At 32.4% G+C, this 72,089-nt stretch overlaps 5 protein-coding genes, 2 non-coding genes and 1 pseudogene across 7 annotated transcripts; 7 read left to right on the top strand and 1 right to left on the bottom strand.

Moving 5' to 3' along the window:
* The first annotated feature begins 1,376 nt into the window (after positions 1–1,376).
* Positions 1,377–2,883, top strand: LOC131180273 (short chain aldehyde dehydrogenase 1-like). The gene is made up of 2 exons (XM_058147875.1): positions 1,377–1,441; positions 1,918–2,883. Exons 1-2 carry the CDS (start codon positions 1,404–1,406, stop codon positions 2,717–2,719), a joined length of 840 nt encoding a protein of 279 aa, XP_058003858.1. The 5' UTR covers positions 1,377–1,403; the 3' UTR covers positions 2,720–2,883.
* Positions 2,884–16,892: 14,009 nt separating this feature from the next.
* Positions 16,893–16,999, bottom strand: LOC131180386 (small nucleolar RNA R71). The gene has a single exon (XR_009149162.1). It is a non-coding gene; the product is annotated as a small nucleolar RNA R71 (small nucleolar RNA).
* A 16,580-nt stretch (positions 17,000–33,579) lies between these two features.
* On the top strand, positions 33,580–34,562 carry LOC131180272 (short chain aldehyde dehydrogenase 1-like; annotated as a pseudogene).
* Positions 34,563–36,073: 1,511 nt separating this feature from the next.
* Positions 36,074–37,393, top strand: LOC110648498 (short chain aldehyde dehydrogenase 1-like). Its single transcript, XM_021802749.2, has 2 exons — positions 36,074–36,190; positions 36,347–37,393. The coding sequence occupies exons 1-2, from the start codon at positions 36,150–36,152 to the stop codon at positions 37,143–37,145; spliced, it is 840 nt and encodes a 279-aa protein (XP_021658441.2). The 5' UTR covers positions 36,074–36,149; the 3' UTR covers positions 37,146–37,393.
* Positions 37,394–41,203: 3,810 nt separating this feature from the next.
* LOC131180270 (short chain aldehyde dehydrogenase 1-like) lies at positions 41,204–42,664 on the top strand. Its single transcript, XM_058147874.1, has 2 exons — positions 41,204–41,329; positions 41,465–42,664. Exons 1-2 carry the CDS (start codon positions 41,292–41,294, stop codon positions 42,261–42,263), a joined length of 837 nt encoding a protein of 278 aa, XP_058003857.1. The 5' UTR covers positions 41,204–41,291; the 3' UTR covers positions 42,264–42,664.
* Positions 42,665–45,310: 2,646 nt separating this feature from the next.
* Positions 45,311–46,654, top strand: LOC131180269 (short chain aldehyde dehydrogenase 1-like). The gene is made up of 2 exons (XM_058147873.1): positions 45,311–45,467; positions 45,746–46,654. The coding sequence occupies exons 1-2, from the start codon at positions 45,430–45,432 to the stop codon at positions 46,542–46,544; spliced, it is 837 nt and encodes a 278-aa protein (XP_058003856.1). The 5' UTR covers positions 45,311–45,429; the 3' UTR covers positions 46,545–46,654.
* A 3,054-nt stretch (positions 46,655–49,708) lies between these two features.
* LOC110648501 (short chain aldehyde dehydrogenase 1-like) lies at positions 49,709–51,228 on the top strand. The gene is made up of 2 exons (XM_021802751.2): positions 49,709–49,762; positions 50,239–51,228. Exons 1-2 carry the CDS (start codon positions 49,725–49,727, stop codon positions 51,038–51,040), a joined length of 840 nt encoding a protein of 279 aa, XP_021658443.2. The 5' UTR covers positions 49,709–49,724; the 3' UTR covers positions 51,041–51,228.
* Positions 51,229–64,827: 13,599 nt separating this feature from the next.
* On the top strand, positions 64,828–64,934 carry LOC131180460 (small nucleolar RNA R71). The gene has a single exon (XR_009149231.1). It is a non-coding gene; the product is annotated as a small nucleolar RNA R71 (small nucleolar RNA).
* The last annotated feature ends 7,155 nt before the right edge of the window (positions 64,935–72,089 follow it).

Here is a 72,089-nt window from a genome sequence, read left to right as displayed (position 1 = left end):
CAAAAAAAAAAATGGTTATATATATTGACGTTGCCTGGTATTTTTGGTCACCCAATAAATGTTATTAGATTCTGAATTATCTGAAATCATAAAGAAAATGAGTTTGGCAGTCTACTGGTAATAACTCCAACACTCAAATTAAATAGCGACTTACAAAACGTATTCTAAGAGTAATGAAATAGAGCAATGCCTAGCGAATGAGTCACTCTCTCTCTAATATAACCTGATACACTATCCTCTAATATTAGTTTTAATTGGAATTTTTATGGACAATTTATAATAAAAAAATACTAAGAAATATATATATGAAAAGTTGAAAAAAAGGGCGATTCAAAATATGTTATTAATAAAAAAAATGTAGAATTGTATTAATTAAAGATTGAATTGGAAATATTCGAAATTATTTTAAAATATAAATCACTTAAATTTCATTGATTTTTAGAAAGATCTGGATTGAATCATTTTAAATTGTTGTTCAAATTGAATTATCTATTAAGTTGTTACGTAGGAAAAATTTTTAGTTAATTTTGCGAGTATTTTGAATTAAAATATTAATTCTTTTTGAAAAACCTGTTAATATAATTAATTTTCAAATTAAATTTTAGCTTCATCAGATCGATACAAATAAATTATTGCATTAATCATTATTAAACTCTCAATTTTATAGATAATTTAATTCAATGCGAGTTAAATAGAGTAAACATATATTTAAAAAGTTAATATAATATCCAATTACAATATATTATTCAATATAGATAATCAAATGCCACTTGATGAATTTTAAATAAGCAATTTAATATTTATATAGAATAATTTATTGATGAGGAATCATTTTATTGGAAAAATGGTGAAATTGGGGGCTTTGCAGAATCGGGAATCTTGGCTGGTAGCAATGAAAAATTTTAAGAGAGTAATAGGCGTCAATGTGCTTGGTGTTTTTCTTGGCTGCCAAGCGTGCTACCAGAGTGATGATCCCAGCCGCAAGAAAGGCTGCATACTCAGGCTGGAACTTCAATTCGAAGTCTCATAATCATGTAGATGACACCAGTATCACTGAATTAAAGTTCGATACTTTTTCTTTATAATTTTTTATGATAGATGTTATATGCTTAATGTTAAGTAGTATAATGGAGATTGTATGTTTAAGCATCTTTGAAGGGGTCTAATAACACTGGTGTATTGCATAGAGAAAAGAGAAGTCAATAACGTAAGCCAAGATGCCCTGGTAATTAGTGCTAGCCAAGCCAAAATGTTCAAATCATCAATTTCCAAGCAACACACGCAATACGAGCAAGGATAGAGATTGGAGAATCAATTAATTAAAAATTGTTCTTCACTTGTAAGGGTGTAATTTATAATGAAGGTATCAGTGCATGTTCAGTGTTCATCAACTCCTGGAAAAAATGAGTTCCAGCATTTCAGCAAAATCCATCACAAGAAGGTAATTAAATCACTTCTCAACTTTTTTCATGAATGAATTCTCTTACGAATGCCTTTTTCATAGCTTAGAAATAAGTTAATGTTAATTTCCCCAAAACAAATGCACTCATAAACATATTCGAAAGTAACGAATCAGAAACCTTGATATTTATCAATTGTTCGTTAATGTTGTGGGTAGATGTGCATTGATGTTCAAGGATTATGCAGATTTTCAGACACTCTGTTCTTATAGTGGAACTACTTATGCTGATATTTATGTATAAAAGGAGGTTTCTATCTGAATGAAGTATCATGTTCTGACTTGTAATTCCCTTTCCTATACTCTCTTTGATAAATTGTCTATTCTAAACTTCATATATAGTTGCTGAGATAATAACCTTGCTGTTATCTTTATCATGGGTCACCCCCCGGAAATTAGTTAGTTTATAAGTGAAGGTCAGTTTCTCCACAATTCTTTGCAACCTGCCATTTTTGCAGGCTAGAAGGCAAGGTAGCATTGATAACCGGTGGTGCAAGTGGAATAGGAGAGTACACCGCTAGGCTGTTTGTCCAACATGGAGCAAAGGTACTCATTGCAGATGTTCAAGATGATCTTGGGAAGTCGCTCTGTCAAGAATTTGGTTTCCGAGAAGATATCATCTCTTATGTCCACTGTGATGTGACTTCTGACTCTGATGTCCAAAATGCTGTGGATACTGCCGTCTCCAGGTATGGAAAGCTCGATATAATGTTCAACAATGCTGGGATTGGGGGTGAAGCAGAATCAGGAATATTGGCTTGTAGTAATGAAAATTTTAAGAGAGTAATAGATGTCAATGTGTTTGGTGCCTTCTTGGGTGCCAAGCATGCGGCCAGAGCAATGATCCCAGCCAAGAAAGGCTGCATACTATTTACTTCAAGTCTAGCCTCAGTATGTTGCGTGGATACTACATTACATGCCTATACAACATCAAAACATGCAGTTGTAGGGCTAGCCAAGAACCTGTGCGTGGAGTTAGGACAGTATGGGATAAGGGTTAATAGTATTTCTCCATACGCTGTTGCAACCCCAATGTTAACAAATGGTTTCAAGATGGGGAAGAGGGAGGCTGAAGAGTTTATTTCTTCAACTGCAAATTTGAAAGAAGTAATATTGGAACCAGAAGATATTGCACAGGCAGCCTTGTACCTAGCGAGTGACGAGTCTAAGTATGTCAGTGGGATGAACTTGGTAGTTGATGGAGGCTATGGTCTCACAAACCCTTCCTTCGGAATGGCAATGAAAAGCCTATTTGCTTAAGATAAGTGGTCTCTTATCCATGAAATTTCAAATAAGTCGGGGCTCTTTCTGCTCTTTATAATGATTCAGGCTGTTTATGACAGATCCTGTATTCTTAATGACATGATACTTGTAATGGAGATTATAAGTTGGTGCCAGTACATAAGGGCTTGTTTTCATGGCCATTTACAATTTTTTAAGCATCTTTGAAGGGGATTAATTGGTAAGAACATGAGTCTGAGTCACAACAGTCTGGTACATGTGATTATCAAACCAAACTATTCAATGCTTTGAAGCTGGACTTGATGGTAGTATGTTGCATTTTACACATGCTAGTTGTTTGATTGTGCAATCTGGATTTGTGGAAAAGCACTTGATTCTAGATAATTTCTTTTCAAGTGCTTGGCTCCACCAATCTTTCAAGAAAACATTTTCAAACATCAAATATGACAATTGCATTGAGACAAATAAGATTTGAAATAAAATTAAGAACATGCAAATGAAATTTACAATATTTGGAATTGGAAACTCCACTCCTGCTCATATACAAAATTTAATTGGATTTTTTATTTTTAATTGAACCCTGTAATTGGACCATACATTCATTCAGTTTATGGAGGTTTTAGCATTGAGCTTTTGAGAAAACAGAGTACCTGTTACACGAGGTCGACAAATAGAAAGAACAGAGTTCCTATATAATGAATGCAATCTATCTTTGTGTCAATGGTTCATTCACATATCAATTACAGTTTGTATTATGAGTGACATGTTTGACATACTTTGTGGATCACCTAAATATATTATGGATTTAAGGGTGTTGGGATTAAAATTTGGGTTCATAATATGCTTTTTCTCAATTATACTCCATTTGTTTTTTGAAAATAATTTATATATGAAAAATATTTTTTTATGAAAAAATGTTTTTAAGAAAATATTTATTATAAAAATATTTTTTATTTTTTAGTTATAATATTGAACTAATGGTACGTGCTTATTTCATTTTGGTATAAGTATTTTACTTTCTAATAAGTACATTTCTCAAAATCTATATTTACAAGGAATTTATTGATATATAAATTAACTTTTCCGAAAATAATTTATATGTAAATTATAAAAGATAATAATACTCATAAAATAATTTAAAATATAATAAATTTGAAAATAAATTAGTAAATTCATTGTGATTAGGGTAGTGCAACTTTCTAAGCTCTACCTAGGTAAGTTAGTTCCCTTGTACAGGGAAAATAAAATGCCCTCCTTTTCAGGAAATTGATTTGATAATGCAAACCAACAAGACTTAGTTGCGCTTTGGTTTAAGTCCGTGTAGAATTGGGTTCTAAGGCTTAAAAAAGAAATTTTCTAGAAAAGAATTATTTTAAATATTATTAAAAAAATAGTTTATATATATATATATATATATATATATATATGTGAATGTACATATTTATAAAAATATATATAATTATCTCATTAAAAAAATATAAAAAATTAAAACATTGTCTATAATTTAAGTAAAAAAATTTTATTAAAATTGATAAGCTGTAATTAATATAAGTTAATAAAAAATTATTATAATATTAAAATAATTTTAATAAATTATAACCTATTGTTAATAATAGTAAATAAATTAATATAATTTTTAATTATATTTACTAATAAATTAAAAAATTATTCTTAAATAATAAAAATTAAAAAAATAATACATTTTAAGGCGAAAAATTGTGAGAGCTATTGGGGCTTAATTGGGAGGTTCAAGGACCCTTTAAGCCCCAACATAGCTCTGCTACTATATTTAACAAACTTTTTTTTTAATAGCAGTTTTAATATGATAACAAACAAAACCTTAGTTGAGCTTTTGATTTAAATATCATTTTTCAGAATTATAAAATTAGAAATTTTAAAATTTAAATTGAAATTAATTATTTTTCTTTTAGAAAATAAAAGAGGTTTTATTAAATAGAAATATAATATAAATCTGAAATACAAATCTACATACTACAATAATTTTACATAGAATATTTAGGATAAACCACTAATAATAATAATAATAATTATTATTATTTTTATTATTATTGTTATTATTAATTTGAATGATCTAACTGTATTAACAAAATATTTGAGTTGACAATTTAGTGGGAAGTATACTTCATTAGGTGACAATCTACTATTGTTCGACTCCAAAATTTTTCTATGAGCTTAATTTAGTAACCATCAAATTTTAAACTTCTATTGGATAACAAACTACCCCACCCAAATAATAAAGTAGCATGCCCAACAAATCCATGATATGAAAAGATAATATATCCTCACAATAAAGGAAATAACAGATCCTCAATATGCTCACAAATGAGAAAATAAAAACTCAAAATCTATTGATAAAAATAGATTTGAGTTCAACTACAAATTTGTTCTAAAATAATATAATTTTGAGATTTATTAAAAATATATATGATATAAAATATAAAAAAAATCAACAAAGAAAATATGAGAGGGATACCTAATCACAAGTGGCTACGCTAATGAGCTAGGGGTGTTACTGGCGCTAGGGATTGGGTCAGTTTAAGGCTGCCGGAACCCGTAGCAAGCAAAAAAACCTGTTATACATGAACATATTCTTATATCTCACAATACAAGCATACTCCAAACTATTACATTTTATTTTTCTCATTCATAACTTAACATAAAATGCTCAAATTTGAATCTTTATATACGTGAAATTACTAAAGTGTAATTATATCATACATACATACTTACATAAAGAGTTAGCTTAGATTTTAGACATACATAATTACATTACTCGTTTATATAATAAACTATTTATCAAAACTTGAATACCAATACAGTAACTATTTCTTTACATATTACATGTCCACTAATCATACAACATACACAAAAACATTCTACAACTATTCTTGCTGGTCAAACTCTCAAACGACTCTTCTATTTTGCACTCTTTTACCTGGGGTTAGGAGAAAGGGGTGAGCTTACACAAGCTCAGAAAGGGATGAGCTTACACAAGCTCCATGAGTAAACTAACCAGAATATTTCATTTTATACTTACGCAATGCATCATTCATATGAGTTTCACATCATAAATATTTTACATAAGATGGACTTATCACTAGTGACTCCCCAATCCAATGTGTCCAGCTCATACATAGGCTCATTAAGACTTTCACTTAACATATATATATTCAATTTGCTCGGTTCATACAAAGGCTTCTCAGGACTTCCGCTTATAACATAACATGCGTAATGCACCAAGAGGCCCTTAGAAACCATGAAATTAGGTTTTGGAACATTGAAATTGAAGGAAAAATAAAGTGAACAGAACCAAGTTTGGCTGTTAGAGTCTTAGGCTTTATTTGCCAAACCTTGGAACATTGGGTGCCCATTTTGGGCATTAGCCACTGCGACTACCGAAATCTGGGACTTTGGCTACCGAACTTGGAAAATTTTCAGATTTTCCTAGAAACTACATGCTTCGACTACCAAAACCTATGGGTTTCAGTTGCTAAACCTATAGTTTTTAGCAGCCAAACTTGAGAATTTCCAGGATTTTCAAATCGAAAACCTGCAGAATCCTTCTTCCAAAAACCTTAAAACTCATCCCAAAATTCCAAAACACAAACTAATCACATATAAAACAACTTGAAAACATGCTTAATCTCACAGACGTTAATCAAATACTCAAATCCTAGATCTTCCCTAAACTCAACATTACATATTCAAGGATTTCTTCAAATCCATCAAAGGAAATTGTCCATTTAAGGCCCAAAACACTTAAATATTACTAAACTAACAATAAAAACATGTAATTTCAACATGCATCACAAAACCCTAACCCTAACATGCATAACTTCCCAAAACTGATCTTAAGAAAAACTTTACAAGAAATTGAACTTATAGAAATTTAATCCCTCATTAACTTTCTTAGATCTACCTATTAGATCAAGAAGAAAAGGAAGTTACCTCTTTTCTTGAAGCTTGGAGGTGAGAGAATCAAAACTCCAATGCCTGAATCTACTCTCCTAAACTTCTAAATAGAAGAATCCACTTCTAGATCTTGAAAAACCCAAGAAAATCTCTTCAAAAAACTTCTTGTATGCCCTAGTAATTGAGAGAGAGGGAAGAAGAGAAAAACCCAAGTGTTTTTTATAGTAAAATGAGCTTTGAACCCTTTTATACTCTCACTATCAAGAGACTTTTGATTACTAAAAGTCCAGCTTTCAGCTACTGAAATCCATTATGTCCAAAATAATATTAGAACAGGAAAAGGGACTTCGACTGCCAAAGTTCCTCCTTCGACTGCCGAAGTTCCTCCTTTGATTACCGAAGTTCCTTCTGCAAAAAACACTTACTTAAAAACTTCTAGGAATTAAAACTTTTAAAATATTTTTTATTCTTAAATATATTTTGAATATATCACACAAATATACATAAACATATTTTCATATCTTACAGTTACTCTCTTGTCAGTGAAGTTTTAATTTTCACCTGAATATTTCGTCAATGGTAGATATTTCAACATCGAAAAATAGCAAGTATTACAAAAATTAAAAGAGTTTAGCAAAAGAAAAAATGAGATCAAGGTGAGTTATTAAAATTTTTATTTGGTGAAATCAATGTATATATAATGGTTCCATTATAAATGTTGATTATGGTGGAATCACCACAATCAATGGTTACGATTTTATTATATAATTTTTTGAGTTTTTGTCATAATTTTTAAATGAAAAGAAATTGAAATGACTAAATATTAAAATATTTTAAATTAAACTTTAGTTTTATTGTTCAAATTTATTTACTTAAACATTATAAGCGTAATTAGTTGAGTTCAATGGTCTAGTCAAGCTTATATATATACAAATTTTAGATTTTTTTTAATATTTTATTCATATTAATTTAGTTTTAAAATAAATTTAAAAGCTAATATTTTAAATTTCAAGACTGTAATTTTTGACAGAAAATAAATAGAGACAGGATACTCTTTGCTAAAAACATGGTTATTTTAATAAAGCATGTTAATATTTATTTTAAATTTTACAACTCCAATATAAAGTGGGTTTACTTTTATGTAGAGGATAGCAACATTTTTCACAGAAACAATATAATTTTATTTGAAAAAAAAAAAGAAAAAAAAGTTTGTTTTAATTTGGTTTCTCTCACTTTCTCTCTCAATTCCCCTTTAATTGTGTCTTTATGTTGTTGTCTTTACTTTTATGAATATAGAGGTAGTGTAAATTTCACTATTAAAAATTCTAGTTGGAAATATATATTAAAAAATGTTTTTTTCTTTAATTTTTTTTATCTTCACCTAATACATAATAATAGAAGAAAATTACATTATAAACTAAGTTAATTATACAATATATCAGAAGCACTAAATCTCTCAAACATAAATTTTCACTTTTTTCATATTAATAAAGAGTGAAATTCATGATTTTTTTTATAGAAAGAGCATATATTTCAGGAACACATAATAATTTCTCAACAATTGAAACATGTCAGAAAGGTGATGATTAGAAGAAAAATGTTGAAACCTGAACTTTTATTTATTATTTGCAATCGGAATTAATTAAAATTAGTTTAAAATCGTTTTTTTCATTTGTCACTTTTACGTAATATACCACTTGATATTTTCATTTTTAATTATATTTCATTTGAGATTTAAAATTTATAAGAATGTAATTATGTAATCCTTATGATTGATAAATATGCAAACGTCAATGCCACACATTTTGACTTTTTATTATATTTCTATAAAATTTAGGAATATAATATTTATATTTTTTTATAAAATTTAAATATTAAATTTCATTTATTTCATAAAAAATAATTTTTATATTGTAAATACTATATTTTGTCTGGATTTAAAATAAATTTTCGAAAAATAAAATAAAAATAGGAACAAAAAATAATCAGTCTATTTTGAATTTTCAGTTTCAATTTTAATTGGCATTTTCAATTTCAATATTTCCTTTTTTTATTTTTCTTTTTAATTTTAGTTCTCAAATAGTAATTTGGTGTGACTTATCCACAAGTATACGGCTCGTCTCAAGTAATAAAGTGATGAATCAAGTATCGTTCCCACGAGGATTTGCTGTTTGATTACTAAACTATGAATGAAGCGATTATTTGGGCTAATGATTAATGAATAAATGTTAAATGTAAATGAGCAAGGTAAATTGATTAATCTAATTGAAATGGGTAAAGAGCAAACAAATAAATTCTAATTCTAGTTCGCAATTAAACTAAAATTAATAATGGGTAATTTAAACGAAAGTCTAATTATGGTAAAAATTGATTCCAGAGTTGGGGGTTTATGCATAAATTAATTGGGATTTGTCTTGGGCATTCCAATTTTTAGGGAAAAAAAGAGTTTGAAGGAAATTGATTCTAAATCCCTTTGATATCTTTTTCAAGCAAATCAAAGTGTATTCTAAAATAACCAAACCTACTTTCGTATGTATTTGATTACTTTAAAACCCATTAAGTTTTGTAACCAATAATTAATTCCTCTTAAAGTCCTAGTTTATTTCTAAATCTAGGTGATTTTAAGTTCCAATCCATGATTACCCATCAATGACTTTCACCTTTCGGTCCTTCAATCAAAGATTAACACAATACCCAATGGGTACCAACATTAGGCAAGTAAATCAAGCACACAAGGAAGGAATCAAAACTCATATTCATATAAAATAAGGAAATACCCAATCCAAATCCACAAATTAATCTAAGACATATTTCCCAACTCTGAAATATAAAGAAATTACTCACTCATGATGGTATTTACAAGAAATATTGATGGAAAAGTAAAGGAAAACATAATAAGAGGACTGAAATAGAAAACCTGTGGAAGAACCAAAGTCTCTGGTTCTCGAGCTCCAAAGCTGTGTGATAGCTCCTCCCCAAAAGAAAATGGCGTCTTCTCTCTCTCTTTCTATTAAATTTTCTTTCCTTTTTGTTTTTCCTCCCTTCCTCTTGTGGCAAAAATAAGGAAATGATGAATTTATATGGTCCTAAAAAAACTGCCCTAAAAGTAAATAACAGCTAAGGAGTGAATAGGAAATGAGGCGTAAAATTATCCAAGTCGTGACATTTTTCACGTTAGGCGATCTGCTTAGGGTTGGCTTAACCTAAGCGACTTCTTAGCAAATTTCACGGTCACACTGTATGCGCTAAGGTTAGCGGACCTTCAAATCTCGGCAGACTTAGAGTAGAATGAACTCTTCTACTGGTGCTTGACTTGTGCTGCTTCTTAAGTACTGCCGCTTTACCCTAAGCATGACCTTAAGCAAAGTCTCAAGCAAATTTCGGCTAGTTTGCTCTTTCAAGGCTTGATTTCTTCAACTTTCCTCCATGCTTAAAGAACTTCAAATCTCTTCAAATTATTTCATATTGCACTCATTGATCTTCGATTTTGCCACAAAATCCTATCAAAACAACAAAAATTACGAAAATCAAATATAAAGTATCTAAAGTTAACAAATAAACTAAAATAAAGCTAAAAACATAAAATATACTAAAATATAAGGGCAAAATGGATGCAAAACTACCCTAAAATACCTATATGAAGTGAGTGTAACATAATTTTATTTTTATTAAAAGTTAAAACAAATGAAATAAAATAATAGTAAAATAGCGAACAAAAAGAAAATCAATTTGTTTTGAATTTTGATTTCAATTTGGTTGGCATTTTGATTTCAATCTTTTATCTTCATTTAAAAAATTACTGTCGTTTTATTTGTGTCATTTAATTAAAGAAAGAAATTTAAAAGAAACAAAATGAATTATTTGGATTCTATTCTGATTTTTGATCTTACAATTTCAATTTATTCTAAATTTCATTTTCTTTATTATTTTATAAAAAGAAGAAAAATACTTTGTTGGGTCTTAATTTTAGCCTTTAAGTTTGGGATATTCTCCCATCTTAATTTTTTAGGGTGAAGTAGAAGAGGATAGGAATTAATTAAGGATCAATTAATTTTGTTAATTTCCTAAGCTACCTAGGTCTCTGTAGAGAAAACTCCTCCTCTCCCTTTGACTGACTCTTTAAAAACCCAAACCTCTATTTAAGAAGAAAACAACGATCCTCTTTGGACACTAGCTCTCCATACAAAACTCACGCTATCTGCTCTCTCTGGAGGAAGAGATCGGCACTTGTTCTCACAAAAAAAAAAAAAAACTCCATATTTTAGTGTCAGACCCATTTCAGCTTCAGGTTGAAACCAACGGCTCACCTTTTCTTCTTCACCAATACCAGTGTCTATTTTGCTCCAGATCAGCGCCTTCAAAAGCCACCCATTCTATTTGTTTCTGCCTCAACCCCAGCAGATCTATAGTTATTCATTAAGGAGATACTTACTAGATTTGATCGTTGGCTTCATAAGTGGATTCACTTTTTTTGGGTGCCATTGCGTCTGTTACTTCTCCGGTACATTCTTTTTACGATTTGTTAATTGATGACTATGGATTCATTTTTGTTTTTTATAGTAATCATTGATTATTGATCAAGCATATTGGTAATGGGTAGGGAGGATTGATACTATGTGGCTGTTTATGATTGCTTAGTTTTATTGTTTTGCGTATATACTGAATGATAATGAGGGAAGGTTTGGAGTGAATTGAAACAGAGGTTGGGTTGTTTGCTGAACTTGAATTTTTAGAATTGGATTATATGGTTTGATTGTTAATTCTCGATGGATGGGGTTTTGAAAATAAATAGATATAGCTGTTAGCTACATGAATTTTTTTTTTTTTTTGGTTTTAGTGTGGTCAGTATTTGTTGATGCTAAAACCCACAGATTATGTTTTGATGCTTCCCACTTATATTACTAAAATAATAAAGGTTCTTGTTTTCAGGGATGCTCGGTTGAAACTTTTATTTTATGCTAATTTCCGTAAATGGTGTTGTATTAGATCCTACTTATGACGAGGTGGTGATTTAAGCCAGAAAATTATGAGAATAAAATTTGTATATAGTAGAATTATCAACATCAGTGTGGGCATTCTAAATGCATTCTTGGGTATTTGGGAATACTTTCTTAAGTATGGTTTCCTCATGTAATAAGTGTCATGTTTATTATTGAAAAAGTTTAAGATTGTGAGTTGGAATTCTTGCTAATTGAATTAGTGGCATGATCCTACATAATTGCGGTCGAAGTTCATTGAGCATTATTAGCATTTGGCTCATCACAAGTGGAATCTTAGTGATACAACCCAAGTTCATGCATCCTGTTAATATTTTAGTATTAGTAAATAAAGCTTATAATATAAATTTTAATTCCTAAGCCCTTTTTATATAATGGTGTTACGTGTTTTGATGATGCTTGAATAGACGAGTAGATATTAAAATTTATTGGAAGGCCCAAATCATTTTGATTGTAAAATAAATAAAATATTATAAATAAATGAATTAATTAAAATATTTAGGATTTGATGATAATCTCATCACAACCCCTATTAATCAAAATATATAATAATCTTGAAGTCTAATGATAATTCCATTTTATACCTCATAAGGAAAGGCAATCAGATAATTAATTAAAATTATTTCAGGACTAATGATAATTGCATCTTAGACTTTAGGCTTTAAAACTTAAAGTTTTGTTAGAATTTAATGATAATTTCATCTTAAATCCTACAAACTTGAAATAAAGTATATAAAATCTTTCAATGTTTAATGATAATTAAATCTTATAAATCAGATAAAAATCAAGATTTTGGAGTTTAATGATAATTCCATCTTAAGCTCTATAAATCAAATAAAACTAAAATAATTGAAGATTTAGTGATAATTTCATCTTAAATCCTTAAATTAAAAAATAATAAATCCTTGGAGTTTAATGATGATTTCATCTTAAACTCTATAATTGAGTATAATTAAATTAATTAAGTTTTTTTAGGGGTTTAATGATAATTTAATCTTAAGCCCTACAAATTAAAAGTTCTTTAGAGAATGATAATTTCATCTTAAATCCTATAAACTAAAATTAATATTATTTTTGAGTTTAATGATAATTCCATCTTAATCTCTATAAATCAAATAAAATAATAAAACTTTTGAGAAATTTAATGATAATTTCATCTTAAATCTTGCAAAGCAAAATAAAATAAAATAAAGATCATGGGTTCGATGATAATTGCATCTCGAACCTAAAGAAATAATAATTAATGGTTTGTTGGGCGTAATGATTATTTCGTCTTATATCCAATAAAATAAAATAATTAGATTAATTTTTCTTAAACTATTCTAAAGACAATAATAAATTCAAACGAAATATTATTCTTGTATGGAAATTATTGAACCAGTCTGGAGCTACAAATTTTTGAAAAATCCAACTTTTGGGAGCATCTTGCTAAATCCCTCGATCAATTTGTGAGTAATATACGTGTTCAACTCATAATTTGCATTTGTATATAATTAGATGCACACACATAATACCCTTAGTTATTTGGACACCGATGATGGGATCAACAATGGAGAGTTGAAAGTTTTCACAATCTATTGAAATCCCTAGGAATTAAATGACACATTTCCCGATATTAAAGTTTTAATCAAGGAAAGAGAGGAAATTAATAAAATGTTAAGAAGGCATCACTTGTATCACATCTATGTTTGACTCATTTTAACAATATTTGTATTTATTAAAACAACTGAAACTTTTTAAAATAAAACTAAAATTTAATTTCTTAAAAATAATTGGCTTCTATTTTTTTAATAATGAGATTTTAAAAAAATAAAAATTAAAAATATTAAAACCAAAAATCTATTTTAAAATCTATTTTTAATTTCAAACATATTTTAATTTTCAAGTTAATCTAATTTCCAAAAATTTTAATTTATAAGTCAATTTTTTCAACAAATTTAATTTTTAAAGCCCAATTTAATTTTTCAAACGGAATTTAATTCTCAAACCCAATTTAATTTTCAAATAAAATTTTATTAGATTATTCGTCAAATTTAGAAGCCCCTTTAAAATAAAAAGTTTTCAAAAAATAAAAAATAAAACAAAGATCAAATGGAGTCAAAATTCACTTTTAGGGTCGCTTCACTTACTTGTGTATTTGACTTACCCTAATAGTGAGATATTTAAGCATTTCTACATTTATATTTTTGATCAAAGGCAAGGAACCAATATTACAAATTAAGCTCCATTTCAAATTATTGATATTAATTCATTTGAGCACATCCTTAAATCCATTTACTCTTTTGAGACGATGTGGGATGCCTAACAACTTCCCTACACGTATAAGGACCCCGAACCTTGAATCTCTAAAATAGAAGTGGATCATTTTCTTTAAAACAAAAGTTTTGAAAATATAATAAAAGGTTTTCTCTATTTTTCCTGCAAAAATTAGAGTAGCGACTCCTCACCTTTCCACTTCAGTGTGATAAATTAGCCTTGTGTTTTGGTGTGTATTGACTTAAAATTTTATGAAACTTTAATTGTGTGAGCTTAATTGATTTCAAGCCTTTTGTTTTGTGTTGGAAAATTGTTGATATATTGGTATGGTGTTGATGGAATTTATTATGATGGTAATTACCTTACTTACCTCTTCTTTCAAATTTTTAATCTTTTGTTAGAGAATGTTATGATAGGGTGAAGTTAAGGAACTTCTAAATGGAGTTGATTGAGAGTTTAAATCATGCATGAGGACAAACATGGAATAAGTGTGGGGGAATTTGATAAGTGCATAATTTATTAATTTTACTCCCATCACGTTTAGTGTTTTTAGTGTGTTTTTATATTTAATTCAGTTGGTTAAAATATATTTATCATTTAGGCATATTTTTAGATAGTTGTGGAATAATTATGTTAAATGGAGAAATTTTCAGTATTTGACCCTTGCTGTATTTTTCAGGTATTTCTAAAGTTATGGGTCTCCAAATTGAGTGCTGTTTAATCCATTGAAAAGCTAAGATAGAGAACTTCAAATGATAAAAAGGGATCAAAGCCCAAATCAGTCACCAAGGTTGACAAAATGAGCTATGAATCTATTGCAAAAGCCCAGACTTGATGTGTCACAACTAGTTTCAGTATTTATTTTGTATCTGGAGTTTTAGACGTCCAAATGAAGCAAGAGCAAGCCCAAGCCCAATTAAACCTTAAGAGCCACCTCTACAACTTCTATGAAGGGCTTGATGCGAGATGAGACCATTTTAATTATCAAAAACGGCAATAAAGTTGTCACTATAGGCTGAACTGTCTGTCTGAATCAGTCCCGATTTTTTGGCCATAACTTGGGCTGTAGACCTCGGATTTGGGCGAATTAGTACCCGTTGAAAAGCTAAGAAATAGGGTTACAACTTTCCTGAAGAGGGCAGAGGCAGATTCGGAAAGAAAGTCACTGAAAATCAGCCTTGATTCTAGAGACCTGAATGCAGACAGGCTGAAAATCTACATTTTGAATTTCAAAACTTTTCCTAGTTTGGTTCCTATCTTTGGGGTTAGGTTTTTACTATAAATACGTCCTTGGGCAGCAGCTAAGAGCATCCCAATTCAGACTTTCGTTCTCTATTTTCTTTTTAGATTTCTTCTTTATTTTTCTTTATTTTTCTGTAAGCCATGAACATGAGTGGCTAAGTTTTTAATTCAATTCAAGGGATTCAAGTTCTTTTGCTTGATTTGTGAGATCAGGTTCTTAATTTAATTTATGTCTTTTTGAATATCTATTATTTTCTGATTTAGTGTATTTGATCTGTTGAATGATTTTCTAAAAATGCCTATTAGTTAATTGTTTGAATTGATTAATTGCTAGCTCACCTTCATAATCCGTAATTATTGTGTAAGATTGAACATGAGTAGTAATTAGGTTTTATTGATTATGATCCAAGTTTTCGATAATAACCTAAGGAAACAATAGGGTGGATTAAATGATTTATGCTTCATAAATTATTGTTCAGCTTAACTACTTCCTTTTCTTAAAGCAATTATTAATTTGATGAGGATTGCTTAATACCAACTCAGTTAATAATTAGAGTCAATAAGAGTGCTGGGCTCGAATTGATGAGTATAGGGAAGTCAAGGGTTTACCTTGCTGTTTGGTAAATTTACGTTAAGTATTCAATAAGATATAATTGTATTTCTTTTGTCTATGATCAAAATCAATGCATTGGAATGCGAATTACCTTGGACTGAAGTTTGTTTAAATTGAGATTTTCATATTTAGTTCTTAAATTTCTGATTTCTTTTGATTTTGTGTTACAAACCCCCCCCCCCCCCCTCACACAATCTTTGTTTCTTTCATTTTCTGTTATACACAAGTGTACAAAATTTAATAATTCAGTCTCTAGGGTTCGACCTGGATTTGCCACTTGCTACAGAAAATATTTCACAATTGATAATTTCAGTTAATTTAATTTCTGTTAGTTTCGACACCCATCAAGAATTTTGGCACCGTTGCCGGGGACTGAAATTTATTGGATTTTGTGTTTTTGGTGTTAGGATATTTTGTTATTAACTCTGTTTGTGAAGTGTTGCTATTTTTAGGTTTTCAAAAAAAAATTACGGTGCTACTGTTCATTAAGAATTTTGGTTGAATTTGAAGGGCGGCCCCACCTTCTTGAGGCCAAATTAGATTTTTTTTCTAGGGTTTTGAGGCATTTTTCTGTTTTTACTTTGATTTCTTTTTGTTTATAACAAGAATTTCTCAATTTGGTGAGTTGATCTTTGATCCAGAAGTAGAAAAAATAGCTAAATGGTTGAGAAAATTGGCTAAGCAAGCCAGGCAGATTTCGAGTACATCTGAAGGAGTCCAATCTCCAAATGAGCTAAGTTCGGATTCGGATTCGGATTCGGAGTCAAATTCCGAAAACGAGACCATGGCTGCTGCTAGGACTTTGAAAGAGTTGGCTGCTCCTGATCTAAACCAACAGCCTTTGTGTATTCAATACCCTGCTTTAAATGTTGCTTTTGAGTTGAAATCTGGACTAATCCATTTGTTGCCTAAGTTTCATGGTCTTGCAGGTGAGGATCCACATAAGTATTTAAAAGAATTTCATATTGTGTGTTCCAGCATAAAATCTCAAGGAGTTTCAGAGGATCAGATCAAGCTTTGAGCTTTCCCTTTCTCACTGGAGGGCACAGCTAAGGATTGGCTGTATTATCTTCCTTCTGAATCTGTTAACTCATGGAATGGGATGAAGCAGATATTTTTGGAGAATTATTTTCCTGCTTCTCGTGCTGCCAACATAAGAAAAGAAATTTGTGGCATTCGGCAGTACAATGGAGAGAGATTGTATGAGTACTGGGAGCGATTTAAGAAGCTGTGTGTAAGCTGTCCCCATCATCAAATAAATGAGTAGCTGTTGATTCAGTATTTCTATGAGGGATTTCTATCAATAGACCGCAGTATGATAGATGCTGCCAGTGAAGGAGCTTTGGTTGACAAAACACCAGATGAAGCAAGGAGGCTGATTGCTAACATGGCAGCAAACTCTCAGCAGTTTGGAATGCAAATGGATCACACACCCATGAAGGTTAATGAGGTAAGTACATCTACCCTTGAGAAACAAATTTCTGATTAGTAGTTGGCTGTAGGGAATATGCAAATTGTTAAGGTATGTGGAATTTGTTCGGGTTCGAGTCATGCTACTGACATGTGTCCAGCATTACAAGAGGATGAATCAATGCAACATGTTAATACAGTAGGAAATTATGGACAGCCATAACACAGGTATGATCCCTTTTCCAATACTTATAATCCAGGATGGCATGATCATCCCAATTTGAGTTATGGGAATCAACCGGTGCAAAACCAATACCAGTAGCAAAGACCACAAGTGAATCAACCACTTCCACCTCCGCCTCCCTCAAATCAAGGTATGTCACTTGATGAAATTGTTAAGGCTTTGGCTAACAATACCCAACAGTTTCAACAGGAGACCAGAAATAGTATTCAAAATACAGAGAGGCAGATTGGTTAGTTAGCCTCATCTGTGAGTAGGCTGGAAGCTCAAGGTTCTAGAAAGCTTCCATCACAAACAGTCATGAACCCCAGAGAAAGTACGAGTGCTATACTGTTGCGGAGTGAGAAAGAAGTTGATAACCAGACTCCACATGAGTCAACGAAAAAGAAGAAGCAAGGAGAAAAAGAGTCTGAAGTTGAGGTAAATACTGAACCTAAACTGAATAAGGTTAATAATTCTGTTCTTCCTCCATTCCCCTACAGGTTGGCCAAGACGAAGAAAGAAGAACAAGAGAAGGAAATTTTGGAGACTTTTAAGAAGGTAGAGGTTAATATTCCTTTACTTGATGCGATCAAATAAGTTCCCAAGTATGCTAAATTCCTTAAGAAGTTATACACTACAAAGCGCAAGTTGAGGAATAATGAGAAGATCAGTGTGGGGGAAAATATGTCAGCATTAATTCAGCGAAAATTAGCCCCTAAGTGTAAGGATCCAGGTTCATTTTTTATTCCCTGCAGAATAGGTGATTCTAAATTTGAAAGTGCAATGGCAGATTTAGGAGCATCTATTAATGTTATGTCAAATTTAGTTTTTCAAACTTTAAATTTGGGTCGTTTGAAAGAAACTAGTATCATTATTCAATTAGCTGATCGTTCTAATGCTTACCCATTGGGAGTAGTTGAGGATGTGTTGGTGCAGGTTGGAGGATTGATTTTTCCTGTAGATTTTTACATTCTGGATATGGAGGATGATAGTGCTCTCTCATAAAATTCAGCTTTGATTTTGTTTGGAAGACCTTTACTAAAAACTGCCAAGATAAAAATTGATGTGGATGAGGGTACCTTAAACTGCCAAGATAAAAATTGATGTGGATGAGGGTACCTTAACCATAGAGTTTGATGGGGAGACTGTCAAATTTAATATCTTTGATGCCATGAAGTATCCTGCTGATAATCATTCTGTCTTTTCTATTGATGTTGTTGATACATTTGTGCAGAATGTTTTTGAGTTAACCATGGAGGATCAGTTAGAAAGAAAATCACATTTGCATGAATTAGAGAAAATTTGCCTTAAGGCTTATGAGAATTCTAGGATCTATAAAGAAAAGACAAAGGTATTCCATGACAAACTAAGGAAGCAGTTTGTGATTGGGTAAAAAGTTTTATTGTACAATTCTATATTGAAGCTGATGCCTGGTAAGTTGCGTTCTTGTTGGATTGGACCCTTTGTTATTACTAATGTGTTTCCTTATGGTGCAGTTAAAATTCAAAGTTTAGGAACTAACAAAGTGTTCAAGGTCAACGATCATGAACTCAAGCCATTTTATGAGGGGTTTCAGGAGCATTAAGTGGATTAAAGAGCTTTACCATGTCGAGTTAACGACGATAAACAAAAGAGTTTCTTGGGAGGCAACCCATGGGTGGCTTGTTAGCCACAATCAGATTTGTTTTCTTTCCCCTATTTTATTTTATTTTCTAGCATTTTTTTCTTTTGCATTTGGGCTTTACATTGGGGACAATATAAGTTTTAAGTGTGGGGGAGAAGAAATTTGTTGCTGCAATCTTTTTAATTGTTAAGAAAAAAATAAAAATAAAAATAAAAATAAAAATAAAAAAAATAAAATAAAATAAAATTTGTTCTTATAAGATTGATTTATGATTCTTTATTAACTCTCGGAGAGAAGTGCTTTGTCCTTTAAATGACTTTTCTATTTTAGATTGAATTTTTGAGATTTTAGCCAAGGTAATAGTAACTTTAATGGTGGATTTTCCCTCTTCTCCATACCATAGAGCAATTTTTTTTCCTGCATAAATCATTTAGGCTTGATTTAATGGTGAAATGATTAGTTATGTGTGCTTTAAACTAGTGTCATGTATATTTCAGAATTTTATTTAATCTATCAAGGCACTGTATACTATGTAGATGCATAAATTGGGGAAAATAAAAGGTTGAACTTGAAAATTGCTCCACTATTTTAGTTAAGCAAACTAACCAAGGCTCTTCATGAACCCCATGTCGATTCTCCGGCCAAAAGCTAGCTAGGATATGAGCAAGGTACTTTTCTGAAAATGACGGTTGAAATTAAAAAAAAAAAGTAACTGTGACAAGAGAGAAGTACCAATTTCAATTATAAAAAAAAAAAGGGTTGTGCCTTGATAAATTAGCCTTGTGTTTTGGTGTGTATTGACTTAAAATTTTATGAAACTTTAATTGTGTGAGCTTAATTGATTTCAAGCCTTTTGTTTTGTGTTGGAAAATTATTGATATATTGGTATGGTATTGATGGAATTTATTATGATGGTTATTACTTTACTTGCCTCTTCTTTCAAATTTTTAATCTTTTGTTAGAGAATGTTGTGATAGGGTGAAGTTAAGGAACTTCTAAATGGAGTTGATTGAGAGTTTAAGTCATGCATGAAGACAAACATGGAATAAGTGTGGGGGAATTTAATAAGTGCATAATTTATTAATTTTACTCCCATCACATTTAGTGTTTTTAGTGTGTTTTTATGTTTAATTCAGCTGGTTAAAATATATTTATCATTTAGGCATATTTTTATATAGTTGTGGAATAATTGTATTAAAAGGAGAAATTTTTAGCATTTGACCCTTGCTGTATTTTTCAGGTGTTTCTAAAGTTGTGGGTCTCCAAATTGAGTAATGTTTAATCCATTGAAAAGCTAAGATAGAGCACTTCAAATGATAAAGAGGGATCAAAGCCCAAATCAGTCTCCAAGGTTGACAAAATGAGCTATGGATCTATTGCAAAAGCCCAGACTTAATGTGTCACGACTAGTTTCAGTATTTATTTTGTATCTAGAGTTTCAGACATCCAAATGAAGCAAGTCTAAGCCCAATTAAACCTTAAGAGCCACCTCTACAACTTCTATGAAGGGCTAGACGCGAGATGACGCCATTTTAATTGTCAAAAATGGCAATGAAGTCGTCACTATGGGCTGGACCGTCTGTCTGAACTGGTCCCAGTTTTAGGGCCATAACTTGGGCTGTAGACCTCGAATTTGGGCGAATTAGTATCCGAGAAAGTTAAGAAATAGGGCTACAACTTTCCTGAAGAGGGCAGAGGCAAATTCGGAAAGAAAGTCACTGAAAATCAGCCTTGATTCTAGAGACGTGAAAGCAGGCTGAAAATCTACATTTTGAATTTCAAAACTTTTTCTTGTTTGGTTCCTATCTTTGGGGTTAGGTTTTTGACTATAAATACGTTCTTGGGCAGCAACTAAGAGCATCCCAATTCAGACTTTCGTTCTCTATTTTCTTTTTAGATTTCTTCTTTATTTTTCTTTATTTTTCTATAAGCCATGAACATGAGTGGCTAAGTTTTTAATTCAATTCAAGGGATTCAAGTTCTTTTGCTTGATTTATGAGATCAGGTTCTTAATTTAATTTATGTCTTTTTGAATATCTATTGTTTTCTCATTTAAGTGTTTTTGATCTGTTGAATGATTTTCTAAAAATGCCTATTAGTTAATTGTTTGATTTGATCAATTACTAGTTCATCTTCATAATCCGTAATTGCTGTGTAAGATTGAACATGAGTAGCAATTAAGTTTTATTGATTATGATCCAAGTTTTCGATAATAACCTAAGGAAACAATAGGGTGGATTAAATGATTTATGCTTCATAAATTATCGTTCAGCTTAACTACTTCCTTTTCTTAAATCAGTTATTAATTTGATGAAGATTGCTTAATATCAACTCAGTTAATAATTAGAGTCAATAAGAGTGCTGGGCTCGAATTGATGAGTATAAGGAAGTCAGAGGTTTACCTTGCTGTTTGGTAAATTTATGTTAAGTATTCAATAAGATATAATTATATTTCTTTTGTCTATGATCAAATCAATGCATTGGAATGCGAATTACCTTGGACTGAAGTTTGTTTAAATTTAGATTTTCATATTTAGTTCTTAAATTTCTGATTTCTTCTGATTTTGTGTTACAAACCCCCCTCTCCCCCCCCCCCCTACCCAATCTTTGTTTCTTTCGTTTTCCATTACACACAAGTGTACGAAATTTAATAATTCAGTATCTAGGATTCGACTTGGATTTACCACTTGCTATAGAAAATATTTCACAATTTATAATTTCAGTTAATTTAATTTCTGGTGGATTCGACACCCATCACACATTCACTTTACACAATGTCCTCACGCACTTGAGCTCTACACCCGAGCTATTTTAACCCATTAGGAATTAGGAGAAGTCGTGTAGCGGTACCCGTGGGTTTCCCCATCAGTATCCGCGAGGACTTTTGCTCAGGTTGGAACTTGTTTCATGTACTGTGATACCCGTGGATTTCCCATCAGTATCATGGAAGTGAAATGGGGCTCTGCTGTTTATAGTAGGGACAATCTGGGGACCTTTTAAACCTTAGCAAGTTAAATCTTGAGTTGAAACTCTGCACGTTAAAAGCTATAGTTAACCACCTTTAAGGATAATACCATCCCATTAGATAGCCTCTTCCAATCTTTAGGATGGTTCCCTGCTAGGACAAAAGGGACATGCTTACTTCTCTCTTATTCTTTTGCATATCATCTCACAGTCATGGTAGGAGGTGTGATGCCTCTCCATCAGTAGTCGAATCAGCAAGAACTTGAATCATGTGCCATTAATAATAAAGAATGTTTTTGAATTATATTATTAAAGTGAATCAATAAGATCTTCCTTCTTTGACAGATGTTTAAATAATTTTTCTCACCTTGATAATACAATTCGAAATTGGTCAATAAATACATGCATAAATACGCATATCAGTGGGAATAATTTCTCACAAATTTTGGATGCTGGGCTTGTCCATTCTTTATGTTTTAACTTATACTTTCATAAGTGCAGGCATCACTAGTTGTTGTTTGCAAAGGGTAATTAAATCATCTTCATGGCATCTTTAAGCCAATCACCCGATCAGATCTTGCAACAAGAACAAAATATTCAAGAGTGGACAGAGGTAATACAAGAATCAGAGCATATGCAAGCTTTGGAAGGTGATGTTGTTACAGAAATTCAACCTTTGTCCCCTCTTGACTTAGCTCAGATTAAGATAAAAAGGCCTGGTATCGCTAGTTTGGTTAAATGTTGGGAATCGCTCTCAAAAGAATCACAAATCAAGTTCGAGAAAAAATATGGGAACATTATAATTTTGTTAAGGGTCAAAGAGCAAGAATCTGATTTAAAAGTTCTCCTATTATTCTGGAATCCTGCATATAGGGTATTTTCTTTCCATGATGTTGATACAGTGTTGACAATTGAAGAATGGCAAGCTCTTCTACAAATACCTTATATAGCTTCTGCTTGCATTTTTCTACAATTGGATTATAGACAAACTTGGAAACACCTTGTTAGGTTGCTACAAATGACAAATGATAAGGCCAAAAATAGTGAAGCTACTTGGGGCAGCACCCGTGGATGGTTTTGGACTTTTATTGAGCAAGTTTTTCATAAGCATTTACAATCTGGGAAGGACGAGCTTGCTATAAGAGAATTGGCTCTAGCTATTTATGGGTTGATCTTATTGCCTGGACCGCCCAATGCCATAACTCATAAGGTGGTGGAGCTATTTTATGCGGTAGAATTCATGCACATAAATCCAATTCCTGTTATTCTTGCAGAAGCTTTCTTTACTTTAACTTATTGTTGAGAAAAAGGAACAGGAAGCTTAAAGTGTTGCACTCAATTGCTATATTTATGGTTTATTGTTCATTTTCTTCTGCAAGAAACTCAAGGGCTAACATGGAATTTGGGTCGACCGGTTATAGAAAGCTTGGTGTCAAAAGTTATAGAGAGCAAAAGTGAGAGGGTGTGGCAAGAAATCATCTTGAGTTACAATAGCCAGAATTATCCTTGGAGTAAGCTTTGGCACACATCTGATCCTTTCATCTTCAGAGCAGGGGATTATCAATTTATCCCATTGATAGGGGTCACAAGATGTTCTGGTTACTCACCAGCCCTAATAATGAGACAGTTTGCTTCTCACCAGTTTATTCCTAGAACAAAAAATTTCTTGGAAGTGCACTTTTACAGCAAAGAGGAAAAAGTCAAAGAATTGAATGCAATATGAGGAGCTTGGAAGAAATTGACTTTAATGAGTCGGGGACCTAAGGGAGAAAGTATGACAGTGGAATATCCCATTTAAAGAAAGCAAAGAGGCAATGGATATTTCACTCCAAATTTCATCAATTCAGAAAGCAGGGCTCTGCAAGACAATCACATTGAGGATTGTTATGAAGAAGCTAGGGGCAGGTGTGAGTCTTATTATCAAGATTTGGTCTCTGAGAATCAAAGTTTGAAGGCTCAAATGGAACAATCAAAATTGCAATATGAAGAATTAACTCAGAAGTTCTGTAATGTCCTGGAACGACTTCAGCAGTTTGAATTAGAAAAGGAACAGAGGATAGAACAATTTAGGAAAAAAATGATCAAGGCACTGGACAAGCAAAAGGGAGAATTGACTCAAGAGAAAAATCAAGAAGTTCAAAAATGGAGGAATAAGTGTATGGAAGTTGAAGAAGGATATCAAAAATAACTTTGTGATGTCTAGTATCAGCTAGAAGAGGCTCAGGGTGAAGTAGCAAGATTAAGAAAGAAAGCAAGGATGGAATCGAGGGCAAGGCAGCAAGAAGTCATGGCGTTCAAGTGTGAATTAGAGCAACTGAAGAAAGAAAAATCGAATTGTAAGTTACAGCTCACCATGAGGAAGTTGATGTATGATAAACCCACAGTACAGGTTAGGGATTTAAAGGATTTTATTATCTGATAGGCAGAAGAACAAAGGAGAGTGACAGACATAGTTTTGGCATGAGAGATGCTTTGGCCTTGCTTAAGGCAGAATTGCTTGAAGACTCAGAGCATGCATTAGAATCATTTGATTTTGTAAAGCAGGATGAGAGATTTTACAATTACTTATGTAAATGTCAATCATTCTGGGAGCAACTTCCTCATCCTGATTTTTAGCTGGCTATAAGATTTTAGTAATAAAGTGACAATTTTTGTACTCAAACTTTACATTCTAGGGGTTTGCTTATGTTTCAAGTGATGAATGAATAGTAAAATTCCCATGGGATTTTTCCTCATCAAAGTTAAGCAAAAGGTCATGTGTGTTACATGGACACGTATCATGGATACGCATATGACCCCTTCATTCATACGAGGTGATTATTGAATGATGCCAATGTATGAATGATTTGAATTACCCTTTCTCACAAACAATGACATGACAATTGATATTGTCACTATATCCTTTAATCAAATAAGAAGCGAACAAAAAGTGACTCAAATAATTTTTAAAATTAACATAATTGTGCTTTCTCAGGGATTAATTTATCAAAATTGCTAAGATCAAAGGAACTCCGGTAAAGCAATCTAATACGCAAACAAGAATTTACTGGACACAAGCTAGAGCAAGGAAATAGAGAATGGAGGAGCAAGAATAAAATCATGATTTGCAAGTACAAGTAATAGAGCTGAAAAATCAGATTGCTGAGTTAACAAAAATTATAAAAGGAAAAGGAACGGCTAATCCAGAGTCATCTGGTCATCTTCTCGACACAACTGTTCGTTCTGATATTGCTACTTTTAAGCAGCATATTGGTGATAATTTCCCTCAGGTTTACATGCTAGGATCCTCGGGACAACCCAAAATTGCTTTTACTTTTCAACCTCCACAAGCTGTTCACAATGTTTCTACCCCCCTAGAGGGCGATGTTTTCACATATGCGATGCCTCTGTCTGCTAGTTTGTCAGTTCCTCCAAATGTCACTAGCTTGCCTATCCCCAATTTTCCTGCCCACCAGAATTACCCTACGGAACAATTAACACAAAGCTTTGCCTAAACTTCTCTTGTCCCATTAGCTGCTCCCACTACTCAGGCCATTAATTTCCAATATTCAATGGGAAATGAGATACCCCAGGGTCCTACTGCGTTTGACAAAGGAAAGGGAAAAGTAGAAGACGAGAAGTTTTCTTTAATTGAAGAAAGGTTACGAGCAATTGAGGGGTTGAACATGTATGGATCAGTCGATGTGTCTGCATTGAGATTGGTTCCCGATGTGGTTGTCCCCAAGAAGTTTAAGGTTCCAGAGTTCGAGAAATACAATGGAACTTCTGACCCACGTATTCACTTAGCAACATACTGTAGGGACGGGGGGGCGTGAGGCGAAATATCATCCATTAGAATTATATAAAATACACCAGGTAATGCCCAGGAAAGATGGTGAAGTCACAATGGTCTCACTTAAGTACCACCTCCTTAGACAGCATTTCCTAGACATGCACTTCATACAATCCTAATAGAATCAAACCACTGGTAAGTACCGTCTTCCTATAACATTACCACGGTACTAAGGATTTATGCCACGAAGTCATAGATAGACAGGAGTCGCCACCCGGGTAATAACCGGGACATATTCAGTGTTTCTTTCGAGGGTCATGGATGGCAACTTACTCCTTGCAGAGTTTCCACAACCGTCATTACCATAGCCCAATGTCTAGGTTTGGGATAGTGGGAACATAAGGGGAAGGTGTTAGGCACCCCTTACGCCTGGTCTAACCTCGTTAATTCGAGTGCCAGTCCTCTACTAATGTTTCTAAAAGTCTTGTTTATCATTCCTTTATTAAACTTCATCCTAAAAAATGCAATTCTAATCCTACACACGCAAGTAATTCACAAAAGGGTTGTTGTTTACACACAATTTTTATGCACAAGTAATTCCTATCTATGGGGTTGCTAATTATTTAAATGATATTTACCAGATGACTAAAATTAATTTATTATTGAGAATTTAATTTACAAACAAATTCAATTTCAAATAACCCTACGTTTCTATTTAACCTAATTAATTAATTTTCACCAAGTTACCCTAAGGATAATTGAACTAAGTTAATTATGTACATGTGTAATTTATTCTAATATCACATAAGGCCCAAACAATCACAACCTAATAAAGATTTCTAACATGCAAATTTATTTTACAATTACCAAGTATTAAATTAAATTTATTGTACATGTCAATGTTAGTTTAATTTACAAACAAGATTAATTTTAATTTATAAAGTATTTATTTAAATTAATTACATGCAAAAGTCAGTTAAATTAAAAACAAAGTTAATTTTAATTTACCAAATAAAATTCTATTATTACTATAATTTCATGCCAATGGTTATTCGAGGAGTTTAGAGCTACTTACTTGTTAGTAAATGCAGTTGTCATTGGGGCAAGCTACTCTTAAAAAAGGGTCTTCTCTTCTAGTATGGCAATGATATCCCTGGCTTACTCTCGTTTAGTTCCATATAAGCTTCACGCAAATGCCCTCTTTGGTACTTACCTTAGGGCTACTTACCAATTTTGTTTATAATAAAAAATAAAGAAACTAAAGAAAATAAAAGAAATAAAGAAAATATTAATAACAATTTACAATGGATTCTAACTCTAGTCTCCTAAAGGGTTAAGATTCCTAATTAGTTACAACTATTGTAGGAGGGGCGTGAGGCGAAATATCATCCATTAAAATTATATAAAATGCACCAGGTAATGCCCAGGAAAGATGGTGGAGTCACAATGGTCTCACTTAAGTACCACCTCTTTAGATAGCATTTCCTAGACATGCACTTCATACAATCCTAATAGAATCAAACCACTGGTAAGTACCATCTTCCCATAACACTACCATGGTACTAAGGATTTGTGCCACGAAGGCATAGATAAACAGGAGTTGCCACCCAGGTAATAACCATGACATATTCAGTGTTTCTTTCGAGGGTAATGGATGACAATTTACTCCTTGCAAAGTTTCCACAACCGTCATTACCATAGCCCAAGGTCTAGGTTCGGGATAGTGGTACCGTAAGGGAAAGGTGTTAGGCACCCCTTACGCCTGGTCTAACCTTGTTAATTCGAGTGCCAATCCTCTACTAATATTTCTAAAAGTCTTGTTTATCATTCCTTTATTAAACTTCATCCTAAAAAATACAATTCTAATCCTACACACGCAAGTAATTCACAAAAGGGTTGTTGTTTACACACAATTTTCATGCACAAGTAATTCCTATCTATGGGGTTGCTAATTATTTAAATGATATTTACCAAATGACTAAAATTAATTTATTATTGAGAATTTAATTTACAAACAAATTCAATTTCAAATAACCCTACGTTTCTATTTAACCTAATTAATTAATTTTCACCAAGTTACCCTAAGGATAATTGAACTAAGTTAATTATGTACATGTGTAATTTATTCTAATATCACATAAGGCCCAAACAATCACAACCTAATAAAGATTTCTAACATGCAAATTTATTTTACAATTACCAAGTATTAAATTAAATTTATTTTACATGCCAATGTTAGTTTAATTTACAAACAAGATTAATTTTAATTTTGAAAGTATTTATTTAAATTAATTACATGCAAAAGTCAGTTAAATTAAAAACAAAGTTAATTTTAATTTACCAAATAAAATTCTATTATTACTATAATTTCATGCCAATGGTTATTCGAGGAGTTTAGAGCTACTTACTTGTTAGTAAATGTAGTTGTCATTGGGGCAAGCTACCCTTAAAAAAGGGTCTTCTCTTCTAGTATGGCAATGATATCCCTGGCTTACTCCCGTTTAGTTTTATATAAGCTCCACGCAAATGCCCTCTTTGGTACTTACCTTAGGGCTACTTACCAATTTTGTTTATAATAAAAAATAAAGAAACTAAAGAAAATAAAGAAATAAAGAAAATATTAATAACAATTTACAATGGATTCAAACTCTAGTCTCCTAAAGGGTTAAGATTCCTAATTAGTTACAACTACTGTAGGAGGGGCGTGAGGCGAAATGCCCAGGAAAGATGGTGGAGTCACAATGGTCTCACTTAAGTACCACTTCCTTAGACAACATTTCCTAGACATGCACTTCATACAATCCTAATAGAATCAAATCACTGGTAAGTATCGTCTTCCCATAACACTACCACGGCACTAAGGATTTGTGCCACGAAGGCATAGATAAACAGGAGTCGCCACCCGGGTAATAACCGGGACATATTCAGTGTTTCTTTCGAGGGTAATGGATGGCAACTTACTCCTTGTAAAGTTTCCACAACCGTCATTACCATAGCCCAAGGTCTAGGTTCGGGATAGTGGGTACATAAGGGAAAGGTGTTAGGCACCCCTTACGCCTGGTCTAACCTCGTTAATTCGAGTGCCAGTCCTCTACTAATATTTCTAAAAGTCTTGTTTATCATTCCTTTATTAAACTTCATCCTAAAAAATACAATTCTAATCCTACACACGCAAGTAATTCACAAAAGGGTTGTTATTTACACACAATTTTCATGCACAAGTAATTCCTATCTATGGGATTGCTAATTATTTAAATGATATTTACCAGATGACTAAAATTAATTTATTATTGAGAATTTAATTTACAAAAAAATTCAATTTCAAATAACCCTACGTTTCTATTTAACCTAATTAATTAATTTTCACCAAGTTATCCTAAAGATAATTAAACTAAGTTAATTATGTACATGTGTAATTTATTCTAATATCACATAAGGCCCAAACAATCACAACCTAATAAAGATTTCTAACATGCAAATTTATTTTACAATTACCAAGTATTAAATTAAATTTATTTTACATGCCAATGTTAGTTTAATTTACAAACAAGATTAATTTTAATTTTGAAAGTATTTATTTAAATTAATTACATGCAAAAGTCAGTTAAATTAAAAATAAAGTTAATTTTAATTTACCAAATAAAAGTTCTATTATTACTAAAATTTCATGCCAATGGTTATTCGAGGAGTTTAGAGCTACTTACCTGTTGATAAATGCAGTTGCCATTGGGGCAAGCTACCCTTAAAAAAGGGTCTTCTCTTCTAGTATGGCAATGATATCCCTGGCTTACTCCCGTTTAGCTCCATATAAGCTCCACGCAAATGCCCTCTTTGGTACTTTCCTTAGAGCTATTTACCAATTTTGTTTGTAATAAAAAATAAAGAAACTAAAGAAAATAAAAGAAATAAAGAAAATATTAATAACAATTTACATTGGATTCTAACTCTAGTCTCCTAAAGGGTTAAGACTCCTAATTAGTTACAACTACCTAATAGTCTAAGTCTTCTAACATGATCCAAACACTTCATAACACTTCTTGAATTAAAAGAACACAGAAAAATAGATCAAATATCAATTAAAACCCAAGAAAATACAAGAACATGCATAAATATACAATTTCTAAATTCTGGCATATTAACGGTAGCAAGAAATCCGATTTTTTAAAAGTAGTTATACATGCCTAAAAATCCTAAAAAAATTACAGAAGACAGCCTACATATCATAAAAGATCATAAAATTTATAAATCAAACAAAACCCTAGCCGAATGGTCTACATAAATCGTAACTTTTCTAAGTGATAGAATCGTACTATTTTTTTGTAAAATTCATAACTCATTAACTACAACAGATATGAATGCAAAGCCAATTGGAAAAGATTCATAAGATTCTGAAGTTAATTTTAAATACTAGATTTACACAAAAATATTAAGGAACAAGGGAGATATGGGCTCCACAAGTCGGATATCCTGCAAATCAGATTTTACAGGAACCCTAACTTCAAACAGCCATAACTTACAAAATATTAAAGCTTTTTTAGTGATTCTTGAGTTTAAAATTAATGGAATTTCGTGTAGAATATGAATATAATTTAATTAATATTTAAATTAATATTTTATTAGAAAATTATAAAAAAATTACAGAACATCTAGTTTTTCTTTCTAATTTTAATTCAATAATTATAATTTTAACTTAATAGTACTATAAGTTTTAATCTAACTATAGTGAAATCAGTCAAAGAAAGGGGGATGCCAGATACATATGGCTCACAATTTTGTAACTCTACTTAGAAAAAAAAAAATAGTCATATCAGAAAACGATGCCAAGTAAATGCATAATTAGAATTACTTTTATTCCGTGAAAAATAATTTATATATATAATATATTTTTTATAATATTTTATAAAATTAAATATTTTTTTATTGTTTAATTGTAATATTAAATTAATAATATCTATTTATTTTATATATGTAAATATTTTTATATTTTAATAAAATTATTAAAATTTAAAAATAAAAATAAATTTTCTTAAATATTATAAATATTAAAAAATATAATAAAATAAAAAAAATATTTTCCGTAAAACATCTGCTTAGATTTCCGACTGACTGGCAAACATTTGAAATCTTTAACCCAGAACAGAGACCCTACAAACAATTCAAGCGATCGAGATTACCACAAAATTCTTTCAGAATCAAATTAATTTAAGGTCTTCATCAAGAATCAAAGGTTCAATTGCATAATAAATGTTGTGCAACGACCTTATCCTCAACCCAACCGTGAGAGTGGCTTTTTCTACCCACTTAATTTAATGTTGTTCAAGCAATCTTTAACACTATTTTTACATGCTAATTCAGGGCTGGGCATGCTTAATTGTTAGAAAAAAGTGTTTTGAAAAATGTTATTTATCTATTTTTAAAATTTTTATGATCAAAATATATTAAATTTTATTTAAAAATAAGATGTTATAATTAAGATATCCAAAACACTGCTTTTTTTAAAAGGGTATTCAAATAATAATGTCAAGCATATAATTATTTTTAAATAATATAATTGAATTATAATTTATCTCATCGCATCACTAAATTAAAAAGATAGAATTGAATGAATACAGTAGAGGCAATAGTTCATAAAGTGTAAGGATTGAATTTATTTGGACTTGAGCTAAGTATTGTTAGAAGGTTAGAACTAATAAATTAGTTAGTTAGTCCTTAGCCATTATATACCCATTATAATTCTCTCTTTTAGAATGGGACTCTCGACACTTTCCTTTAAGTGGCAACTAGGATGTCTGGTTGACACTTGAAATTTAAATCTTCCTTCTGAAAATGAAACTTAAATGCAGTGGTTTTCACCCGTATAAACTCATTAGAATTACTTTCTTTTTTAGATGTGGGGCTTTTAAAACTTTCCTTCAAGTGATAATTAGGGCATTTAGTTGACACTTGAAACTTAAATCTTCCTCTTGAAATTTGAATGTAGTGAAAATACCAAAAAATTGAACCGAAAGAAATTGAGTTCGATCTACTCTGATTCCATATCATTGAATTGAAAGAGTGAATGTGAATGAACTTAATTAAATCTTCCTTTTGGAACCTAAATTTGAATGCAATGAAAACGTTGAAAAACTGAAATGAATGAAATTAAGTTCGATCTACTCTAATGCCATATTACTGAATTGAAAGAGTATATGTGAATGAATGGATTAGAAGCAAAAGTTCATGAAATATGAAGATTGAGCTTGCTTGAGTTTTAACTAATTATGTTAAGATGTTCAAAACCAAATACTTAATTGGCTCTTGACCACCCGTTGTAACTCCTTTCTCTTTTTAATATGGGACTCCAGATTTTAAGAATATATATGCTTTCCAAGAATGGCTCTCAACCTCAAAATCCCACACAGATTATAATCACATATAGTCAATCGTCAGTCTAACCAAGATTATATGATTGTTAATGACTTCAAAGAATTTCATCTGTAATTAATCCAAATTAATATTAATTAATAAAGCTTTCTTTTCCTTTATATTCCGACAAACAAAATTGAAAAGACGTGTATGTGGGATCATGCAGCAAATTACTTTCCCTTAATCAAGTACAATAACAATTGTGTTGACAATAATGGCACTTGGGAAAGTGTCGTCGCTCTTGAGTCATTGTTACATCGATGCTAATTGAAAAATAATCCCTAATTTTCTAAATAATTAGGGAGATAAAACTTTTCAAATTTTTAAGAGGTGATTAGTTATCCTCTTAATAATTGTCTTCTTTCATATCCCAAATCTCGTGGAGTAATAATTTCTTTTGTTAATAAAATTTATTTTACAAATTGTGAGTTTGTACATATTTTTTTACGTTATTTATCTGTTAAGAGTCTCACATTTAAAAATTATAACAAGTTTAAAGGATTTATAAGAGTTGATGAACAATTAACTAATTGGTTAGTTTTAATTTTTTAGAAGTGATTGGTCCAAATCTAAGTAAACTCATCTAAATTTTTCATATACTCTTATCTCGACCCACTCGTTGATTTTCGCTATTCAATTTAAGTTAATGATATTAAATAATATATTAAAATGAAAAAATAATGGTTGTTTTTTATTTAAAATATTATAGAGCAAAGTTAGAAATTTACATATGAGGGACTAAAAGTAAATATTAAAAATGAAATTTTTATAAAAATATAAAATATTAAGCGAATAAAATTAAATAATAAAAAAAAATATTGTATCGATAAAGATTTTTAATCTGGCTAGATAAACAAAATACATATATTAGCAATTTAATTACTTACACAAATATACACAACACTAATTCTTACAATAGTTACTTCATAATATCTTGCATAGTGTAACTTCTAACATACCATTTATGGGGCTAGCAAAGATTGTGACTTATAATTTCAAGTCAATGGTATCAAACTTATGTTGTGACTATTTCATTAATAATAATATGAATGGAAGATAGATTTCAAATCGGTATATAGAAGAAAAGCAATCCCTAATTTGAAATTTTCTGTTTGGAATAAAAATTAAATTCCAATTAGTGTGCACACATGGTTTGACAAGGGGATACATGGATCGAAATGTAATTAAGAAATGCTAGTGAGACATATAATTTCATAATTAAAGGGCCGGCTAGTGATAAATTTAGGATTGGACCAATTGTCAAACTCCATGCATGCATGTCAAACCAATTTCAGCAATGGTACGTCTGCATCTTTACTACTTAGGTAGTTGGTAGTTAATATATATATATATATATATATATATATATTAACATGCCAATTAAAAGACCTCCCACAGCTTGCTAGCTAGATATCAGAACCCATCATAGCACTAGAAAAATGAAATGCTTTTCTTCACTAGCTGCCATTGCCAAGAGGTAATCATAAGTTTCAAATTAGCTTAAGTTGTACATAAATTTAGTGATTAGATTTTTTTGTTAAAGGATAATAATTGTTGTGCAGGTTGGAAGGCAAGGTAGCCCTGATAACAGGCGCAGCGAGTGAGATCGGCGAGAGTACAGCAAGACTCTTCGCTCGATATGGTGCCAACGTTGTAATTGCCGACATCCAGGATGACTTAGGCCACTCTGTATGTAATGAAATCGGCTCCGATTATGTTCATTGTGACGTTACTACTGAAACTGGTGTCCAAAATGCCATAAACACGACCATTTCAAAGCATGGTAAGCTTGACATCATGTTCAACAATGCCGGAACTCCCAACCAAGCATGTCCAAGCATCTTGGGAGTTGAGTATAAAAGTTACAAGGAAGTTTTTGATGTTAATGTGTATGGATCATTCCTGGGAGCCAAACATGCTGCTAGTGCTACGATCCCAGCAAGAACAGGAAGCATTATTTTCACTTCCAGTGTTGCTTCCGTGAGCCATGGGAGTCTCTCTCACTTGTATGCTGTGTCTAAACATGCGTTGGTTGGACTTACCAAAAACTTGCGTGTAAAATTGGGGAAATACGGGATTAGAGTCAACTGAATTTCGCCTTATGGGGTGGCAACTCTGATGCTGAGGGAACCAATGGGAGGGATTGACCAGAATATGGTGAAGGAGATTATGGGTGCATCAGCCAACCTGAAAGAGGCTGTTATGGAAGCAAATGATGTAGCTGAGGCTGCTCTGTTCCTAGGTAGTGATCAGTCCGGGTATGTTAGTGGGTTGAATTGAGTGGTTGATGGAGGTTATAGCACCACCAATGTAGCCTTTGGAGAAACAGTGAAAGAATTCTTGCGTCTTGAGAGACCCAATTAGATTTCAATTCCCTAGTTGATTTCTGATATACATGTGATGGTCAAGTGTAACCCTCACCTTACCCTACATCGTTATATATATTTCAGTGTACTGGTTAAGAGACTGAAATATAAGTAAAATTTTTAGAAATGTGAAATATGCACTACATAAATATAGGGGAAATATATTTATTATTATTATTATTATTATTATTATTATTATTATTTAGTTTAATTAATATTTTAATTAGATATTTTATAATTATAGAGACTATTCAAATGTCATTAAATTAAAACTCTTTTATAGAGATGTATATTATTGAACATATTGAGGGGATATTCTAGACTTGGCCCAACCTCGATGCAAGTCCTAAATGTGATTAAGCCTAGCCCATTTGGCACCTCATAGTCCATTTTGGTATTACTAACTTTTGGTGTCAAATACAATCACCCATAGCCCATTTTGCCACCTCAGATTTATTTTTTTGTCCATTTGGCAGATGTTTGCCAAGTCAGATGCGCATTGGCTGTTACATGTAATTTTGTGTTTAAGTGATACGTTCTTATTGAGTTGAAGTGTGATTTAGGTAAAAATAAAATAAAAAGTTCAAATGTCTATTAGATAAAAACGCAATAATTTAGATGTCTAGAGATGTATTTGACCATTTAATAATTAGATCTTATTAAATATATCTTGTATATTGAATCTATAAAATATAAGATATATGATAAAACACACATATTTATATTTTAAATTTATAATAAATTAAGTGTAAATAAAATTTTTTCATAAATTTAAAGCAAGAATTATTCATACCATAATCTACTTATATCATGAAAACTCAAAAATCAAACTCTTGAAACTATCTTAAATGTAACCAAGTGGATTATAAAAGATGGTATAAAATTCAATACTAAAGTTCCCTCATTAGATGCCATCCCACCCCCCAAAACACTACTAGGTAATAGCCATAATGTGAAAACAGAGGCTGCCAAAATAAAACAGAGCAAAACATAACCTAAATAAATTATTAACCATGATTGCAGAAGTCAACTTTGTGTAAAGATTTTTTTCAAACCAATTATGTGGCATGTGGATTTTATTCGGTAATAATAAAATATTTCAGGTGGTACGTCACATCATCAAAACACATTTACCCAATTCAATTTCAGGCATTGAATAAAATTAGAATAAAAGTGTATTAATTTAATATAATTTACAAAAATTGAAATCTTAAAATTAAATTGCAATTGTGCAAAAACGTTTGAATTTCTTTTGTAATTAGGCCTCTGCGTTATTATTGATTAGAAATATTCAACTTGTTGACCAGAAAACATGAGGATGTTCTGAATTTTATCATAATGGAAATAACAAGAATTTGATGGTGTGCAAAAAAGACCAGCTCGTCAACTGATATGCTCACCGGCAGCCGACATTTTCTTATTTTATTCTACAGAATTTTCCGCCACAGATCCAGATTATGATGTGAAATGTCAACGTAGAAATAATTTGTGTTCCAATGCCACAAGTTCACTCAAGGATATAGAGAATCAAGTTGTTCATTGCCCTATAAAAGGTCTAGTTACTATGAAGAAAGACACCAAACTCTTCATAAGCACAATACAATCTCTTCTTCTACGGTGAATCACTTCAACTCTGAAAAAAGATGAGTTCCAGCCATTCATCAACAACTTCCATGGCTAGAAGGTAGAAGCATTCCTCAGTCTTCAATTCCTTTTATCTGCCACACACCTTGCACATTTCAGGCCTTTTCACAGACACATTTTCCTAAAAGTTAATTTGTAATTTTAAGTGAATCCTAATTAGTTTCCTCAAAAATCTTTACAAGGTGCCTTTTTGCAGGTTAGAAGGCAAGGTAGCACTGATAACTGGTGCCGCTAGTGGAATAGGTGAGAGCATCGCCAGAGTTTTTGTCCAACATGGAGCCAAGGTACTGATTGCAGATGTCCAAGATAAGCTTGGGCACGCCCTCTGCCAAGAATTCAGCTCCCAAGGAACAATCTCTTATGTCCACTGCGATGTAACTTCAGACTCAGATGTTAAAAATGCTGTGGATACAGTTATCTCCAGGTATGGAAAGCTCGATATCATGTTCAACAATGCTGGAATCGGAGGGGGCCCAGAATCAGGAATATCCACTTCTAATAATGAAAATTTTAAGCGGGTGTTTGATGTGAATGTTTTCGGTGGCTTCTTGGGGGCGAAACATGCCGCCAAAGTGATGATTCCAGCCAAGAAAGGCTGCATACTCTTTACTTCAAGTCTAGTTTCCGTATGTTTCTCAGATACTGCATCAAATGCATATACAGCTTCAAAACATGCAGTGGTGGGGCTTGCCAAGAACTTATCAGTGGAGTTGGGGCAATATGGAATAAGGGTTAACAGTATTTCGCCTGCTGGTGTTGTAACACCATCGCTGACAAAACATTTGAATTTGGGGAAGAAGGAGGCTGAAGAATTATTATCATCAGCAGGGACTTTGAAAGGGGTGATCTTGGAACCAGAAGATATAGCACATGCAGCCTTGTATCTAGCAAGCGACGAGTCCAAGTATGTGAGTGGGATCAACTTGGTGGTTGATGGTGGCTACAGCCTTACCAATCCTACCCTTCCCAATGCACTCAAAAGCCTATCTTCTTAAGATGACATGTTTCACATCTAAATACAATAAAAACATGATAATGGTGATGGAGATTACAAGCTTTTTCTTTCTTTTGATGGCCAGTTAGTAAATAAATTCTTATAGTTTTAATAGGCAAATAAATTCTCTGTTTAAACTTATTGTTCATTTTTTTTTAATATTTTGGGTTTGCTATTTAAGCATCATGGAAGTGTATTCTTGTGTACTGCAATAAAAAAACAAATAAAAGAAAAATTTTCTATTGTTTATTATCGCCTTAACCATAAAAAAGGGAGATATTGCCTTAAGATACACTTAAGACTTATTCTATTATGTTTAGCAAAACGAAAACTAACTCAACCAAGACTGCCCAAGCAACTAAAGAAACTGCCAAAAAAATAGCTAATGAACAGAGGAAGCAAGATAAAAATACTGGTAAGGACCTGAACAGGACGTTGGACCTCAAATGAAACCCAAAGCTTAAAACATAGCAATAGCTGGAAACTAGACCATTGAGGGAAACTGCCCCTTGGAAGAATTGCAGCACCAAAACATGAAAAAAAAGGACATTAATCTCAAACTTCAGGACATTAATCTCAAACTTAGAGACCTTCTACCACGCCATTTAAGCGAGACAATAATCTTAGTGTTTGTTTAGCATTAAGGTTGAAATGAAAACTACTTTTTAAATATTAAAAAATTAATTAAAAAATAATTTTATTATTTTAATATTTTTATAATTAAAACTTATTAAATTTAATAAATTATTTTTTAATATTTTTTAATTAATGTATTTAAAAGAATATTTTTCTCGATAATATTTTCAATATTAATGTTAAACAAGCTCATGGTCTCTCAACAGCTAACTCAGCCCCATATAAAGCTAGAGCTAGGGGTGAGCATTCGGTTTAAATCGAACTGAATCGAATCGAACCGAATTAAATTATAAAAATCAAACCATAAATTTTAGAAATCGAATCGAACTGAAATGGATAAAAAACCGAATCGAATCGAACAGTTCTATCTCGGTTCGATTCGATTTAAACCGATCGGTTTGATTTTTTTATTGATTTTTGAATTTAGACTTGATTTTCAAGTTATTTGGTCTAATTTTAACTTTGGTTTGAACCTAATAACCATTAATTAATTAAATTAAACAATTAATATATATAAAATTAAATATAATTCATAAATTTTTCATAAAAATAAATCAATTCAAAAATCGATTCGGTTCGATTTAGTTTGATTTGACTATATAAATTACTATTCGGTTCGGTTCGGTTTAACTGATTTTTTTCTCTTAAAAACCGAACCGAACCAAAATAATCGAAATTTTTATAATTTAAAATCGAACCGAATCGATCCGATTTAATTTTAAAATCAAACTGATTGAACTAAATTAACTTGATTCAGTTCAATTTTTCGATTTGAACCGAATTCTGCTCAGCCCTAGCTAGAGCCACACCTGGAAATGAAAGCTCAAGACACCTGGCAGAGAAACTGGAAAACCAACACTGAGCAACAAAAGAGCTACAGAAAAAGAAGCTAACATGGGATGCCAACGCCTGCCAAAACGAACCCTTACTGTAACATAAACTGGATCTACGCCATAATAGTTTGCTTCAATTTCCGATATCCTCCAATCTTCCCCTACTTATCTGTTTCTTTTCCAAACCAGCCACAACCTCCAATTTTTCCATAACATGATTGGACTCCATTTATCCTTGGAAATAGCCTTTTCTTGAGGCATTTTATGGAAAAAATTTTCAATATAATTATAGTGAGTATAATAATGTTAATTAATGATTAATTGTATTGAATTTCATGTAATTACACTGAATAATTATTATGGGATCCTTACCTTTCACACACACACACACATGATAAGGATTGCAGTATAATTAGGATTTTATAGTAGTTATCATGCAATTATATTAGAGAAATTTTAATAATTGTTTCTAAATTTATGCGATTATAATATCATAGTCACTTAACTTAAAAATGTAATATAAAATTTATTTAATTTTTAAATTTTATGCAATAAAATCTCTCTAATTTCTAATCATTGATTTCTGATTAAATGATAATGTGGATAAATCCAACGTGACGTTCAGTCGGTACCTCTTTATTCTCTCATGTCACGTGTAATAAGATTATCTTTTGATTTTACTAATTGTAGCACTGTTATCCTTTAACTTTGTCATTTATAACACTATTATTTTTTAACTTTGTCATTTATAAAGTTGAAAGGCAATGGTATTACAACTAGTGAAATTGAAGGATAATTTTACGACACGTGACAAGAGAGAAGAGAGAAAAAATGCTAATTAAATGCTAACTTTGTCCGCGTTGGCATTAACTAGAAACCAGTGCTTAAAAATTTGTTGTGCAAAATTAAAAAATTAAAAGAATTTTATATTATATTTTAAATTGAGAGATAATAATATTATAATTATATAAGTTTAAGCATAATTGTTAAAAATTGTCCTAGTTGAAGGATAACACCCATCGTAAGGCTGACATTGGGTTTGAACGCTGAGAAAAAAAAATAAAAAAACAAAATGTTTGAATGTTTTCACTTCTTTTTTAATTATTATTTTAATTTTTCCCCATTGATAATTAGTTTTGAATAATGTAATTGCTGCTATTTCTTTAAATTCTTTTTTGAAATGTCAACATGCATGAAATAAATACATAAAATGTAGGCTTTGAATTCTTTTTTCCACAATTAAAATTTTAAATTCCAAAATCAACTCTGAGGCATTTTTTTTTTTTTTTATTACAGTTACAACATGTCAGCATGAGCAGTTTTAAGGGAAAAAGATAACATTATCAAACTAATAAAACAATAATTGAATGTATACATATGGAGTTAGAAATTCAAATCTTAACAAACTTTGACAATTTTTTTTTCTTTTACAAATGTTCATAGCACAAAAAAACTGCCAAAATAGCAGCCCCTTCTTTGATCATGCAGAAAAAAAACCAAGAAATCGATCCGTGGCACGACTGCTATTTTACATAGATTAGGGGACTGTTTGGTTTAAGTGTTGAATACAGCTGATAACTGTTAGATAATAGCTTTTACTATTAGCTGATAGTTGGTAGCTGATGATAGCTAATTTATATTAAGTATTTGGTAAAACTATATTTAACTATTGCTGTTGCTGTTACTGCTGTTGATATGTGAAATGACTTATAAATATATATATTATATAATTTATTTTATTATTGAAATAAATATAAAATTATAAATTTATTATATTACCTTATTTATTTTATTATTAAATTAAATATACAATTATTAAATTAATATATTATATCATTTATTATATTATTAAAATAAATATATAATTATTAATCTATTATATTATATCATTTATTTTATTACTGAAATAAGAAAATAATTAAATTTTTTTAAAAAGTAATTAAACAACTTTATAAATATAGATAAAATAATAAAATAATTATTATTGTTGATAAAGAAAAAACTTATAATTAATTTTAAGTTTTTAGATATAAATAAATATTTTATAATTTATGTTATTAATAAAAAAATATTTTAATAAAGTTGAAATACATTAATTAAAATGTTAAAATTATAAATAAAAAATATAAAAATATTAATAATATAATTTTTGAGTTAAATGAAAAGGAATAATAAGATCAAAATAAAAAATAAAATCAAATCAATTATCAGTTACCGTTTTATTTTTTAAATTTATCAAATACTATAGTTCACCTGATTAGATGCCTATCAGTTATTAACTGCATTCAACAGGTGGTGGTGAACTAAATACTCCCTAATCATTCCATTACAATAACTGTATATTGGCGAATTATCACTCGCATGCACGGCCCACATTTTCTGATTTCTTTTCAGGATGGACGTGTGTTTTTTATTCAACAAATAATCGCTTTGAATAATGTTGCAAGCCGCCACTCTTCCAGATTATTATGATGCGAAACGTCTATGTGGAAATGTTTCAATCATGCACAGTCAAACCACAAGCATGCATATAGAAAGAATAATCAACTTGCTCCTTGCCTATAAAGAGGTCTAGCTAATGCACAATGAAGAAAGACATTAATCTCATCACAATCATTATCATTTCTTTGTTTTAACAGTGAATATATATATATAATTTCCATCAACTCCGCGAAAAGATGAGTTCCAGCCATTCAGCAACTTCCACCACTAGAAGGTAAAATCACTCCTCAATGATCCTTTTATCTTGTATATCTCTTTTACATAACATGTTTCAGGTTAATTTGTAATTAATTTTAAGTGAAGATTAATTTCCCTAAAAATCTATACTAAAGGCATTTCTAATTTGCAGGCTAGAAGGCAAGGTAGCATTGATAACCGGTGGCGCAAGTGGAATTGGGGAGAGCACCGCCAGGCTATTTGTCCAACATGGAGCCAAGGTACTGATTGCAGATGTCCAAGATGAGCTTGGACATGCCCTCTGCCAAGAATTTAGCTACCAAGAAACTTTCTCTTATGTCCATTGCGATGTAACTAATGAATCAGATGTCAAAAACGCTGTGGATACAGCTGTCTCCAAGTATGGAAAGCTCGATATCATGTTCAACAATGCTGGAATTGGAGGCAAAGCAGAATCGGGAATATTGACTTCCACTAATGAAAATTTTAAGAGGGTATTTGATGTGAATGTGTTCGGTTCCTTCTTGGGCGCCAAGCATGCTGCCAGAGTGATGATCCCAGCCAAGAAAGGGTGCATACTCTTCACATCTAGTGGGGCTTCAGTTTGTTATATGGATACTGCATCCAATGCATATACAGCATCAAAAAATGCAGTAGTGGGGCTTGCCAAGAACTTATGCGTGGAGTTGGGGCAATATGGGATAAGGGTTAACAGTATTTCACCATTTGGTGTTGCAACCCCATTGTTTACAAAAAGTCTGAAGTTGGGGAAGAAGGAGGCTGAAGAGTTAATTTCGTCCACTGGGAATTTGAAAGGGGTGGTTTTAGAACCAGAAGATATAGCAGAGGCAGCCTTGTATCTAGCAAGTGACGAGTCCAAGTATGTGAGTGGGATCAACTTGGTGGTTGATGGTGGCTACAGTCTTACCAATCCCACCCTTCCGAATGCACTCAAAAGTCTATTTTCTTAAGATGGCGTCTTAACCACGCAATTTCGATAAAGGGTTTTTTTTTTTCTTCATAATTATTTCTGGACGCTGCTTCTCAAGTTGACTGTGATATTATGCTTATAATAGTGACATGATATTATCAATGAGTTTCAGGTCAACTCAATTTGATATTAGAGTATTTTTAATAAATAAACCCCTGTTGATTTGTATGTTTTTATACTAATTTAATTTGTATTCAGTAGACAAAATCTTACCGATTTATATGACTACATATATATATATACATTTGGTTTAAATATATATTTTTTATTTTATTTTATTTTATTTTCAACTTTTTTGTATAATTTCTCCCTGTTGGATGATCCCTTTTCAAAGAAAAAACTGCAACTTTGATGGATGTGTCAGGAGATCTAAATTAATTATTTACAGCATCAAAACATGCAGTGGTGGGTTTGCCCCGAACTTAAGCGTGGAGATGGGGCAATATGGAATAAGGATTAACAGCATTTCGCCATTTGGTGTTGCAACCCCATTGCTGACAAAAACTTTTAAGTTGGGAAAGAAAGAAGCGGAAGAGTTAATTTCATGGGAATTTGAAAGGGGTGGTTTTAATTTGGAGCCCAAAGACATTGCTAGGCAACCTTTTATTAAGCAAGTGAGGAGTCCTGCCTGTATGTGAGTGGGATCAACTTGGTGGTTGATGGTGGCTCCTTTTTTTTTTTTTTTTTAGATGGCAATAAAAGCCCTTGTGGACAAATGATTACAAACTGGGTTGTTATACACCTGAAGAAAGAAAGTCCACTCTAAAGATTAATAATAAGTCCAGTTCAAAAATCGGACCAAACCCAAACCCAACCCACTAACATACAGTTCCCAACCTAGAACCCCTTGATTGTAGAGAAAGATGAGTAAGAACCATAACCACCCTTCCTTCGCCACCCAAGTTGCCAATCAATGGAAGAAATAAGCAGAGATTGGAACCAAACAAGTGCAGCCCGTAATAAAAGGCGCTAATATGACCATCCTTCTCTGCACAGCAAAACCATCAACTAGAGTAGACCTCAAAACCTTCATAAAGGTTGCAAGTTTAACTCCACAACATGAAAGGGTGCTGCCGTAGAGCTCAAGTCACACGAAGCTAATTGGGATGGCCTTCTCAGCCGTGATGTAGAAGCAAATTCTGGAGATGCTAAGTAGTCGAATCTAGACAAGCCCTCTCAATCGCATGGAGCAAATTCGTTTGAGCTGAAGCAAAACTAACGTTAGGTCCAAAACCCAACCCCAAGCTAACAGCAAACAAAACCTCTACAACTCCCTAATAGCACTGCTTGGTTATCTCCTCTCACTGATCTACCTAACTCAAGCTCAAACAACCTAGCACATAAAGATTTTCAATCAAAAACCCTCTGCTAAAGTACAAACCCACATGCAAAACGAAAGCAAACACAACCATACACAGAAAAATAAACATCCTGACCCAGGAGGGGGAGGGTGTTCCACAAACCCAGACCAGAGATCAAAACAGAAGCCTTCCCCTGTTCGAAGGCAAAGGAAATCAACGTGAAACTACTCAGTGAGTTTGAAATTCCTTAGAAAATCATATCTAAACTGAGAGAAATTTTCTCTCTACGAACAAGAGAGAGATCCATTTATCTCCAGTTTTTGGTTTGATTGGCTTATGGTGGCTGTAGTTTGACCAATCCCTCCTTTGCAAATGCATTGAAAAGCCTATTTTCCTAAATCCATGAAATTGCGAATTAGATGGGATTTGTTTTCTTATTATTATTATTATTATTATTATTATTATTATTATTATTATTATTATTATTATTTTGCCTTTTCCTTTTCTTTTTCAATGAATCGTGAATGTTTAAAAGAGCACCATTGAAGGTTATTGTTGTGGATTTAAAAAAAAAAAAATAGCGTCAATAATTTTTTTTTTTTTTTTGACCACGATGGGGTTTAGGTAGGTCAAACTTTTGTATGGACATAGTTCCATTCAATGGTCCATTTTCCATGTCAGGTAAAAGTCCGCAAGGATAACAATGGGCTATTGATGTTACCATTAAAAAGGGTTGTGCATTGGTCTGGTCCTTCTCAAAACAGTTTCAAAGTAGATTTATATATAAAGTAGTAAAACACAACATATTATTTAGTTTTTTTTTTTTTTATCAAAAAGATTATAATGAATAAATTGTCTCCTAAACTTTCCCTCAAACACTCAAAACTCAATGGTATTATCAACTTTTATTTTCAACTATTAGACATCTCAATTTGAATTTCCACATTTATTAAACGTAAAATTGCACAATTAAAAAGTCATGTAATAATTAATGACAGATGCAGAAATTTTATTTAGATGGTATTTAAAAAAATTGTATAAAAATAAATAGATTTATATATCTCTTAAAAATAAAAATTAAAAACCTTATAATTTTATATCAAATTTAAAGCATTTTAAACTATTATAAAGAATTAAGATTACAATATTTTTTATAAATTGACAAAAATTTTCTCATTTTTTTGTATTGATAATTTTGATATCGCTCAAAATTTTAAACCTCATCTATTTTTTTCAATTACTTTAATTTTGATATTAGAAAAAAAAATTAAGAAATTAAAGAATTTTCCATAAAATTATATATATATATATATCCAAAATCTCTAAAACATTTTTTTTATAAATTATTAAATTAGATTATTAAAAAAATTATAAATTATTATAATGATTTAATAAGAGAAATAGAGATGCTCCGGAATTGATATACCATTATTAATTTACCGTAAAACTTAAGTACTTAGATTGAAATTTCTATCTCTATTGCTCTAATTTATTTAGTTCGAATAATACTAGCTCTCCTTCCCTTTTTTGATTCGCCGCAAATAACACGTACAAGGCACGCAAGAAATAACTAAGTTGACATTTACTATTGCCACGACTTTTGAGTCACACAGACCGGTGGACACGTTTTTTTAATCCAAGGCTGCAGAATGGTCCTTTGGTTCGAAAATGCAATGCAGCTTCCACAGCAACTTCAAGATTATGCGGTTATGCAGAGAATGGAGTTGTTCTTTGCCTATAAATATCTAATCTACAATGAAGGAAAATTCATCACAAGCATATATACAAGAATCTCTTTGATGTATCTATAAGCGAGTTTTCATCATCGATATACACCTGAGAAATATGAGTTGCAGCAGTTTAGCAGCATCCAGCACTAGAAGGTGATTAAATCACTTCTCAATTCCTTAATTTTATTCGTATAGAGGCTTTCTCATAGCTTACATTATTTAGAGTATTCATTTATAGAAAATTGTTATAATTTGCTTTGAAATGGATTTATTGCGTTTGATTATGTTTGTAGAGATTATTATTATTATATTTTATACATTTCCTTCATATATAAATAGGATAAAAAGGGAGAATTTCAAATTGAAAGTTTTAATTTCAGCTGATAATTAGAAACAGGAAACAATTTAACACAAAACAAGCCTTTTGGCAGGCTAGAAGGCAAGGTAGCGTTGATAACTGGTGGAGCCAGTGGAATGGGAGAGTCCACCACTCGGTTATTTCTCCAACATGGAGAAAAGGTACTGATCACAGTTCGACGAGATGAAGTTGGCCGCTGCTTCTGCCAAGAATTCAACTCCCCAGAAAGCATCTCTTACGTCCTCTGCGACGTTACTTGTGAATCAGATGTCAAAAACGCAGTGGATACAGCTATCTCCAGATATGGAAAGCTCGATATCATGTTCAACAATGCAGGAGTTGGGGGAGAAGGAGAACCTGGAATCTTGGCTTGTACTGATGAAAGCTTTAAGAAATTGTTTGATGTGAATGTGTTTGGTGCCTTCTTGGGCGCTAAACATGCCGCCAGGGTGATGATCCCGGCCAAGAAAGGGTGCATCCTATTCAATTCAAGTGTATCTTCAGTGTGTTGCGTGGATGCTTCATTACATGCTTATACAGCTTCAAAACATGCAGTGGTGGGGCTTGCCAAGAACTTGTGTGTGGAGTTGGGACAGTATGGGATAAGGGTTAATAGTATTTCCCCATTTGGTGTCGCTACACCAATGACTACAAATGCTTTGAACATGACGAAGAAGGAGGCTGAAGAGTTCATTTCGTCATCTGGAAATTTGAAAGGGGCGGTTTTGGAGCCAGAAGATATTGCACAGGCAGCCTTGTTCTTGGCAAGTGATGAGGCCAAGTATGTTAGTGGGATTAACTTGGTTGTTGATGGAGGCTATAGTCTCACCAATCCCTCCTTTGGAATGGCACTCAAAAGCCTATTTTCTTGAGGGTCTATTTATTTCCAAGAAAATAATTTATTTTGTGAAACATTTTTTGAAAAATAATTTGTTTGTGATTTTTTTTAAATAATTTATTCTTTATTGTTTCCGATCACAAATCAATTGTATTTTTTCATAAGCAGAGATTACTTTATTAAAAAAAAATTAACTTGGCAGACCAACCCAAAAGCAGTACAGGATTCAACACCTGAAAAAAAAAAACTAGTCAATTGCCAAGCGACATGTACACTCGACGCGTTGGAGAACCAATTAATGACAGAAAGGGAAAGGGATCCTTAACAAAGTTTTCAAACTTTATTCAAGGGTAAATTATAGCGACGTATTTGAGATTTAACGAAATTTATAAATTAGTTTTTAATGTAAATTTAATAATAATAATTTCATCTTTAAATTTTATTTTTGTTAATAATTTGATTCTCATATTTTATTGTTATTAATAAATTAGTCTCGAATTATGATTAGTGAATTTTAGGGATTAATTAGTTAATAAAAGTAAAATATCATGATTAAATTGTTAAAAAAAATTAAGGATCAAATTGTTATCAAACTTACATAAAAAAAATTAATTTATGAGTTTTATTAAACTTTAAGAATTTATTTATAATTTATCTTTTATCTAATAAATTAATAGGAAAGCATTCAATTTAATTCTCATATAATCATATTCTTTTTTAAAATGATTTCTATTTTTTTTAAAATATTTTTTTAAATTAAAATAAATTAAATTTTTTTATATAATAAACTTTCAAATATTAAAATTGACAAAAAAATAATCAATTGAATTGAATTATTTTAAAAATTCTTATTTTAAGCAATAAAATATTGTACTAGATAATTTAAATAACACAAAATTAGCTGCTCTCATAAATTTCCTTTTAACTTTTTCATGAGTTTTTCCGAGTGGCCCATCTATTCGTGTTGCTTACTCCCCCTCATCTTCTTTTTCGATATTTTGTATTATATTTTTCAAATAATTTTTAAATTTATATTCTTTTAGAATATATTTATATTTACACTTAAATATATTCTTATTAATAGATGTTGAGATTTTATTTTCCATTTGTAAGAATTTATTGTCTTCTCCTTTGTGACTTATAAAGATTTGTTATATTTCCATACAACGAAGTTGTTGGGTATAGTATTTTGTTATTTAGGTAGAAGTGTAATAATATGATATATAAATTATTTCTTTGGTAAAAGATTAAAATTTGATAATTATCATGTTGGACTCGTATAAAGATATTAGAGTCGAATGATAATAAATTATCATTTAGTGGAGTAACTTTTTGCCAAATAACTAATTTAAATACTCTGTCAACACGATCAACTTTCAAATTAAGATAATTATAATTATTTTTATAAATAATTTGTTTTAAATTAATAAAATCTCTTATTTTTCATAAAAAAAAATACCACTAAATTAATGTAGATTTGATGAAGATGTGAATCGAAGCTTAAAATTAGATTGAAGTTGGTTTAAAATCCAACTAGAATTATTCATACCCTTACAAATATGCATCTCGTCAATTTAGTTCAAAACCTCTCTCGACCACAGACTGAAACTTCGATTCCGACTCAAAATGGGCTCAAAACCAAGCCATGGGCAGAGCCAAGCTAAGGTTGATTGCAGGTTCTCGAATATTTTAAAACATTTTATATTAACCTTTTATGGTCAGATGGTTTTCTATTAATAATAACTGCTGCATTATTGGAATGATTTGAACAGAAAATTAGAAGACAAAAACAACATTCCAAAAAAAAATTTTGTTTATATATATTGACGTTGCCTGGTATTTTTGGTCACCCAATAAATGTTATTAGATTCTGAATTATCTGAAATCACAAAGAAAATGATTTTGGCGGTCTAATGGAAGTAACTCCAACACTCAAATTAAATAGCGACTTACAAAACATATTCTATGAGTAATGAAATAGAGCAATGCCTAGAGAATGAGTCACTTTCTCTCCAATCTAACTTGTGATACACTATCCTTTAATATTAGTTTTAATTGGAATTTTCATGGACAATTTATAATAAAAAAAATACTAAAAAATATATATATGAAATGATGAAAAAAAAGGGCAATTCATAATATGTTATTAACAAAAAAAAATGTACAAAGTAGAGATTTGTATTAATTAAAGATTGAATTGGAAATATTCGAAATTATCTTAAAATATAAATCACTTAAATTTCATTGATTTTTAGAAAGATCTGGATTGAATCATTTTAAATTGTTGGTCAAATTGAATTATCTATTAAGTTGTTACGTAGGAAAAATTTTTAGTTAATTTGCGAGTATTTTGAATTAAAATATTAATTTTTTTTGAAAAACCTGTTAATATAATTAATTTTCAAATTAAATTTTAGCTTCATCACATCGATGCAAATAAATTATTGGATTAATCATTATTAAACTCTCAATTTTATAGATAATTTAATTCTATGCGAGTTAAATAGAGTAAACATATATTTAAAAAGTTAATATAATATCCAATTACAATATATTATTCAATATAGATAATCAAATGCCACTTGATGAATTTTAAATAAGCAATTTAATATTTATATAGAATAATTTATTGATGAGGAATCATTTTATTGGAAAAATGGTGAAATTGGGGGCTTTGCAGAATCGGGAATCTTGGCTGGTAGCAATGAAAATTTTTAAGAGAGTAACAGACGTCAATTTGCTTGGTGTTTTCTTGGCTGCCAAGCGTGCTACCAGAGTGATGATCCCAGCCGCAAGAAAGGCTGCATACTCAGGCTGGAACTTCAATTCGAAGTCTCATAATCATGTAGATGACACCAGTATCACTGAATTAAAGTTCAATACTTTTTCTTTATAATTTTTTATGATAGATGTTATATGCTTAATGTTAAGTAGTATAATGGAGATTTTATGTTTAAGCATCTTTGAAGGGGTCTAATAACACTGGTGTATTGCATAGAGAAAAGAGAAGTCAATAACGTAAGCCAAGATGCCCTGGTAATTAGTGCTAGCCAAGCCAAAATGTTCAAATCATCAATTTCCAAGCAACACACGCAATACGAGCAAGGATAGAGATTGGAGAATCAATTAATTAAAAATTGTTCTTCACTTGTAAGGGTGTAATTTATAATGAAGGTATCAGTGCATGTTCAGTGTTCATCAACTCCTGGAAAAAATGAGTTCCAGCATTTCAGCAAAATGCATCACAAGAAGGTAATTAAATCACTTCTCAACTTTTTTCATGAATGAATTCTCTTACTAATGCCTTTTTCATAGCTTAGAAATAAGTTAATGTTAATTTCCCTAAAACAAATGCACTCATAAACATATTCGAAAGTAACGAATCAGAGACCTTGATATTTATCAATTGTTCGTTAATGTTGTGGGTAGATGTGCATTGATGTTCAAGGATTATGCAGATTTTCAGACACTCTGTTCTTATAGTGGAACTACTTATGCTGATATTTATGTATAAAAGGAGGTTTCTATCTGAATGAAGTATCATGTTCTGACTTGTAATTCCCTTTCCTATACTCTCTTTGATAAATTGTCTATTCTAAACTTCATATATAGTTGCTGAGATAATAACCTTGCTGTTATCTTTATCATGGGTCACCCCCCGGAAATTAGTTAGTTTATAAGTGAAGGTCAGTTTCTCCACAATTCTTTGCAACCTGCCATTTTTGCAGGCTAGAAGGCAAGGTGGCATTGATAACCGGTGGTGCAAGTGGAATAGGAGAGTACACCGCCAGGCTGTTTGTCCAACATGGAGCAAAGGTACTCATTGCAGATGTTCAAGATGATCTTGGGAAGTCGCTCTGTCAAGAATTTGGTTTCCGAGAAGATATCATCTCTTATGTCCACTGTGATGTGACTTCTGACTCTGATGTCCAAAATGCTGTGGATACTGCCGTCTCCAGGTATGGAAAGCTCGATATAATGTTCAACAATGCTGGGATTGGGGGTGACGCAGAATCAGGAATATTGGCTTGTAGTAATGAAAATTTTAAGAGAGTAATAGATGTCAATGTGTTTGGTGCCTTATTGGGTGCCAAGCATGCGGCCAGAGTGATGATCCCAGCCAAGAAAGGCTGCATACTATTTACTTCAAGTCTAGCCTCAGTATGTTGCGTGGATACTACATTACATGCCTATACAACATCAAAACATGCAGTTGTAGGGCTAGCCAAGAACCTGTGCGTGGAGTTAGGACAGTATGGGATAAGGGTTAACAGTATTTCTCCATACGCTGTTGCAACCCCAATGTTAACAAATGGTTTCAAGATGGGGAAGAGGGAGGCTGAAGAGTTTATTTCATCAACTGCAAATTTGAAAGAAGTAATATTGGAACCAGAAGATATTGCACAGGCAGCCTTGTACCTAGCGAGTGACGAGTCTAAGTATGTCAGTGGGATGAACTTGGTAGTTGATGGAGGCTATGGTCTCACAAACCCTTCCTTCGGAATGGCAATGAAAAGCCTATTTGCTTAAGATAAGTGGTCTCTTATCCATGAAATTTCAAATAAGACGGGGCTCTTTCTGCTCTTTATAATGATTCAGGCTGTTTATGACAGATCCTGTATTCTTAATGACATGATACTTGTAATGGAGATTATAAGTTGGTGCCAGTACATAAGGCCTTGTTTTCATGGCCATTTACAATTTTTTAAGCATCTTTGAAGGGGATTAATTGGTAAGAACATGAGTCTGAGTCACAACAGTCTGGTACATGTGATTATCAAACCAAACTATTGAATGCTTTGAAGCTGGACTTGATGGTAGTATGTTGCATTTTACACATGCTAGTTGTTTGATTGTGCAATCTGGATTTGTGGAAAAGCACTTGATTCTAGATAATTTCTTTTCAAGTGCTTGGCTCCACCAATCTTTCAAGAAAACATTTTCAAACATCAAGTATGACAATTGCATTGAGACAAATAAGATTTGAAATAAAATTAAGAACATGCAAATGAAATTTACAATACTTGGAATTGGAAACTCCACTACTGCTCATATACAAAATTTAATTGGATTTTTTTACTTTTAATTGAACTCTGTAATTGGACCATACATTCATTCAGTTCATGGAAGTTTTAGCATTGAGCTTTTGAGAAAACAGAGTACCTGTTACACGAGGTCGACAAATAGAAAGAACAGAGTTCCTATATAATGAATGCAATCTATCTTTGTGTCAATGGTTCATTCACATATCAATTACAGTTTGTATTATGAGTGACATGTTTGACATACTTTGTGGATCACCTAAATTTATTATGGATTTAAGGGTGTTGGGATTAAAATTTGGGTTCATAATATGCTTTTTCTCAATTATACTCCATTATTTTTTTGAAAATAATTTATATATGAAAAATATTTTTTTATGAAAAAATATTTTTAAGAAAATATTTATTATAAAAATATTTTTTATTTTTTAGTTATAATATTGAACTAATGGTACGTGCTTATTTCATTTTGGTATAAGTATTTTACTTTCTAATAAGTATATTTCTCAAAATGTATATTTACAAGGAATTTATTGATATATAAATTAACTTTTCCGAAAATAATTTATATGTAAATTATAAAAGATAATAATACTCATAAAATAATTTAAAATATAATAAATTTAAAAATAAATTAGTAAATTTATTACACGTAATTAGGGAAGTTCAACTTTCTAAGCTCTACCTGGGTAAGTTAGTTCCCTTGTACAGGGAAAATAAAATGCCCTCCTTTTCAGGAAATTGATTTGATAATGCAAACCAACAAGACTTAGTTGCGCTTTGGTTTAAGTCCGTGTAGAATTGGGTTCTAAGGCTTAAAAAAGAAATTTTCTAGATAAGAATTATTTTAAATATTATTAAAAAAATAGTTTATATATATATATATATATGTGTGTGTGAATGTACATATTTATAAATATATATATAATTATCTCATTAAAAAAATCTAAAAAATTAAAACATTGTCTATAATTTAAGTAAAAAATTTTTATTAAAATTGATAAACTGTAATTAATATAAGTTAATAAAAAAATATTATAATATTAAAATAATTTTAATAAATTATAACTTATTGTTTATAATAGTAAATAAATTAATATAATTTTTAATTATATTTACTTATAAATTAAAAAATTATTCTTAAATAATAAAAATTAAAACAACAATACATTTTAAGGCGAAAAATAGTGAGAGCTATTGGGGCTTAATTGGGAGGTTCAAGGACCCTTTAAGCCCCAACATAGCTCTGCTACTATATTTAACAACTTTTTTTTTTTAATAGCAATTTTAATATGATAACAAACAAAACCTTAGTTGAGCTTTTGATTTAAATATCATTTTTCAGAATTATAAAATTAGAAATTTTAAAATTTAAATTGAAATTAATTATTTTTCTTTTAGAAAATAAAAGAGGTTTTATTAAATAGAAATATAATATAAATCTGAAATACAAATCTACATACTACAATAATTTTACATAAAATATTTAGTATAAATCACTAATAATAATAATAATAATAATAATAATTATTATTATTATTATTAATTTGAATGATCTAACTGTATTAACAAAACATTTGAATTGACAATTTGATAGGAAATATACTTCATTAAGTGACAATCTACTACTGTTCGACTCTAAAACTTTTCTATAAAACTTTTCTATGAGCTCAGTTTAGTAACCATCAAATTTTAAACTTCTATTGGATAACAAACTACCCCACCCAAATAATAAAGTAGCATGCCCAACAAATCCATGATATGAAAAGATAATATATCCTCACAGTAAAGGAAATAACAGATCCTCAATATGCTCACAAATGAGAAAATAAAAACTTAAAATCTATAAATAAAATAGATTTGAGTACAACTACAAATTTGTTCTAAAATAATATAATTTTGAGATTTATTAAAAATATATATGATATAAAATAAAAAAAAAATCAAAAAAGAAAACATGAGAGGGATACCTAATCACAAGTGGCTACGCTAATGAGCTAGGGGTGTTATTGGCAATAGGGATTGTGTCAATTTAAGGCTGCCGGAACCCGTAGCAAGTATAAAAACCTGTTATACATGAACATATTCTTATATCTCATAGTACAAGCATACTCCAAACCATTACACTTTAGTTTTCTCATTCATAACTTAACATAAAATGCTCAAATTTTGAATCTTTATATACGTGAAATTACTAAAGTGTAATTAGATCATACAGATACGTGTAGTGTAATCCGCAAGTGCACGGGTCACAGTAGTATAGTTTTAAAAAATGATATCGATCCCACAGGGAATTGTGCTTTAAATTGAAAATAAAAGGATAAACTAATTAGAATGGCAAAAATTAAAGATATTAAAAATGAAATTTAAAAACTAAAATTGGTATTTGAGGAATTAAAGATAAATCAAACAATTAACTAAAATTAATTAAACTAGATTACCAAAATTTAATTTGAAATTTCTATTTATGAAATTTGGAGGAATTAAATCTAAATTCAATGAAAATTAAAGTGATTCTAGAGATTGGATTTTTAATATTGTTTGCATGTAGTTTATCCCTAATTTAGCCAAATACATGAGAATTGCAATTTTGAGGGAAATTAATTCTTAAATTTTTGAAACCTTTTTCAAGCATTTCAAAGTTGGTTTTCATTAAATCAAACCCTGTTTTCACGGTATTTCAAACATAACAAAAACCCAATTAAAGCTCTAATTGATTTTGGAAAGTCTCATTAATTCTCTTAGCTTATCTCTAACACCAAGAAAACCAAGTTTATTGCAAGATTATCTACCCCTAATATTCACTTTTCAGTCAATCTATTAAGGATTAAAGCTTAACTTAATGAGGGCCCATTCATCAAGCAAGGCAACAAGCTCACAAGCAATAAATCAAAATGTAACAATCTTCATTTAAATGGCTAAATCAGTTCAAAACCATAATACAAAATAATATTTACAAACCCATCTCTAGAATCTCAAACAACTACTCACTAATCATAGTTTCTAAACAAACCCAAATGTATAAATGAAGAAATAATGGAAATCTAAGTTACGGAATAGAAAAACCCAGAGGAGTGCTGCAGAATCTGCTGCTGGATGAGTGCAGAACGAGCTCCTTGTTGCTGCTGCTGCTCCCTTCACGTGCTCCCTCTTTCCCTCTTTCTTTTCTTGCCCAAAAATGCCTCTCTTCCTCCTTATGGAAAGAAAATGATAAAGGGGACTTTATATAGGTGAGGGGACTGCCCTAGAATGGGTAAAAAGGGAGAAGGTTTCAGAGAAAGTGAGGCAAAAAATCAGAGTAACGCAAATGCCACATCAGCCATTTCCAGTAAAAACGACATAAGCTGAACCGGTTGTGTCGCAGGTTGTGTAACAATCTGCCTGAATATCTGACGCTCGACACAACCTGAGACATAAGCTAAATTGGTTGTGCTGCGGGTTGTGTAACTGTCGGCCATTTTTTACTCAACTTCAAAAATTTTTACAATTCAACTCTAATCTCCTCCAAATGGCTACTCTGATCAAAATACATCAAATTTCTCCAAATTTAACCTACAAAACAAATAAATTCCAAAAATTAAACTAAGAAGTGTGAAAATTATAAAATTGACTAAATATATGCTAATATCTATAATAATAGCTATGAACAAGGGTAAATTGTGTGCAAAAATTACACCTAAATGATGATCTAAAATGCATGCATCAAATTCCCCCATACTCAAACTCTTGCTTGTCCCCAAGCAAAATTTCATTAAAACTCATTTGGAAGGGAATAGAATCAGTCTTTGAAAACAAAAATCACAAATCCAAACCACCAACTTACCCCTAGCCACCAACGTTCCAAGTTCCCACTAGCGAAGCACAAAGAATAAAGCAATCACTCTCAACAATTACAAAATAGCTAAGAATTAACCAATCAACCCAAGCAACAAATACTAACCAGCTACAAGAGTCAATTGTACCAAAACAAACCTAAATGAAATGGATAACCAATATGTCTCAAATAGATGGTGAGTAATGTATGGAAGATTATATTGCCAAACCCATATGCAAGCATAAAAGATCTAACTCTACTAATGTAACAAGCATTTTTCAAAGAATCATTAGGTTTTTTTAAGGGTTGTAATGGGGTCAAATAGGGTAAAGTTTTGGTTAACAAAGAAAGGGAATAAGGTAAACAAAATATGAGAATAATATTAATCATGAAACTCAAAGTGCATCTTTTTTCTTTTTTTTTTTTTATCAAGAGGAAAGAAATTCACAATGAATCTAAAGTGCTATCACAATAAAGAGACTACTTTTATAATATATATATTTTTTTATTTTGTATGCGTCCCTATTTCACGTCACACCCAAAATTACCTTTGGGATATTTTGGTGACCACCTCTTTTTTTTTTTTTTAAATCAACTTTTCACAATTACTCTAGCACTTTTCAAGATGTTTCAATCCTCCGATTTTTTATTATTATTATTATTATTATTATTATTATTATTTTTATGCACTTAATTGCTAAAATATTATTCTCATAAATGGGTGGTAGTGTTTAGGTTTAATAGCTAGGTGAATGATTTGGGTTCCAAAAAAATTAGGGAATTAAGGTTCAAGGGGGTTTGCAAGGGTTGAAATGAAATTAAGGTAGGTTAAGGCTAAATGTGAGGTTTAAAATATGAAAGAATGCCTAAATTATATTCTTATCAAAATGCAAGTTAAAAATTTCGCTTTGAAAGATCTAAGATGCTTGTTCTAGGAATGGTGAGACGACAATGACCATTTTCTTCCTTAAAGGCTTATTCAGGCACTCAAAACTCAAAATAACTAATCAGAATCTGCATACCTAGATGAATGTATTAATTTTCAGCTATTAAGTAAGAGAAAGAATAATGCTTAAGACTTTGTACCCAGCTGGAACTTTCATTCCACTAACCATCTAAAGGCAAGTTGGATTGCTTGAATAAGCAACTTATGGAATTCAAAGACTGGTTTAAAAATTCAAAAATTTTAAATGAATAAATGAAATGCATGAGTGTATAAATGTATGGTCAACCTATATGTAACTAAGTATGCATAACTAAGTGTATGAAGCTATATGCAAGTATATATATGTGAATATGTACAAGTATGAAGTAATGAATGAGTATGTCACTATATGCAAGTGAAAAGGGAAAAAATAATTTTTGCAAAAAATTTACCCTCTCCCCCATACTCAGAATGAACATTGTCCTCAATGTTAAAAGATTGCAAGGAATGGGATAATTGTGGCTATATGTGCATAAAGAATTATTACCCTGTTGCATAAGCGATAGCACAACTTGTGTTGAAAGTGACACAAACTGAGATAAGAATTGTTACCTCATGGAAGTGCAGCCAATTTAATTAAGTAAAATTTGGACAGCTGCTGCACTCATTGCAAAAGAAACAGTGCAATGGAATTCATTAAATCATTAAACTCCAAAAGTTGAAATAGGGAAGTTAAGCTCAAAAATATAGCCATCAAGTGTAAATCCGAAATAGCAAATCAAAGCAAGTGAGCAATGTACTAAAGATATAAAAGAAAAATGTATTGTATGAGGAACTAAAAAAAACTGAATAAGTAAATGGTTCAAATAAAAGAAAAACAACACAAGCAAAATATTAACTAAATAAGTTCAAAACATTAATTAATTAAGCAACGAAATTAAAGACATGAAATGTAAATGGAGAATAAAAGCTGGTCAGTCAGGTATGAGAACTCCTTTGCCCTTGCCATCTTATGGAGGCGGTGGTGCCTTTGGTGGTTGCTGCGGAGAGATGATGCTCAAAATCATTGCCTAGTTCGTTTCGATCTGCTCCAGCTTAGCTCGAATGACTTTCAACTCGTCTTGCATTTCAGCACTTCTATCCAAATATATATCAGCTAAATCCCTTAATGTTTGAAAAGAGACATCCGTCATTTGCCGAAAAGAATAGATCTCATCACTGAGATTCTCCATGAATGTCAGAAGAGTTGTTATGGATGGTCTAGAAGTTGTTGATGAAGCAGGTTGGGCAGCTGGTGGAGCCTGGCATGAAGGGTGTGTAAAAGGCTGCTCGGATGGTTTCTCAGATGCTGAGGAGGAGCTAATTGCAGTGGGAGAGCCAGGTGGTGGTGCGGTGGATACAGGAATTTCATACAGCTTGGTAGCCTCATTTTTGATACAAAATTTTTGGTTAGCCAAATGAGGTCCATCCAAAAATAGCAAACCAGTTGGAATAGCAGCACACTTGTGAACTTGAGGATTAAAGCCAAAATAGTGAGCAATGGGCGTGACCAAACCTCCAAACACAATGTTACCAGTACCCCTAGTAGTCCGGCGGATCACATGACGGCAAAAATAATAACCAGGTGAAGCTTTTTTACCAGTTTTTGCACACCACAAAAAGAATAAATCATATTGAGACATTGTGCCAACACTAGTTCCTCTTCCTAAAAGTGTATTGGCAATTAATCTCTGAAGCAATCTCAAGGCATGACTCTCAATCTTAGAGGCCTTACTGTGCCCCGGTTTGAAAGTACCTGCTGAAGGTGCAATTTGCTGCCAAAATTCATACCCATTATAGTCCCTTTGGCTAGTAGGTATTTTGAACAAACCATCAGGTGGAAAGCCGAATATATGGTGGAAATTATCCATAGACAGCACCCTATCTTGACTAAGGCATCTAAAATTGATTGTCAAGTCATTATCCAAGGTATTTTTATGCTCACTAGTGGACAGGGAGGCCATAAATTCCTGCACTAAAATGGGGTAAACCAGTTCCTGTTTATGTGCAAATCGCACCCAACCTAAAGCATCTAACAGAGTCTGCATTTCATCATATATCTTCAAAGATTTAAGTGTAGACACATCCAAATACCGAGTTTGAACCATTTTTCGAGCTTCGACTCTTGCCTTGTTTCTTTTCATTTCGGCGGTAGGTAATACCCAATGTCGAGCAGCAGGCAAAGAGGAAGGAATTGCGAAGTTACCTTTTGATTTACCCGGGCGCTTGATCGCGATTCGGGATTCCACGGTGGGCCAGCAGTCAGCGGGCATTGGGGTAGAAGCGGGAGTTCTTTGTGTGGCGGTTGGGTCGCTTTCGCTTGGCGCCGCTTGTTGATTTGTGCGGCTTTATGCTTTTTGCCTTTTTCTTCTTGAATGTAGCGATCGGGGCGTCACCAGAGAGGGCTGCCGGTGAGTCGGCATTCATGGGTGGAGTGGTTTGGGGTTGCGGCGGCTGTGAGGAATGGGGAGGGGAGTTTTCGAAAGAAAGTGGGGAGTCGGGCATGGCGAAATGGAGGGAAGGGACTGAGAAAGAAGAAGAATAGGAAGAAGTCGAAGAAAAATGTCTGTGGTGGAGATTACTGATGAGGACCAAGGTGACGGTGAAGAGGGGGTTGTGTCGGGAGTAAGCCGAGAGAAAGAAGGTGAAGGCGTGGGCTATGGGTTTGGGCTATGGGTTTGGGTTTCGGGCTTGGGCTTATGGGGTATGGTTTTTGGGCTTTGGATTTGGTTTAGTTATTATTATTATTATTATTATTATTATTATTATTATTATTATTATTATTATTATTATTATTATTATTATTTTTTATATATCAAAATGGGTTAGTGGGCTTTTGGGCTTGGGCTTGGGGTAGCTGCTGGCCCATTCTGGTGAAGTGAGTTCTTATCCTGCAAAACAAACAGGCGACACAAGTTAGAACATAAGGATAGAGGGATTGTGTCGCGGGTTATGCAACAATCTGCCCAAAGTGTGCCCAGCGAACACAAGCGACGACACAAGCAAACCCAGTTATGTCGCAGGTTGTGCAACAATCTGCCCAAAATGTGCCCAGCGAACACAAGCGACGACACAAGCAAAACCGGTTATGTCGCAGGTTGTGTAATCTGCTGCCCAAATTTGACCAAATTTCATAGCACCTAAAAAATTGAAACAAATTAGATTTCAAATGATTAAACCTTCATAACATGAATTCTAATTGTTCAACTTGTTATGTTCATCAAATACTCATAAAAAAAATAATTTTTCAAAGCACCAATTCACACATCCACATTCAAATAATTTTCTTTTTTAGACCAAGATGACAAAGTTTGGAAAAATTTTCTCTTAAAATAAACAAAAAGGGCAATGAATCCAGCAATATGCACCAGCAAATACTCAACACTAGAAAGATGAAAATGGTAAGTGAACCAATTTAAAACTAAAATTTAAAGCTAAAATTTAAAGCTAAAACTAAAATAAAAAATTTTTTTATGCTCATTTGCTTGTAATGCATTGCATCCCATCTGCACAAGGAAATTAGAACAATGTTAAACTCTGAATAAGGAGTATAGAAAAAACTTAAAACAAACATATATATGAAAGAAATAAAGAATCAATGAAAAATTATGAGTTATGCACAAAAATGCTAAGTTTAGGTCTTTAGCTTGACCATACTCAATCAAAATTTCATGGAGAATGAGAGAGATAGCAAGTTGCTATCTTCTCAATTGGTTCACCAACTGAATAGTGCCTCAACCTTTGCCCATTTACCTTGAAATTACCAGATTTTTCACCAAAAATTTCCACAGCACCATGAGGTAAAACTTTCACAATTTTGAATGGACCTGACCACCTTGATTTTAATTTTCCTGGAAAAAATTTTAACCTTGAATTGAATAAGAGAACCAAATCTCCTTTTTTAAAGTCCTTTTTCTTGATATGCTTATCATGCCATTTTTTAGTTCTTTCTTTATAGATCCTAGCATTTTCATAAGCATCAAGTCTCAATTCTTCTAGCTCATCAAGTTGTAAAAGTCTTTTGTCTCCAGCAGCTTGCAAATCAAAATTGATTGCTCTTATGGCCCAATAAGCTTTATGTTCCAACTCTACGGGCAAATGGCATGATTTCCTAAAAACTAACCTATAAGGTGTAGTTCCTATGGGGGTTTTAAATGCTGTTCTATATGCCCAAAGAATGTCATCTAATTTAAGGGACCAATCTTTTCTGGACTTATTGACAGTTTTCTCCAAGATTTGCTTGATTTCTCTATTTGTGATTTCTACTTGGCCATTTGTTTGAGGGTGATATGGTGTGGCAATCCTATGCTTTACCCCATACTTTCTCATCAATTTTTCAAATTGGTGGTTGCAAAAATGGCTACCACCATCACTGATTATGGCACGTGGGGCACCAAATTTAGTTAAGACAAATTTTTTCAGAAATTTCACCACAACTTTTGCATCATTGGTAGGTGTAGCAATAGCTTCTACCCATTTAGATACATAGTCCACCCCTACCAAGATATATTTATTTCCATAAGAAGATGGAAATGGCCCCATGAAATCAATTCCCCACACATCAAACAATTCAACTTCTAATATGGACTGTTGGGGCATCTCATCTCTCTTGGAAATGTTGCCTACTCTTTGACACCTATCACACTTGCTTACAAAGTCTCTCACATGTTTAAACATATTAGGCCAATAGAAACCTGATGTCAAGACTTTTTCAACAGTTTTTGAGACACTTAAATGACCACCATATTCAGAGGAATGACAATGGTAAATAACATCATTTATTTCTTCCTCTGGTATACATCTCCTAATTATTCCATCATTACATCTCCTAAACAAAAAGGTTCTTCCCAAGAATAAAATTTAACATCATGTAAGAATCTTTTCTTTTGCTGCCAAGATAAATCAGGTGGCAAGACACCACAAGACAAGAAATTCACAATATCAGCTAACCATGGAAGTGCAGATTTCAACACATACAACTGCTCATTCATGAAAAACTCATCAATTGGCACAATTTCATCATCTTTATTTTCAGTTTTTATCCTAGAAAGGTGATCAGCCACCACATTCTCAACACCCTTTTTATCTCTTATTTCCAAATCAAATTCTTGAAGTAATAAAATCCATCTAATCAACCTAGATTTAGCTTCTTTCTTGCTCATTAAATACCTTATTGCTGCATGATCAGTGAAAACTATTACCTTTGAGTTGACCAAATAAGAACGGAATTTATTGAGTGCAAATACTACCGCAAGGAACTCCTTTTCAGTTGTAGCATAATTAACTTGATCTTCATCAAGGGTTCGGCTTGCATAGTAATGGCATAAGGTTTTCTATCTTTTCGCTGGCCAAGGACAGCTCCAACAGCAAACTCGCTTGCATCACACATGATTTCGAATGGCAAAGTCCAATCCGGGGGTTGCATGATAGGAGCCGTTGTTAATGCCGTCTTTAACCTGCAAAAAGCAACTATACAATCTTGATTAAAATCAAATTTAACATCATGATTCAAAAGATTTGTTAAGGGTTTAGCAAGTTTAGAAAAATCTTGAATAAATCGCCGGTAAAACTCGGCATGTCCAAGAAAACTCCGCACTCCTTTGACAGTAGTTGGAGGGGGCATTTTTTCAATAATTTCTATTTTAGCTCTATCACTTCAATTCCCCTATTTGAGATCAAATGCCCTAAAACGATCCCCTCTTGGACCATAAAGTGGCATTTCTCCCAATTCAACACTAGATCATTATCATCACATCTCTGCAAGATTTTAGACAAATTAGTCAAGCATGAATCAAAATTAGTGTCATATACTGAAAAGTCATCCATGAAGACCTCCATAATTTCTTCAATAAAATCAGAAAAAATGGCCATCATACACCTTTGAAATGTTCCAGGCGCATTACACAATCCGAATGGCATCCTTCGATAGGCAAAGGTGCCATAGGGACAGGTAAAGGTAGTTTTTTCTTGGTCATCAGGATAGATTGAAATTTGAAAGAAACCAGAATATCCATCTAAGTAACAAAAGAATGAATGCTTGGCTAATCTCTCTAACATTTGATCTATAAAAGGAAGGGGAAAATGGTCTTTTCTTGTAGCATTGTTCAACTTCCTATAGTCTATGCACATTCTCCAACCTGTAACAGTTCTAGTGGGTATCAACTCATTATTCTCATTTTTAACAACTGTCACCCCACCTTTTTTTGGTACAACATGCACAGGACTAACCCACTCACATCGAGAAATGGGGTAAATAATTCCAGCAGCTAGTAATTTTAGGATTTCCTTTTTCACAACATCCTTCATTGTAGGATTCAATCTTCTTTGATGTTCAATGGAAGGTTTACTATTTGGCTCTAGGAAAATCCTATGAATACAAACTGTTGGACTAATTCCCTTTATATCATCAATTGCATAACCCAAAACTCTTCTATATTCTCTCAAAACTCTCAACAATTTTTCATTCTCAATATCAGTCAAAGATGCATTAATTATAACAGGATATGTTCCATTGGGTCTAAGAAAAGCATACCTGAGGTTGGAAGGAAGAGGTTTAAGATCTATCTTTGGGGCATCCTCTACCTTTAATGATGGTTGTTTGATTTCCAAATTTTGCACTTCTTCAAGCTGAAAAATTGTGGCTTCAGGATGTGGTGGAGAACTCTCCAAGTGTTGTGCAAAAGCAGCTATGTTGTGATTGTCATCTTCAATGCTCCCACCATGGACTAAGCAATTTTCAAGAGAGTCTTATGGATAGCTTTTTCTGAAATGCTCTTCAACAATCTCATCAATAATGTCTACCCGCAAACAAGACTCAACTTCTTCATGTTTCCTTTTCATGGCTGGATTGATGTTGAATATCATTTGATCATCTCCCACTCTAAGTGTCAATTTCTCACCCTTTACATCAATTAATGCACTAGCTGTTGCCAAAAAGGGTCTTCCCAATAAGATAGGAATTTTTGTATCTTCTTCCATATCTAAAATGACAAAGTCCACCGGAATGTAGAATTTCCCAACCTTGATAAGCACATTTTCTAGAATGCCTTCTGGATACTTAATTAAACGGTCAGCCAATGAAAGATACATGTTTGTGGGCTTCAACTCTCCCATATTCAACTTCTCATATATTGAAAGTGGCATTAGGCTGACACTAGCTCCAAGGTCACATAAGGCATTTGCCACACAATTATCACCAATATGACAAGGAATGGAAAACACACCCGGATCTTTGAGTTTGGGAGGTAACTTCTTCTGAATTATAGCACTGCATTGCTCTCCCAAGTTGATGGTATCATAATCTTCTAGTCTTCTCTTGTTGGAAAGAATCTCCTTCAAAAACTTGGCATAACTTGGCATTTGGGATAGTGCTTCAGTGAATGGCACATTGATATACAACTTCTTTAGCACTTCAAGGAATTTGCCGAATTGTTTGTCTAGCTTATGCTTGATGAATCTTTGAGGGTAGGGAAGGGTGGGCTTGTAAGGTTCAGGTGAGATGTATGGTTTCTCTCCCTCATCTTGCTCACTTTTGCTTTCTTCTTCTTTTTCATTTTTCTTGCTCTCAACTGAATTTTCTTCTTTTGTGCTCTCTTTTTCTTCTCTCTTATTTTCACTCTCTTGACCAACTTTCTTACCACTTCTCAAGGTCACAACCTTACATTGTTCATGAGGGTTTTGTGGTTGGCTAGGTAGTTTCCCATAGGATTTGCTTCCCGATGAGCTTGTTTGTTGAGCCAATTGAGTCTCCAACATGCGATTGGGGACTTGTAATTGATCCATGGTTTGTCTCATGTGTTGCATTTCTTCCTCCGATTCGCTATTCATCTTACTTTGTTCAGCAAAAAATTTCTCCATCATGCTTTCCAAGGTTGGCTTCGGTTCATAAGGTGGAAGGGATTGTTGTGCTCTTGCTTGATATCCAAGTTGTGGCTGCCTTGTGTGCTGAAATTGAGGCTGAAATTGAGACCTATTTTGCTGCATATACTGCTGGTTATGAGGATAATTTGAGCTTTGACCTTGTTGAGCAAAATTTGCTTGTGGTCTCCATTTTGAGTTGTTCAAATTAGAGTAAGAATTTCCCATAGGTTTATGTTGATAACCTCCTGCATAAGCAGCTTGTTCTTGCAAATAATCATCACCATAAGAAGAGTAATCAACTCCACAACTTTGGGTTCCATCTGTGAAGGCAACTTGTTGCATAGTTGTAGGAGTTGAGTTTGTTGCCTTTGTGCCAAAATCACTAAGAAGCTGAGTCAACTGATCAAATCTCGCATTCATGTAGCTAACTGAGTCAAGTTCATAAATCCCAGCCTTCTTTGGCTCAAGTGCTCTAGGATTTCCCCACAAATGGGTATTATGAGCAATCTTCTCTAATAAATCATAGCATTCTTCACTTGTCATTCTCATGAAATCTCCTCCTGCTTGTGAATCAATTGTGTTTCTTATGGCTGGAGTAACTCTGGTGTAGAAATTCTGAACAATCATCCATTTGGGTATTTCATGATGAGGACATTGCCTTTCAAGCTCCTTAAATCTCATCCAAGATTCATACAAAGTTTCATCATCCCTTGGCTTAAAAGCTACCATCAAATTCCTCAAATGAGTGGTCTTCCTAGGTGGGAAAAACTGAGATAGAAAAGCTTGAGATAGTTGCTCCCAAGTAGCTATAGTAGCTTGTGGAAGTGAGTCATACCACTCCAATGCTGAATCCCGAAGAGAGAATGGAAATAAAGTGAGCCAAATAACTTCATCTGAAACTCCAGGCTGCCTTTGTGTGCCACATATCATCAAAAATTTCTTCAAATGAGAATGAGGATTTTCAAGTGGACTACCTCCAAATTGTGAATTCTGAACCATTTGAATGAGACCCGTCTTTAACTCAAATTGATTAGCTCCAATAATAGGTCTGTTATCTCTCACATCTGCACATGTAATGCCCTCACCAAAGGTAGTCCGTACATTTTACTGTTCTGATGACTAATATCTGTTCGGACAATTAAAATGTCTGGAACTACACTTAAACTATAGTGAGGAGGCATAAATTAATGAAACAAATATTAAAAAAAAATGTAGGAAAAATTTTGAGAAAATAAAATAAAATTTAGAGAATTTATTTATTTGGTACAAAAATAATAAAAATAACCCGATATGCACCATGAAGGGCATTTTGGTCATTTCACCCATAGATGTGAATTTTGACATAAATGTCAAATTAAAATTAGGAAATAAAATAAATAACATAAATTAAATTTATGAATTTGAATTTGAAAAATGAGAAGAGAAAGAAGAAGAAAAGAAAAAAAAAAGGAAAGGAAAGAAAAGGAAAGAAAGGAAATAGATTTATGAAATTTAAAAACAATAAAGTACACATAAATGTATATATATAAATACCCACAAGAGACAAAACCCCACCAACCATCTTCTTCTTCCCTCTTCTCTCTCTCTCTCTCTCTCTCTCTCTCTCTCCTTGCCGTCCACCATGGGAGCTCTCTCCCTCCATTTTTGTCTTCCCTAAAGCTTGATTTTCCAAACTTCCTCCTCACCAAAACCCATAGACCCCTTCATTAAAAATTTAGCCCACTCCATAAGGAAGCCATTGATAGTGAAAAGAAGAAGAAAAGTTGAAGTTTAACAAGTTACCCAAGAGGTTAGTGCCTAATCTTCCTTCCTTCCTTTATTAATCCTTGAGTTAAGGTTAAAATGAAGTGAAATTTGTAAGAAACTAAAAGAAATAGGTGAGTTATGAGGGGAGTGAATTTTTGGTACCCATGGTGAGTGATGGTTTTTGATGACTATGATGTATATAAAGTGATTTAATGATGTTGGTTGATGCATTTATAAGTATTAGAAGTTAACTTACATTGAGATTTTATGAGGTTGAAATTGTGAGTTAGGGTTTGGCCTAACTTTGGTATTTTTGTATTATACCATGCAATTGGGATTGTTGAGATGTGTTGATGATATTTAGAAGTGCCTTGAATGTCAAATTGAAGCAAGGAAGTTGGAGGAGAAATGAATTATTGGAAGTGCTATTTTCTGCAGGTTGTGTTGTTGAGGGCAGTACACATTTTAGGCCATAAATAAAATTATGTGACCCCAATTGGTATGAGGCCAATTGGGGGTGAAACTAGACCCAAAATAGCTCATATTCTATGAAGAAACCATACCCAAATTCTGTCCAAAACTTGACCTAAATTCTGCCTAAATTCGGATTACCCTGCAACCCAACCCAGAAAATGACCAAATGAACAGTACGTGTTCATTTGGTCATAACTCTCTCTATACTGGTCCAAATGACCTAAAATTTCACCCATGGAAAGTTTAGACATAGGGCTACACTTTTCATGAAGACCACTTAACCCAGTTTTGCCTTTAACCAATTCAAATTATTAGCACAAGTTGGGTCACTGAAACTGCCAACCCATAAAATGACCAAATGAACAGTACATGTTCATTTGGTCATAACTCTCTCTATACTGGTCCAAATGACCTAAAATTTTACCAATGGAAAGTCTAGACATAGGGATACACTTTTCATGAAGACCACTTAACCCAGTTTTGCTTTTAACCAAATCAAATTGTTAGCAAAAGTTGAGTCACTAAAACTGCCAACCCAGAAATTGTCCAAAATACTGTTCCTTTGGTATGCTTGACCAGTTTTGGAAAAAATGCCATAACTTGGTCTCCAAAGCTGAAAATTGAGTGAAACTAGTGCCAAAAGTTTTATAAGACATAGCACAACAATTTTTATGTTTTGACCAAGCTCTAGAAACCATTGCATCCTAGGGAAAATATTAGCCAAAGTTAGGAATTGAAATCTAGAAAATGTTAAGTTGAACCCAGAATGCCATTTGATACCTGTGTGTTCATTTGGCCATAACTCCCACTAGGAAATTCCATTTGAGATTTGCCAATATGATCTAGAAACATGATACTTAGGGATACAATATTGATTTAGACACCTTTGCCAAATTCTAAGTGTAAAGACCCTAAAAAGAGGGTCAAACATACTGCCCTGAAGTTCATTTTTGCCCTTATAGGACTGAGAGTCCAGGTTAATACATTGACCATAACTCACTATACCAAGCTTGAAAAATTATGAAATTGTACCTGGGAGTCCCTAAGACATAGAGGAACATATCTTGTGAAGGAACCTAAGTCTAAAAATGACAATAAAATGATCAAATGACTGGTCAAAATTTATTGACTAGAAATTGTAAATTCTGGACAGCTTAGAGGCAAAGGGACCAGTTATGGTATTTTAACCATAACTTGAGTTCTATAAGTCCAAATTCAGTGATTCAAAAACTAAAATTCAAGTTTCAACATAGAGGAACAATTGTTATGAAGGAAGTGTGACTAAATAGACATCCTAACCTAGTCAAATTCCTAGATAAAGATAACACATCAACGTGAACCTAAAGAAAGGTTCATGGGAAAAATGCTATATATGATAATTAAAATACTCATAAGGATAATTAAATATTAAAAATGATATGAATATGTAAATTGGGACTAATGTCCCATTAATATAAAATTAATGGTACCAATGAACAGTACTAGAAAATAGTAACAGTGAATAGTGCTAAAATAATTAAAAATGTTTAATTGCCCATAGTATACCTAGACTTATTTATTTAGTTTGGATAAATTGGTATACCAATTAGGGACCACAGATAGCAGTACTGCTTATAGAGCAAATCATGAACTGACAATATATGTCTGATATGATTGTTCTATAGGCTATATGCCTACTTACTGGCCATTGTGCCTACTTTATTTCTGGCTTTACAAGCCTGACAGCGGGTCTCGTGCCCGACAGCTGGCCTCGTGCCTGACAGATGTATACAGGGTAGACATATGGCTGTCTAACCCATATACTCCCTTGTATCCAGCTTTTATAATTTGTTATAGGTTTCTTGGGCATTGATAGTAATTAATTAATACTGAATATACAATAAGTAAACAGGAAAGACCCCAATAATTTTAATTGATTCCAAAGTGTAAAAAAATGTAAAAGACCCAGAATTTATGATTTGTAAATATTATTTCAATTGTTTAATTATTATTATTATAAATTATGCACCACTAAGCGTTATGCTTAGCGCGTTGGTTTTCCATCGCGTAGGTCTTTGAAGATCGGCCGCCACAAAGAGTATTCGGATAGAGTTCGACCAGATCTGACACCGATCAGAGTCACCTCATCAGTCTTTTGTATTTTGGTAGGGCCCATGTGTAGACTAGTATTTTGGTTCATTATGTCTAGTCATGATGTAATTACTAGTTTATGATGTATTTTATTTTGGACTTGAAATGAAAACTTGTAATTTATTATCTATAAATTTCCATATGAATGCAATAGATGACACTTCATTTTGAGATCTCATAAATAGTTGTGAATGATATGATAAAAGAAAATATGATATGGAAATATGTGAGATGACTATGAATATGTTAACACGTGATAGTGGAACCCGCCTGATGCTAATAAAACAGAGGAGGATCTGTCCGGGTCTCCACAGAAATAAGATATATATATATAAAATAAAAAAAAAATTTTACACATAAATTACCTGATTTAAATGACATTAAAATTTACAATAGACATGACAAGACAAGATAGGGTACTCCGGCACTGAATGTGGCACTTCTTGCTCCGCTATACAATAGACGGGTAAGGGGCGTCACATTTAGTGGTATCAGAGCAGAGGTTTAGGCGGTCCTAGACCTAGATAGATAGAAAGAAATAGTTGCATCACATGCATGGGCCTTTAAATAGAGTCGAGGTGACACTAATGCAAATCTGTTTCTTTGTCTGTTTTATAGGATCGATGGCATCTGATCCTTCAGAGCACGGACCTCCAGAACCGATAGAGGAGGAAGTAGAGAGTCACGCACTGCACTGCGTGTAGTCGGCGCAGATGTGAGAGCGAGAACCATCTTTGGGTACTTTAGTAAGGACACAAGCCTTCCTAGAGCAAATGACTCAATTGCTCTGTCAGTCACTGAGCTATGCCACCACCTCCCGGCCAGATATAGGACCCAGTAGAGAGAGTTAGAAATGATGAGCGATTCGGGAGGACGAGCGGCGTAAGAGAGGGTGCAGGACTGCCGATCCAGCAGCGATTGCTACAGAGAGCAAGAGACCCGAAGTCCGAGGGTGGTCGAGCAGCGAGAATAGAGGCGAGAGGTTCCAATTTACCCGAGGAGAGGAGGTCAAACGGGTGTATCAATTGGCAATCTGCGGGTCCTATAGCACGGAGATCAACCCCGATGCCGGTTGTACACATTGTGGGAAGAACCACAGAGGAAAGTGTAGATTGCTAACGGGTGGATGTTTCAGATGTGGGTCCACAGAGCATTTTTTGAGAAATTGCCCACGGAGGAGTGCTCCCACAGCTCCACCACAGACTCAGAGGTCTGCCCCCACAGTACAGAGGGGTAGAAGACCAATGAGACCAGAGATAGCTGGTACATCACAGAGAGCTTCTGAGACTATAGAACAACCCGAGGTTGAAGTAGCACCCTGTGTGTACACTATGGCTCGAGAGGAGCCAGACCTGGTAGACGTTGTTAGAGGTACATTCTCTAATTATAATACCTTTAAGTATGTATTGATAGACCCTAACTATGTTCACCCCTATATATGCATTGTACCTCCTGTTGAAAGAGGATACCAATAGATGGGTCAGAAGATGACATACTTGTCACCAACCCTTTAGGTCACCAGATGATTGTAGATTATCAACCGAAAAGGATTGTGTTAAAGATAATAGATGGAAATGAGAAGGGGGCTGTATGTGAGATGAAAGAAGATGAGCACAGAACTGGTTAAAAAAAAAAGAGATAGTCTATTGGGATATACCGTGGTAACTATGCAATGCTCTTGATATTTGTGCTGTAAGCTGCAGATTACAGTACCGACTTTGGACTATTGTGTAGAGCTACGTATTTCCAATAGTAAATCGAGATAAGGATAAGATTGTAGAACTAGGATTAATAAGACAGACTAAAAAAAAAAAAGAAGTAAAGTATTATAACACAAAAAGGTGAAAAGACAAGGAGATAGCGGTCCCTCGATTAATTACACTGTGTAAATTTCGAGGACGAAATTTTATTTAGAGGGGAAGAATTGTAACGTCCTCACCAAAGGTAGTCCGTACATTTTACTGTTCTGATGACTAATGTCTATTCGGACAATTAAAATGTCTGGAACTACACTTAAACTATAGTGAGGAGGCATAAATTAATGAAATAAATATTAAAAAAAATTTAGGAAAAATTTTGAGAAAATAAAATAAAATTTAGAGAATTTATTTATTTGGTACAAAAATAATAAAAATAACCCGATATGCACCATGAAGGGCATTTTGGTCATTTCACCCATAGAGGTGAATTTTGACATAAATGTCAAATTAAAATTAGGAAGTAAAATAAATAACATAAATTAAATTTATGAATTTGAATTTGAAAAATGAGAAGAGAAAGAAGAAGAAAAGAAAAAAAAAAGGAAAGAAAAGAAAAGAAAGGAAATAGATTTATGAAATTTAAAAACAATAAAGTACACATAAATGTATATATATAAATACCCACAAAAGACAAAACCCCACCAACCATCTTCTTCTTCCCTCTTCTCTCTCTCTCTCTCTCTCCTTGCCGTCCACCATGAGAGCTCTCTCCCTCCATTTTTGTCTTCCCTAAAGCTTGTTTTTCCAAGCTTCCTCCTCACCAAAACCCATAGACCCCTTCATTAAAAACTTAGCCCACTCCATAAGGAAGCCATTGATAGTGAAAAGAAGAAGAAAAGTTGAAGTTTAACAAGTTACCCAAGAGGTTAGTGCCTAATCTTCCTTCCTTCCTTTATTAATCCTTGAGTTAAGGTTAAAATGAAGTGAAATTTGTAAGAAACTAAAAGAAATAGGTGAGTTATGAGGGGAGTGAATTTTTGGTACCCATGGTGAGTGATGGTTTTTGATGACTATGATGTATATAAAGTGATTTAATGATGTTGGTTGATGCATTTATAAGTATTAGAAGTTAATTTACATTGAGATTTTATGAGGTTGAAATTGTGAGTTAGGGTTTGGCCTAACTTTGGTATTTTTGTATTATACCATGCAATTGGGATTGTTGAGATGTGTTGATGATATTTAGAAGTGCCTTGAATGTCAAATTGAAGCAAGGAAGTTGGAGGAGAAATGAATTATTGGAAGTGCTATTTTCTGCAGGTTGTGTTGTTGAGGGTAGTACACATTTTAGGCCATAAATAAAATTGTGTGACCCCAATTGGTATGAGGCCAATTGGGGGTGAAACTAGACCCAAAATAGCCCATATTCTATGAAGAAACCATGCCCAAATTCTGTCCAAAACTTGACCTAAATTCTGCCTAAATTCGGATTACCCTGCAACCCAACCCAGAAAATGACCAAATGAACAGTACGTGTTCATTTGGTCATAACTCTCTCTATACTGGTCCAAATGACCTAAAATTTCACCCATGGAAAGTTTAGACATAGGGCTACACTTTTCATGAAGACCACTTAACCCAGTTTTGCCTTTAACTAATTCAAATTATTAGCACAAGTTGGGTCACTGAAACTGACAACCCAGAAAATGACCAAATGAACAGTACATGTTCATTTGGTCATAACTCTCTCTATACTGGTCCAAATGACCTAAAATTTCACCCATGGAAATTTTAGACATAGGGCTACACTTTTTATGAAGACCACTTAACCCAGTTTTGCCTTTAACCA

The sequence above is a fragment of the Hevea brasiliensis genome, chromosome 5 (genome assembly GCF_030052815.1).
Source record: "Hevea brasiliensis isolate MT/VB/25A 57/8 chromosome 5, ASM3005281v1, whole genome shotgun sequence".
Taxonomy (NCBI): Eukaryota; Viridiplantae; Streptophyta; class Magnoliopsida; order Malpighiales; family Euphorbiaceae; genus Hevea; species Hevea brasiliensis.
This window is presented reverse-complemented; position numbering and strand designations above follow the sequence as displayed.

What these genes read in the sequence shown, in the direction of transcription:
- LOC131180273 (XM_058147875.1), top strand. Translation starts at nt 1,404, where the DNA reads ATGAGTTCCAGCATTTCAGCAAAATCCATCACAAGAAG. An exon ending in GCAAAATCCATCACAAGAAG is followed by an intron (nt 1,442 to 1,917) that starts GTAATTAAATCA and finishes CCATTTTTGCAG; the next exon opens with GCTAGAAGGCAAGGTAGCAT.
- LOC131180269 (XM_058147873.1), top strand. Translation starts at nt 45,430, where the DNA reads ATGAGTTGCAGCAGTTTAGCAGCATCCAGCACTAGAAG. An exon ending in GCAGCATCCAGCACTAGAAG is followed by an intron (nt 45,468 to 45,745) that starts GTGATTAAATCA and finishes GCCTTTTGGCAG; the next exon opens with GCTAGAAGGCAAGGTAGCGT.
- LOC110648498 (XM_021802749.2), top strand. Translation starts at nt 36,150, where the DNA reads ATGAGTTCCAGCCATTCATCAACAACTTCCATGGCTAGAAG. An exon ending in ACAACTTCCATGGCTAGAAG is followed by an intron (nt 36,191 to 36,346) that starts GTAGAAGCATTC and finishes GCCTTTTTGCAG; the next exon opens with GTTAGAAGGCAAGGTAGCAC.
- LOC110648501 (XM_021802751.2), top strand. Translation starts at nt 49,725, where the DNA reads ATGAGTTCCAGCATTTCAGCAAAATGCATCACAAGAAG. An exon ending in GCAAAATGCATCACAAGAAG is followed by an intron (nt 49,763 to 50,238) that starts GTAATTAAATCA and finishes CCATTTTTGCAG; the next exon opens with GCTAGAAGGCAAGGTGGCAT.
- LOC131180270 (XM_058147874.1), top strand. Translation starts at nt 41,292, where the DNA reads ATGAGTTCCAGCCATTCAGCAACTTCCACCACTAGAAG. An exon ending in GCAACTTCCACCACTAGAAG is followed by an intron (nt 41,330 to 41,464) that starts GTAAAATCACTC and finishes TCTAATTTGCAG; the next exon opens with GCTAGAAGGCAAGGTAGCAT.